Raw genomic sequence first — 72,089 nt, forward strand, 5'->3', positions numbered from 1 at the left:
CTCTTCTCAACCTTGAAAATCATCTTTTAACTGTCAGGGAATAAGACAAAACATCCCTGAGATTTTTATGTGTTTTCTTTGCCGGTAGATATAAGCAAGATTTCTTCTATTGCCAAAATGTTCCCAGGACCCAACCTATGGCTACAAAGAAGTTCATGTTAATATAAGCCATGTTTTAATTTTCTGTCACCCACACCCACATGATTGAGGATCTCGGCCCACCCCGCCAGCATCTCCCACTGCCCCACTCATTTCTGGGCATCCCTCAAGTGGTAACCCTGCTCATGGTCAGCTCCCTCATGCACTACACTCCAGCCGCCACCATTCACACTTCCCAGGATTTCATGACTCTCTGGTTTCACCACTTAACAAGACAGACCCCAGAAAGGACTCATCAGGCATAACCACTCTGCTAAATTGCACCAAAATAAACATAACTCTCCCAAATGACCCCTTTCTCGGGACTGTGCCTCAAAAAAAAGTTTCACAATTTAACTGTATAATCTATCTTAACTGAGTAAGACTATAGGTGGGGAACCCAGAAAATGAGTTAAATTTAGAGGAGATAGAACCTATGGTCAATTTTCTTCTTTTGCTTTTTGTTACAATTGATTATTTTCTTCCAAGATCTGTTAATGTGAGAATTATTTGATGATGAAATGATTAATTCAAGTGAGTGATCCTGTGCATGCCATCAGCATGATAACCAGCCCTCAAGTCCTTAAAACTTTCTTTCTTGGAAACAGGGTTCTCCATCCTTGTCCCAGGCCACTTTCAATCTCTTTAAACCATTTAACCTAGACTTACAACCTGCTCGTTGCTGCTTTTCAAAACTCTCATTCCAGCCACAGTTATTATGTTTAAAAGCTGTTTATAAAGTTGAAGTTACATGGCAATTATGCCTGCAGAGAAGACTTAGCTTTTGTGCAGTTGTGGGGGGTGGGGGGGAATACACCCCTCTCTCCTTGTTTCCACCTGTTGCCTGCTCGAAGTAGGATTTGCATCTCTGTGAGTGGGTTGTGGTTAGTGCAAACCTAATCATTTCTCCCCTAGCCTCAGAAATTTTTACCTTTTGTCGTGAACCTTTGCAAGGAGAAGGTTGTCACTGACAATTGTTTCTCTTCCCCACTAGAGGCAAGGGCATGGTTGTCATCCCACTTGCCAGTGCCTGAGTCACCCTGTTTTAGAGGCAAGAGGCTCCCAGGTGTATGGTGTCTGTTCTTCGTTCTCAGACTGATCAGGCTACTATCCCAAGAGAACTGATAGAGAATTGGGGTTGGTGTTACATGTGCTTCTGGGTTAGAGGCATTTGTCTTAGAAGATCTTGTGTAAGACTTGGGCTATGGTGTGACTGAAAGTCACTCAGTCACGTCTGACTCTTGCGACCTCATGGACTGTCCATGGACTGTCCATGGAATTCTCCAGGCTGGAATATTGGAGTGGGTAGCCATTCCCTTCTCCAGGGGATCTTCCCAACCCAGGGATCGAACCCAGGTCTCCCACATTGTAGGCGGATTCTTTACCAGCTGAGCCAACACAGAGAGAAAGCAGCCTGCCCCGCGCCCCCACCCCGCCCCACTAGACATGTGTTCAGTCTCTCAATTCTGCCGCATGTAGCGCCATACTCCCCAGAGAGCGCTGATAAATCAGAGCCCAGGGGATGGGGAAAGGGGTGGGTTGGATGCTGGAGGACATGGCAGCTATCTAGGGTGAGGAAAGTGAAAGGAACAGGAAATGTTTAACTTGGAATGAAGAGGATTAAAGGGGCATAGACCCCCAGTCTTTAAATACCTCCAGGGGAGCAGGAAGCATCCTCCATATCCCTTGTGATCCCAGAGGAGGAAGTGAGAAAGAAGCTGGGAGGGAGGGACAGATCCCCCTCAGCCTTAGAGCCGCAGCTGTGGGACTTTGGCCCCCACCCCATGCCGCCCCCACCTCCCCAACCCAGTGGCTGGGTGAAGCACCCAGGTTACCCTGCAGTGATAAGGATAAAGACAGATCTTCCAAGCTCTGGGGATGCTGCAGGGGGGGTTCTTGCTCTGTGTCAGAGGTTGGCTAGGTAACCTACAAAGTCCTTTCTAATGTTGCTGCTGCTGCTGCCAAGTCGCTTCAGTATGCTGAGATCCTTACAAATTCGAATTTATATGAGCCTATAGTTGTGAAACTAGCAGCATTTGTCTTTTAGTGTTGATATTCCAAAAGGTGTGTGTGCACTAAGTCGCTTCAGTTGTGTCCGACTCTTTGAGAACCTATATAGGACAGTAGCCTACTAGGCTCTTCTGTCCATGAGATTTCCCAGGCAAGAATACTGGAGTGGCTTGCCCTTTCCTCCTCCAGGGGATCTTCCCAACCCAGGGATCGAACCCATGTCTCTTATGTCCCCTGCATTGGCAGGTGAGTTGTTTACCAAAGGTAACAATAACGAATATTATTCCATCTTTGCCATATCTGCTAAGCGTTTCTATTCTTTTTTCCTTTCTCTGTTTCTGTGTCTCTCTGAGCATGTCTCTGTTGATGAAGGGTTTGCCCCTATATTTGAATGTCACCCTCTACATCTCTTGTGTCCTTGTCTTTCCTTTCTGGTTGTCTGTCTGTCTGTCTCTCTTATTTTCTCTTGGCTTCCCTCTTTTCACCTACAAACACTCAACTTCCCCTACCTCATCTTTTTTTCAAGTAGCATTGTCTTATACACACACACACACACATATATATTTAATTTGCTTCATCGAGGTAAAATTTACACATATAAAATTCACTCACTTTTTAAAATACTTTTTAATTTAACAAATTTATTCATTTTCAGCTGTGCTGGGTCTTCCTTGCTGTGTGTGGGCTTTCTCTAGTTGTGATGAGCAGGAGCTTTCTCTAGTTGTGGTGTGCAGGCTTGTCTTGTTGCAGAGCATGGCCTCTAGGGTGTGCAGGCTTCAGTAGTTGTAGCGCATGGGCTTAGTTGCCCCATGGCATGTGGACCACTTTGCTTTCTATCACTATTATCTTGCCTTTTCTAGAATGTTGTATAAATGATATGTAGTTTTTGTGCTTGTCTTCTTTCACTCAGCATAATGCCTTTGAGATTCACCTGTTCTTATACATATCTGTAGTCCTTTTTGTTACTGAGTAGTATTCCATTTTATGAATTTATCACAATTTGTAGTATTCACCACGTAGGTATTCATCTACTCACCAGTTGATGGATATTAGGGTTGTTTCCAGTTTGGGTCAATAAGAATAAAGCTGCTATGAACATTCATGTAGCAGCCCTTTATATGGACGTAAGTTTTTATTTCTCTTGGGTAAATACCTGTGTATAGAAACACACATGCTATGTACTATTTAACTTTATAAGAGGTTGTCAAACTGCTTTCCAAAGTGGTTGTACTATTTGCATTCCCCCCAGCAATGCCTGAGACATTCTGTTGCTCCACATCTTCACTAACACTTGATATGGTGAGTCTTTTTAATTTAAACCATTCTAGTGGGTATATGCTGCTATCTCTCTCATTGCAGTTTTATTTGTTTATTCCTGGAGGATGAGATGGCTAGATGGCATCACCGACTCAATGGACATGAGTTTGGGTAAACTCCAGTAGTTGGTGATGGACAGGGAGGCCTGGCGTGCTGCGGTTAATGGGGTCGCAGAGAGTTAGACATGACTGAGTGACTGAACTGAACTGAACTGAGTGACTAATGAGGTTGAACATGCTTATTAACTGTTCATACAACTTTTTTGATTAAGTGTCTGTTCATTCTTTTTGTCCATTTCTTTAATTGAGTTAAGATTAATAATAATAATAATAACTAAATTATCACTTATTTACTTATTACTAAATTGTAAGAGTTCCTTATGTATTTAACATATAAGACCTTCATCAGATGTATTTGCCAATATTTACTTCCCAGCCTGTGGCTTGTCTTTTATTTTCTTAACAATGTCTTTTGAAGAGTAAATTTTAAAAAATTTACGAAATCCAATTGATAATTTCTCCTTCATGGCACAGAGATTTTATGTCTTAAGAAAATTTACCTAACCCAAGTTCATAAAGAATTTGGCCTAGGTTTTCTGCTAGGAATTTAGCCAGAATGTGATTAGACTAAATCCCGACTCTCTCCAGAATGGCTATAAGTGCCCCATCCCACCAGGAGCTCAGGTTTCCTCTAATCCACCACCTCACAACACTTGTCATTATCAAGTTTTCTAACATCTGCCAATCTAACAGGTAAAAATTGATATGGCTTTGTTATTTTAATTTGTACCACTGTGATGACTGATTTAAGTCAGAGTGCCTTTTATCTGTGTGACTCCCAGCTGATATTTTTTTTCTCTGGTGTATCCTCAATTGAAAGTATTTCCCAGGCCCTTTTTCATGCTTCCCACAAGTATCATTTGGTCCTTCTGCCTTGTTTATTGTCATCACTAATGGCAATCAGATGTAATCAGAGGCAAACAAATTCTTTCCTCCAGTCATTGGCTTACGTGGTGAGTGGTATCATTGTTTTTTAGGAGGAAGCTGCCATCCACAGGGCTTTTGCTCCTACAGTGCTTGCTTTATTTTTAATTGCAATAATTAATTAAGCAGCTAGACTTTTTAGTCATCATATTTGGGGCTCTGTACTCAAGCAGGGAAACCATTCCTTTCTCAAGATGTTTGCTGCTTACTAATTGAAAAGTCATCATTATTCTGTCTTTCTCCTCTCTGGAAGGACTGATGCTGAAGCTGAAACGCCAATACTTTGGCCACTTGATGTGAAGAACTGACTCATTTGAAAAGACCCTGATGCTGGGAAAGACTGAAGGTGGGAGGAGAAGGGGACAACAGAGGATGAGATGGTTGAATGGCATCACTGACTCAATGGACGTGAGTTTGAGTAAACTCTGGGAGTTGGTGATGGACGGGGAGGCCTGGCGTGCTGCAGTCTGTGGTGTCACAAAGAGTTGGACACAACTGAGCAACTGAACTGAACCTCTCTGGAAAAGACAGATGTGGCTGCATGAATTATCTGTTTTAGTGTCTTGAACATGTGTGCAATTCTTTGAGCTGGGTCAGGCTATGCTATGAAAGAAATTGGCTCAAAAGTAGAATTTGAAAAATGAATAGTACTCTGTCCAAATACTCTCTCAGTAACAAACCAAATAAAGAATGATATAAACCTCCTCTAAGGACTTTAAAGAGAAAGGGAAAAACCCACAGAGGACTGATCTCCAACTAACTTAAAAAATATTTTCTTGGCTGCACTGCACAACATGTGTTATCTTAGTTCCCTCAGCAGGGATCAAACCTGTGCCCTTTGCATTAGAAGCGTAGAGTCTTAACCACTAGATTGCCAGTGAAGTCCCAGCTAACTAATTTTTTTCTTCAACAAATTCCAACTGTAATATGCTGGAGCCTGGAAGCTCAGTGATAACAAGCCCCGGCCCCCGCATTCCACAGTCTCTCCGAGAGACAAAGGCTGCCTGCTGTAACACGTGTGGAAAGTGGAAGCTCAGGATAAGTCATAAGCAAAGCTGGAGGGCATGTGTAGGAGGAGCGGCCTTTCTGCTGGGAGTGGGGTGGAGGCAGCAGGGGAGGCTTCGGGGGAAGAGGCCATTGAGCTGAATGGGAGAGAAGTGTTTTGTCAGGGAAACAATGAAGAGTGAGGATTCTTGGTAGGTGGCTTTGCAGGACAGCAGAGGGCTAGAACGTGGGGATGCAGGGTGGACCTGGGCATGGAGGGTGGAGGTGGGAGAGGAGGTCGAATAGGGCAGTTGTGACGCCATGATGCCCCAGGGCAGGATGAGACCTTGAACCTGTGCTTGAAGTCGTACACATGGATGATACATGGAGTTTCTTGTGTAATATTTCCTTTTAATTTTTTGCCCTTTCAGTGGGGCCTACCCTGAGGACCCTATGAAAGACTTCAACCCACTCCCTAGCATCCCCAGCCCCTCTATCCTTTCTATAGTTCTCATCACTGAATAACATACTATATACAATTATTTATGAATTTAATGTTTTCACTCCTTGACTAGAGTATAAGCTTGGTGAGAGCAGGGATTTTATTTTGTTTACTAATGTATCTAAAACTGTGCCTCAAAAAAATAAAATAAAATAAAATAAAACTGTGCCTCATAGATCATAAATGCTCAATAAATATTTGCTGAATGAATGGATGTGGAAGCTGGAGACATTCCCCCATCTGTCAGCCCCTTCCCAGAACTTGACATTTCTGACAGCTGGTGGGAGGTGTGATAGTTTTCTAATGTTGCATACCAAATTACTACAAACTCAGGGGTTTAAAACAACACAAAAGGGACTTCCCTGGTGGTCCAGGCACTCTGAGCTTCCTCTGCAGGGGGCGTGGGTTCCATCCCTAGTCAGGGAACTAAGATCCCACATGCCGCATGGTGCAGCCAGAAGAATAAGTAACTAAAACACATGTATTTTATCTTGGCTTCTATGGGTCAGGAATCCCAGTAAAGCTTATCTGAGTCTACTACTTAGGGGCTCATAAAACTGTAATCAAGCTGTTAACTGGTATAACTGAGTCACTTTGCTATACAGCAGAAATGAACACAACATTGTATATTAACTATACTTCAATTAAAAAAAAAAAGGTGTCAGCTGGGGCTGAATCTCACTGGAGGCTCTGCTGAGGGAGGGTCCACTTCCAAAATTCTCTCGAGTTGTCTGCAGAGCCTAGTTCCTGAGGCTACATGCTCCAGAGCTTCAGTTTCTTGCTGGCTGTTGGCTAGAGGCCGTTCTTAGCTCCTAGGGCCTTTCTGTAGTTCCTTGGCATGTGGGATTCCCCAATGTGACCACTTGCTTCTTGAAAGCTAGCAAGGGAGACAGAACTTCCAGCAAGATAGGCACTACAGTGTTATGTAACCTGATAATGTAATTATACACACATAGTCACCTACATCCTGTCACCTTTGTCTTATGGTAGAATCAAGTAAGCCCCAAGTTCTTACCCACACTCAACAGAAGGGGATCACACAAGGGCGTGAACAACAGAAGGTAGGATCAGAGGGACCATTATGACAGGAAGTCCACCTCAGGAGGTAACAGCTGGAGGTGATGCCCCACCTTGGAATGCAGGCACAGTCTTATGCACACCTCAGCCTCTGCAACAAGTTAGGGTCATTTGCATATGTTAAATATGTATTACATATTTACATATGCCTCTCCCACAAGATTGGGGGGCAGAAATCATTCTGTCTTCTCTTTAGAGTCAGTGTATAGCACAGAACCTGGTACATAGGAAGTCATCATTTGGGATGAATGGGTAGAAGGATGGATGGATGATGGATGATGGATGGATGGATGGATGGATAGATAGTGAATGGATTTATGAGATATGAATGGAAAAACGACGGAGAATAAAGGAACTTATGGTAACAAAACAAGGTGAAGACAAAGCACCTGGACAGGGTTGTGGCCCTCACCTGACAGTGAGCCACACACTGGGAAATAACAAGGAATAAGCAGCAGTTATGGATCTGTTCACAGTCCCAGCCTCATTCCTGGAACTGTCACCTGGGTGCTTGTCAGCAGGGCAGACAAGAGGCCAGAGGCAGGCAACCCCTCTTTCCCAGATCTTCTGTTTTCTCTTCAGTAAATAGGAGTGAAAAAAAATATGAGGGATGTCCAAGCGTTCCATGTGCAAAGACACGAGTGAAATCCCACAGGTCTTTGTGACTTTGGCAGGCCTGGAGGTAATTTCCTAAGAAATAAGCTGCAGGAAGAAAGCATTACTTGGTAATCCTCTCCAAGGCTCAAGGGAAAACTTTTGATAACAAAAGATTTTCAAAGTGCTTCACACAATAAACGTTGAGCTTTGGGCTGAGACTCCTTGAGCTCCTGCTGCAGTGGTGGAGGGGTGGTGAATCCAGGCCTTGGTGTCCGAGTCCAAGATGGAAGCCAGGTCACAGGAACACTTCGTGCAAGAGTTGGGTCTTGGGCTGCGGTTCCTCTGTCAGAATTGCCCAGCTACCCCAGGGCAGACTCTGATGTTGATACTTATGTGTTCTCCATGCAGTAATGCCTCATGGGAGGAAAGACGGTGACATTTTCTGGCTGAGAGCTGTAGGCTGGGTGACCTTGGGTTAGAACTTATTTGGGTTAGAACTTATGTGCCTATATTTTTTCCCCTTTTGCTTGAATATTTATGATTTCTTTTGTTCACTTGATCTATGACAGGTCATTTGCTCTATGTCAGGTAAAGGCCATTAACAGCCAAGGTGAGTGAATTGTGACAAGGCCACAGCAGAGGCCTATACTATTTATGTCTGTGCTAACCAGGGCCAGGCAGTAAGGCTGAGGAACACCGCTGTCTTTAGAGGTGACAACTGAGGCTTTGCATCAGTGCAAGTTTATAAAAGTCTTTATAGCAGATATCTGTGAAAGGTTTAGTGCTTATTTTCTTGGACATTGATGGACCACAGAAACTCCAGATATTCTGATTCATGAAGAAATGTCAGACTTCAGGATAAAAGGCACTAACTTTTTTCCTCTTTTAAAATTTAAAATGAAATTTAGTGCCATCTAGTAAGGAATGTATATTTTTAGGTATTTTGAGGACATATAGGCAAAGTGAGTTCAGAAATAATAGGATATATGGAAAGATGTAGAAGCTGAATCAAGTGGTGCCCTTAAGGGCACTAACTCTTAAAAAAGCATTTTAGCCTGGATTTCTCTTCCTGTTTTCTTTATAACCTATCAACCTACCACCACCAAGCTAAAGGAGCTTATAGCAAATTTGGAAAAGCCGATGAATCACAATGGGATCTTATTTATCAAAATTGCCCTGAGAGCAAAACAGTAAGCAGAACTTGAAATTTCCCAACACAGTGTTCATCCTTGTTTTGAATGCAATGTCCTCATTTAAGAAGAAAGGGGCTTTCATCTGTTTTTCATCACATTGGTTCATTTCTTAGCTTTCTGTCTGAGTTCTTCCTCTCTTCTGTAGAATTCCAAACATGAGGGGCATTGTTCCTCTGGATCCAAAACCAGTTCCTTGACCTGGAAATATCATGAGAAGCATTAGAAGACCACTAGCTCCCTGCTGGGGTCTCTGTGTCCTGAGTCCACACTTCAGGCCCCAACCTTTTAAACCTTTAAACCTTTTAAAGCTGACTTGGCACATATGGGTAACTTTTGTATAAAAGTATCACTTAAGTACTGATTCTCCTGCTGGGTGCTTAGCACGTTGCTTAGCACACTGAGGGGACACAAAAAGATTAAATTTAGGGCGCTTACACTCTGGGGACAGATGTGACTTATTCCAGGGTCACTGGGAACCCCTGATCAGGGAAATGACTCTCACTGGGGAGCATTTCCAACTCAGGTAATATGTGATGTTCATAGCCAGTCTGAATGGATTCATCCTGGATTCCTGGAAAGTGTCAAAGCAAATGCAGAGCCATCAGCTCACTCATTTCCCCAGAATGGGCTAGTCTATCAGGTTTTCTGTGAAGGAAGAAGTGCATCCTACCACACACACACACGCACGCACGCACGCACGCACGCCCCAGTTGTTGGTTCCAAGCATGTGCTGCATATTCTCTCAGGGTCACCTTGTGTCCCATCCTTTCTCCTGCTGTTGTTTAGTTGCTAAGTTGTGTCCCCTGATTCCTATCTTAATGGAGAGGTTTTTGAAGGCACAGCCTGGACTCACTCTCAATAACTCATTCTTAGTAAACCATCTCTGTTAAAGTGAAAGGCTTACTTTCCATGTATTTCCCCCTTTCAACATCAAATCAAAACGAAAGAAAAAAATAAGACTGTTCTCCCACTGTTCTTCCAGTTAATCTTGTATGACTGTCTCTTTCCTCCTGAACATGGGTCTCCCAAACCTCTAGCTTTCCATCTCTACTCATATTTCTCCTTAAGAGATTTAACTGCAGTGGGGTATTTTTCAAATGGATGAACACTTAATGGGTTTGTACCTTTTTGACTTTAGAATATTTAAATATGCACTTGGATACAAAGGCCTTCCTCATCTATCTTACTGGAATAGGTCCTACCCTCCTGTCCCCCTAAGCCAACTTTTCTCTATTTACACAGCCCCACTCATTTTTAAAATCTAGTTTTGTTTGTCTATGTGAATTTCTGGTCTGTCCTCCCCTGCTGGGCTGTAAGCTCCACGAGGGAAGGAACACATCTGTCTTCCCTGTGTATCCCTAGCACCTAGCAGAGTGTCTACCATATAAGACATTCTTAATAAACATTTGTTGAATGGATAAATAAAGTAGAACATTCATAATTGATGTATCACTTAGCTAATTAAATTTAAATAAATTTAACAAACATAAGGATTTCCCTGGTAGCTCAGTTGGTAAAGAATCTGCCTGCAGTGCAGGAGACCTGGGTTCAATCCCTGGGTCAGGATGATGCCCTGGAGAAGGAAATGGCAACCCACTCCAGTATTCTTGCCTGGAGAATTCTATGGACAGAGGAGCCAGGTGGGTTATAGTCCATGAGGTCACAAGAGTCAGACCAACTTACACCACCACCACCAAACATAAATAAATGTCCTTAGTTAATTAAAGGGGGAATACAGGGTAAAGCAGAGTGGATAATATGCAATGCCAGATATGTCAGAATTGGGATTTTTGGAGACTGGAGTAGAGTGCACCAGAGCTAACAGAGGTGATGAGTCAAACAAAGGTGCCTGTCATCATAAGGGTAAATGCCCACCACTGTCCAGGAGCCAGGGAGGCCAAGGGAGGACTTAAGGGAAGGGGGGTAGATATGGGCCTGGTCAGTGCTTCATGCCAATGAGGTGGGCCAGCAGATAAACAACTAGGCGTGTGAGCAACAAAATGACTGCTGCTTCACCTCCAGCCTCAAATCTCACATAAGAATCCCTCTTGTGATCCACTCAATCCAAAAACATGTAGGAAGGGCAAGTGTGATGTAGTTTAGCCAAGTGAGCACATTAAGAAGCCACTATAATAGGCACTCACTATTGTTGAATGAATTAATGAACGAGCTGGCATGCAGCAAGAGGCCTTTGGCATCTGGCCTCACCAGAATGATCGTTCCATGAGGGATGGGATTTTTGTTGATTTCGTTCATCACTGTATTCCCAACACCTTAGAATGATGCCTGGCCCATGTGGGTGCTTAAGAAAATTTTGTGGAATGAATATTGAATGGTTCTGGTCCAAAGTCAAAGGAGCTTGTGTGGAGTCATTAGAAGACACAGCTGGATGAAAATTTTTCTTTGGTACAGAGTGTGGGAAATGAATGAGGAGCCATTTTATACATTTAGCATAAATAAGCATGAAGTGAAAAGAACGGGAAACCATCTTCCTTCTCTTACAACATATCTCAAAGGAGCAAAATATAAAACCACTGTAGTGATAATGGAGCGTGTCATTGTAGTGACAGTGGGGCATATAATTATATACCAACTATACAGAAACATGTCTACTGAGAGCCAAGAATCCTGGTTAAGGGGGAAGTGAGGGGAGAGGAAGAGTGGGTGAGAAGCATTTTATTCATGGCCTTCCTCCAGGTCCATGTGGGAAGGTACAAAGCAGAGTAAATCCTAGAAGGGGCCTTGACCTGCTGTGAAAACTGACAGGCCACGGATACCACAGGGCCAGAGCCATTCAGTTACAACCAGACTGTACCCTGAGGCAGACTCCTGGAACTTAGTCCTGGAAGAATTCAAGGTTTAGCTCAAATATTCCACTTCTCTGTTGGAAGGTGTCTGTTGGAAGTTCTTGCGTGAACTCTGACACAACTGGAGTATCTCTTTCATCTTTCTGTCTCCCAACCTCTCAATTTTTGTTTTGATCTCAATTTTGTTTCAAAGGATATATGCCTCTCTATAACGCTTCTGTAATTCTATACAGTATATTAGAAATACCAAATTGTAACCATAGTTCTCTCTGGCTGGTGGAATTGCTGGCTTTCGTATACATTTTTCTTTGTGCTTTCTTGTGTTTTCCACTTTTTTTGAAACATGAATTACCTCTAAAATCACACACAAAAAAACAGTACAAAAGTACTTTTAAGTATAATAAGTAAGGGTGGCTAGAGTAATGAAAAGGAGATCTATTGTTTTTATGTTTTTTAAATAAATATTGCCAGCAGTATCTTGTATCTCAGCATGAACAACTTGTAGATGCTACTTCTAAGCTCCAATGTCATTGGTAACTGAGACACCTGTGATGTATGAACAATTTGGTTCTTGTACTTGGTGCATGGACGTATGCTAAGTAGCTTCAGTCATGTCCAATTATTTGTGACCCCATGGACTGTATCCTGCCAGGCTCCTCTGTCCATGGGATTCTCCAGGCAAAAATACTGGGGTGGGCTGTTCTCCAGGGGATCTTCTTGACTCAGGGATTGAACCCATGTTTCTTATGTCTCCTGTATTGGCAAGCGAGTTCTTTACCACCAACACCACCTGGGAAGATCACTTAGTACTGAATTTCTTCTAGATGTAGCACCCTAGGGAAGTTTATTATCAGTTAAGTGATGTTGGTTTTCAACTTTGATTAGACTTTCTTTGATCTTTATCAGTTCGGTTCAATCTCTCAGCCACATCTGACTCTTTTCTACCCCATGGACTGAGGCATGCCAGTCTTCCATGTCTATCACCAATTCACAGAGCTTGCTCAAACTCATGTCCATCCAGTCAGTAATGCCATTTAACCATCTCACCTTCTGTTATCCCCTTCTCCTCCTGCCTTCAGTCTTTCCCATAAGGGTATTTTTAAATGAAGAAGAATCAGGGTATTTTTAAATGACTCAGCCCTTCGCATCAGGTGACCAGAGTATTGGAGCTTCAGCTTCAGCATCAGTCCTTCCAATGAATATTCAGGATTGATTTCCTTTAGGACTGACTGGTTTGATCTCCTTGTACTCCACGGGACTCCCAAAAGTCTTCTCCATCACTACAGCTCAAAAGCATCAATTCTTTGGCGCTCAACTTTCTTTATGGTTCAACTCTCACTTGACTACTGGAAAAACCATAGCTTTGATTAGATGGACCTTCATCACAAAAGTAACGTCTCTGCTTTATAATATACTGTCTAGGTTGGTTATAGCTTTTCTTACAAGGAGCAAGTGTCTTTTAATTTCATGGCTGCAGTCACCATCTGCAGTGATTTTGGAACCCCCAAAAATAAAGTCTCTCACTGTTTCCATTGTTTCTCCATCTATTTGCCATGAAGTGATGGGACTGGATGCCATAATCTTCATTTTTTGAATATTGAGTTTTAAGCCAACTTTTTCACTCTACTCCTACACTTTCATTGAGAGGATAGGGGTAGTATCATCTGCATATCTGAGATTATTGGTATTTCTCCTGGCAATCATGATTCTAACTTGTGCTCCATCCAGCCCAGTATTTTGCATGCTGTACTCTGCATAGAAGTTAAATAAGCAGGGTGACAATATACAGCTCTCAGCCACACACAGTCACATAGATATATAATTTATATGTCATTGAGAAACCCTCATTCTCAAATAATCAGTTCTTCAATTTGGTGGAAGAACCCACAAGACCATTTGGGTCCTGCAAATAAACTAACCTGTGGAATTCTGGAATGTTCCCATTCTCAGTCAGTCACTTTGTGCTGGAGAGACAGACCTTTATATTCACCAAGTGTCCGCTAGAGTGAGTGTGAAACAAATTCATAGGGGTAAGAGCATGAAAACAGCACACAGAGGAAATTCTTCTGGTGTCAAAACAAACTCTGTGAGGACAAAATGTACTTGGAGTTTGACTCCATCTCTTCTGTCTCATGGTGGGTTATTGCAGTTCATCAGGAAAATAGTTTGGAGTTTGCAAAACCTCCAAAGCCTGCCTTGGGGAGTCTATGCTGCTTGGGCTTTCTCACAGCTCTTTGGTGACTGTAAGATAGGTTTAATTAACTACACTCTGGATTGCACAACTATTATTATCCCCATCAGGGAAATAGTTCAGAAAAATAGAACCTGTGTTTGCATTGTCTATTTCATGTAAACAATTGCATTTTAAGAAAACAGCATATGCTATTTACCTATGACTAAGTCCTCTCCTGATGCTGAGGATCTGCAGCACATGGTTTCAAGTTGGAGGCATCTTCCCCACCTGTATGCTCCACACCCCCTCCTTCCTCGCTTCATAGCCTGTCCCTTTGGCTCTCTACTCCCATGATGGGTGCATATATAGAAAAGAAAAGGGGACGCAGTGAGTCTTGGTGCTTCTACTCTACAGAAGGTAGAGTGCAGCCAATGTACTTAAAGATGTGACCAGGGAGGGGGGATCGAGATGGGGAACACATGTAAATCCATGGCTGATTCATGTCAATGTATGGCAAAAACCACTACAATATTGTAAAGTAATTAGCCTCCAACGAATAAAAAGAAAAAAAAATGTGACCAGAGGGATCTGAGGATTTTCATGGTTCCTAAGCTAATGTGGGAGAAGGAAATGGCAACCCCCTCCAGTACTCTTGCCTGGAAAATTCCATGGATGGAGGAGCCTGGTAGGCTACAGTCCATGGGGTCGCAAAGAGTCAGACACGACTGAGCGACTTCACTTTCTTTCTTTCTACAGTTCCTTCTGGAGTAGGAAATGGCAACCCACTCCAGTGTTCTTGCCTGGAGAATCCCATGGACAGAGGGGCCTGGTGGGCTGCAGTCTATGGGGTTGCAAAGAGTCGGACACAACTAAGCAACTAACACACACACACACACACACACACACACAAGCAAATGTGACCTTTCCCTCACTTTCCTTTCTCACTCCCCCAACCCATCTGGGGTCCTGTCTTCTTCCCACACTAGGTGCCCACATCACAGTCATATGCCCACATCACAGTCACAGAATGTTAAAGTGGCAAGAAAGGATGAACTTGACCTGGGCAGAGGAAGTTCCTTGCCAAGGTCAGCCACACACTGATGACAAAGCTTGGCCTAGAACCTTCCAGTCTCAATTCATAGACCCGTGCTCTTTCCAGAAGCCCTAATCGGAAAAGGATTCTTTAACTGAACTGTTAAGGAGATTCTCACAGATTCTTTTTTTTTTTTTTCCTTTACTTGACTGTGTCAGCTGTTAGTTGCAGCATGCAGAATCTTTCATTGCACGGGCCCCAGAGCATTTGAACTCAGTAGTTGTGGTGTGCAGGCTTAGTTGCCCCAGGCATGAGGGATTTAGTTCCCCTAGCAGGGATTGAACCCATGTCCCTTGCTTTGGAAGGTGGATTCTTAACCACTGGACCACCAGGGAAGTCCCTCTCACAGATTCTTGACTGTAAATAATAATGGCCTGTCCAGATACCAAAAGTGAAATAAGATAAAATGAGATAAACCTCAGTTGGCTATAATATCGTTGAGAGGAGACTTGAACTCCCTCATCCCTGAGACTCTTGGGAATCTGAGTAGGGTATAGTATCACCAAGGACAAGTTCAGTCACATGAATCCTTCTTCCTTCTGCTGTCCACCCAGTAACCATTCACAGCATGACTCATCTGTAACATGTTTAGCTATGGGTCTCTGTAAAATTCTAGATGCTCAGGAAAGGAAGAGGCCTTAAAGAGCATGCAGAATAACCACATTCTATATATTCTATTCTATAGAATAGAATTCTATTCTAAACCACATTCTATTCTATAAAGAGCATGCAGAATAACCAAATAATACACATTTGGGTGTATAGGCAATCACATACGTTAGAAGAAGCTGCAGGTCTTAAGGCAGCCTCCTATGCCTCTGTCCACAGATCCCTGTGGGACTTGAAGATCTGGCAGTTTTCTGGTTAGTTTATCTGAACAGGTAGCTGTTTAGCCGTGTATTTCGAGGCAGAATGTTCACCATGTCACTTGCAATATTCTATTTGGCAGTCTACACTGCAGGACTCCCATATAGTCGAGCTAGAAATCACCACCCCCCCAGCCCACTTATCCAGTTTTCTAATCTGAGTCCAGTGGGGATCCCTCTGCTCTGCAGGATAAATGTAGCCACTTATCCCCTGAGCCATTTCCTTGGCTCGTGCTGTCCCTGGACCAGAGATGTACTTTCTCCCAACCCCACACAGATGCTGTGGGAGGCCTGGTACAGCGACCTGGGCTGGGCTGACCCCGCCACTCCATCTGCTCACAGGAACAGAACTTCCTTTGTACCATTGTTTGGTTTCTTGTTTTTTGGTGGTTTTTTTTTTTTTTTTTTAACTTCTCCTTCCCCCCAGTTTCAAATCCAGTCCCTCAGGGCTTCAGTTGAAGCCATCCCTGCCCAAACATATCCCCACACCACAACTTGTAATTATTCCCTTAAGCAGGTCATGGATATCTTTTCAGATAACCCTCCTGAAGTGGGAAGGTCCTGAGAAGTCCAGTCAGATGCAGGTCATGGATATCTTTTCAGATAACCCTCCTGAAGTGGGAAGGTCCTGAGAAATCCAGTCAGATGGAGGCACCAGCTTCTGGAAAATTGCACAGCTCTGAGTCCTGGCTAGTGGGAGAGAAGCGGAAAGGGTAAATTAGGTTGATGCCTAAATCTTTAGGCTGTCTGTTGGGTGCTTTGGAGTGAGTTAGGGTGGATCTTAAGGAAGTGAAATTCTCAAGCTGGGATAGTTATTATGGTAACAAGAAGGTCATCTCAGGCCAAACTGTAGAGAAAAAAGGCAGTGTATGTGTGTGCATCCCTTAGGCTTGTGAGGTCAGACCCTCCTTCAGACCCAGCAGACTTTCTTCAGGTGAACCCTCTCTGACCCTTTTAAGAAAATCATTGGCCTTCTGGTCATCATCGAAACCTCCCTATTTGGAGCAGATGTGATAAGTCAGCTCTTTTGTTTACATATTTTTCTTTTAAAAGATGAGTTTGTTCTTCTAAATTTTTGTTGACCTAGCTATATCAAAGCAGACCAGTTCAAAGACACAGAAGTTACCAGGAAAGCAGACATTGGATCGTTAAGGACAAAATGTATTTAACGCGTGTTTACTTGAGAGTTCATGACACCAAAGATAAGAGGATTTCTGGCTGACAGGTCAGGAGGTTTTTCCCTAAAGACTAGGGCCCCCAGTAGTCCCAAGTACCCAGAGTGGTTCCTGCAAGGCTGAGCTAGGCACCTGAGATGCTAAGGGTCCTAGCTTTGTCCTTCTCTTGGGTGGAGGTGGCCGGGGGAGGGGGAAGGTATGAGACCACGGGCAACCCCCAGATGCAGAAGAGAGTTGCCCAGGGCCCTTCACAGCAGGATGCAGAGCTCCTGAGGCTTTAGGAGTTTGTGTCATTAATGGCCGTGTTCAGCTTCTTCTACAAGGGCAACTGATTCAGGTGAGAGAGGCTGAGAAACAAGTGACCAGAGCAACTACTCAGAGGGGAAAGGAGCCAGAACAATGAAGTCCCCAATGACAGGGATTTGACCTTCTTCATCTTGTCTTCCTGCTGCCTATGAGTAGTCTTTATGAAGTGCTCAGTAAGCATTTATTAAATTAATCAGTGATTGACTTATGAGAACAGATCAAAGATTTAGGCCTGGGGTTGGGAAGACAGAAGGAAGTCAGTCTGAGGGGATTAGTCAGAAACCTCAAGGGAATCATGGTGAGTCTCAGAATCTTTGACTCAATAGAGAAGGTCCCTTTAATACAAGACCCACATCCAAATGCAGCTCCCACTAAGGCTGTGACATATGTCATGAGCTTGATGACATGTGAACCTTCTCAGGGCAAATTAGATGGTGGCCTGAGGTAAGGCGTTGCCTCTGGGGAAGGAGAGAAAAGACGAAATAGAAATTTAGGAGGCTGGATGGAGGGAATTTGGAGACAAAGGATGTAGGGGTTGAAGAAAAGTGACTCAAAGGTGAAAATAATATAGAGGTAATACCTATATCACAGGGATGCTGTTTGCAGTAGATGCATATTATTTGAGTGCCATTAGTTAGGGCTTCCCAGGTGGTGCTAGTGGTAAAGACCTTTCCTGCCAATGGAGGAAATGTAAGAGACGTGAGTTCAATTCCTGGGTCGGGAAGATCCCCTGGAGGAGGGCATGGCAACCCACTCGAGTATTCTTGCCTAGACATTGCCATGGGTAGAGGAGCCTGGCGGGCTACAGTCCATGGGGTCACACAGAGTTGGACATGATTGAAGTGACTTAGCACAGATGAATGCATGCCCTTAGTTAGGTTCTTAATAGAAACAGCTTTCCTCCTCCTTCTCTACCTCCTCCTCCTCCTCATCCGTCTCCATAAAGGTAAGACTATCTCACCTGAAAACCTCAAGGTGCCCACCCCAGGGAGGCCCTACCAATGGTCTGAATCTCATGACTGAAGGTCATGGACACACCCCTGCCTCTACTGGTCCCCACTGAACAGATAGAAATAAAAGTGTCTTCTCTCCAGCACTGCACCAGAAAACCCTGAAAGCCATTCTCTCACAGTCAGAATGTCTTCTTTGTTCTTTTGAGACAGAACCAACATCTCTGTAAGGCACAAAGAGGGAGCTTGACTCATAAGCCAAGCAGACGCTTTGGGTTGAGAGATGGCTGGACAGGGGTAGCTGGGGCTGAGCCCCCGATATTTCAGTCCTTGTCGTTGTGCAAATTATGACAATGTATGGGACACCTTTTTAAGGCCCAAACACGTGTATTTCCAAATGTCAGGTCCACATTCAGCCTCAGACCTCTCCAAACATACTCATCCTAAAGCTCTCCCAAAGTGTCTTCAAGGCCCCTCGGGGAACTGAGAATGACTGGACATGTGTCGGCCACATTTCTGATTCTTTCCCCCCAAACATTTTCATGCCATCATTTACTCAACAAACATTTACCATGCTCCTACTTCATGCCAGGCACCATTCTGGAAGCTGGAGCTTCAGAGTAATGAAGCCACATCCCTTCCCACGTACAGCCTTGTAGGGAAGCCGGGCAAACCACAGACCAGAATGCTGGGGGTGGGGGGTGTTAGAGAGGTGTTTTTAAAGCAGCCCTGGGAGCACAGAGAAGGCCTTAGAGCACAACCAGACTTTCAGATAAGACCTTCTGGAGGACCAGCAAGAGGTGACCAGGTGAAGAGGACAGGGAGGGCTTCCAGGTAAGGGAGAAGCAAGCAGGATGGCCAAAGGCAAGGAAGAACAGTGGTTCTCACCTCCCTGCACATTGAAATCATCAGCAGAGCTTTTTTTTTTTTTTTAAGTATAATTGATTTACAGTGTTGTGTTAGTTTCTGGTGTACAGCTGGGTGATTCAGATATGTTCTTTTTCATATTCTTTCCCTTATGGTATATTAGAGGATATTGAATATAGTTCTCTGTGCTGTACATTAGGACCTTGTTGTTTGTCTATTTTATAGGTAGTATTACGTATCTGTTAATTCTAGATGGTTCAGCCCCTCTACTCAATGAAGATAGTATGTGAGAGCCTGGGGTTGGGCTCTTTCCCTCTGCCACCTGGGCCCCAGACCATGTGTGATGCTCCATCACATCCTGTTTATTGACCTCTTTCACCTGCATTGGGAAATTGCCCTTCACTCCTCCAAACTAAGTTGGACTTCATTAAAAGAAATATTCTCTCCCAGAAGGCTTCCCTGGTGGCTCAGATGGTAAAGAATCTGCCTGCAACGTTGGAGACCCAAGTTCAATCCCTGGGTCAGGAAGATCCCATAGAGTAGGAAATGGCAACCCACTCCAGTATTCTTGCCTGGAGAATCCCATGGACAGAGGATCTGTGGGCTACAGTCCTTGGGGTCACAAAGAGTCAGACACAACTGAGCAACTAACACTTTCATTTTTAGAAGGTATGTTAGTGAAAACTCTGTCGAATCAAACAGGGATCCCAGAGAACCTCTTGCAGGTTCCTACCTGCTTTGTGCCATGGACCCACTGACAGTTTGGCAAAAATGCCTGTAAATGCATAAAACAAAACAGGATCACAAAATAATTCAGTGTTATTGAAATAGGATTCTGTCAACCTCCCATGGAGATCCTTGGATTCCATGTTATAAGCACATGATAATCAAACCCTGGACTGAAAGCTTGGTAGACTGTCCAGAGTCACCCAGCTAAGAAATAAGAGAGCTGAGGCAAGAACCCTGTTTTTCTATTTCTGAGCCTGTGCTCTGCTCATTAATCTATTTATTATCTTAGAAAACTAAAAAATCAAAACAAAACTCTTACTGTTTCTGCATTTAAAAACTGCTGAATTTTAGTCCCACTGGAAGGCATGGAGGTGGCCCCGCTGGGCCTGTGTATATACTTAAAAACTGGCCTCACTTTTTATTGGATTATAAAACTGTACAAAGATTGTTTCCCAGGAAACATCTGGAAAACCTTAAGGCCACAATAACTTGACCGAGTACACTGGTAACTGGTAGCATATGTCCCAGCTCCTGGACATTTGTTGGATGACTGTGTTGAAGGATGGACTAGATGGATGGGTTCAATTCCTTTGCTTTCAGGTGGCCTTTATCAAGAAGTCCAGAATACTAGTTACTGAGCCTGGTGCAGAAAACAGCCTCCTGCTTGCCTCAACATGTCTCAGGAATTAGTAAGCAGTTGGTAGCCTCTTTCTCTGTTGAGAATGTTGGAAGGTATTAACCACCCCACCCCCCAACCAATCTCCCGGTGAAACTTTCACCCCTTTCTTTGCTGGGGCAATAGAATATAATGGGTAAAAGTATGGATTTGGAGTCCCATAGTAGGTTTAAATTCTCACTACATCACTTTATATTTTTTTGGAAACTTCTGTTGTTGTTGTTTTGTAGTATAGCCAATAAACAATGCTGTGATGATTTCAGGAAAACAGCTTAGGGACTCAGCCATATTTATATACATCACTTCATCACTTTAGAAAAGTTACATGGCCACCTTTTCCCACCTCAGTTTTTTCATCTCTCTAATGGGACTAATGTCTGCCTTGTGGAGTGTGTAGCAATTAGAGCTAATATAAGGACAGCACCATATAAGACCTAGTGTTGCAGTGTTCAGTTGTCAGGAGCTATAATTACAATTAGTTCTAGGTTGAACCCCACACCCTCCCCATTCTGTCCCTTAATGAATGAAGCAGGTATTAAGGCACGTGTCATTAGCAAAGTGACTGGGCTCAAAGAAGCCCATTTGTCATGATCAGAGCAGACCAATTTAGTTTCTCCAACAGATCTCAGCAAGATAAGTGACTTGATCACAGTCACAAGGGGAGAAAGCCCAAAATCTTTTTTCCACCAGATCCAAACACCTCCGTCATCTGGTTGCCTCCTCTCTGCCTCCCCTTCTGTTTCTATGAACCCAGATCCCTTGTTCCTCTCAAAAGTCAGCCTCTTTACTGTCTCCGGATCCCACACCCACTTTACTGCTCAGGATTGCTCCTGCAGTCTCCCCTTCTCTTACATAATCAGCATTCCTCTTCTATGGAAGCACCCTCATGGGCATGCCCTCAAACTCCATGTCTCCCTTCAGCTAACTCATTTCTCTACTTTGCTTCAACTTCAAAAATGAGTTGCAATTTCCATGTCCCTTCCTTAACACACTCAAAGTAGGTTTCTACTCCCATTAGCCAGAGACTGCTGTTGTCAAGGTCACCAGTGAACTCCATCTGATAAATCCAGGGGCCACTTCTTCATTCTTGTCTCTTTTGAACTTTCAGCACAGTTGATTATTTTTTTCCTTGAAACATTTTGTTCCCTCGGCTCAGTACAGGATAGCCCACCATCTTCTTTTACTTCTGTCTCCTCTATTAGCTCCTTCTCCTCTACTCAGCCTCTCCAGGTTAGAGTGTAGCAGGGATCTGTCCTGAGCATCCTTTTCTCCCATTTCTGTGTGCTCTCCCTTCAAAACCCCATCAAGTCCCGTGACTCTGAAGACCAATCTATATGCTTATGATTCCAAAATTTCTGCCTCCAGCCATGACTTTTCCCTAAACATGACTTGAATGTCCAACTGCCTCCTTCACATTTCCACATGGATATCTAACCGGCAACTCAGATGTAACTTACCCATGAAGAACTCGAGTTTTCCTCCCAAACTTGCTCCTTCCTCAGTTCCTAGTTTTAGTCATTAGCATGAGTGTTCACCCAGTTGTTCAACCTGTAAATCTAGGAGTCAGCCTTGATTCCTTTCTTTCTTCATCATCTTCATTCAGTGGATTGGCAAGTCTTGTCCACTTTATGTCCAAAACACATTCCAAATTCATCCGCTTCTCTCCATTTTCATTGAAGTCACTGAGGTCCAAGCCATAATTACCTCAATGACCACAGTAGCTTCCCAGCTGATCCACCTGGAACCATTCTACAATCCATTCTTGACAAGGTAATCTGAATAATCTTGTCACCCTCCTGCAGAAAACCTTCCCATGGTTTCCCATTGTACTTGAAATAAAATCCAAATTCCTTAAAGCAAAATGTTACATGGCTTCTGTCTACCTCTTCAAAGTCATTTCAAATCACTTTCCACTCATCTCTCCACTCAAGCAACACTGGTCTTTTTGTCCCATAAAAACCTGAAATCTATTTCCACCTTAGGACTTTTGCACTGGCTGTTCATCCTGGAATGCTCTTCCTCAGGATCCTTGAATGACTGTTTCCTTTTTATATTAGTAACTCACACTTCGGCTGAAATGTCAGTACTCAGAGAGGCCCTTCCTGACCTCAAAACTGAGGTAGCCCATCCAGTCACTCCCTATGACACCAACCTATTCTCTCATATATGTTTTCCTCTCTGTGTGTCCGACTCTTTTCTGGATGGTAAGCCCCAGAAGAGCTAGGATCTTGTCACCATTACATCTGCAGGACTTAGAACAGTGCCTGAACACAGAAGTGCTTGATATATGTTGTTGAAAGTGTGAATGAGTGCATAACTGAGTTAGTAACAGAGTGAAGACCAGTACCAGGCCTCCTGCCTTCCAGGTCTGTGGTCCTCCCCCTGTGCCATGTCAAGCTGCAGTTTTCACCAGTTTGATTGTTCTCTTGCTGTTCGGCAGATGCTTGGCATCCTTCAGTTCACAACTGGTTCCAGCTCCTAGTGATAAAGGAAATAGCCACAAAGGAACAGGAAGGAAAGAGGGCATCTGAATAAATCAGGAGGCATGTGGTCATCCCCACAAATAATGAGAATTAAACATTCAGTCATCCAATAACATTTAGTAAGCACTTATTATGTGCCAGGCATTATGCAATTTACCAGGGACAAAAAGACAAACCTACCCTGAAGGACGTGCTGGTCTCCAGAAGGAGATGGTGGGCCTTGTGGTGATGTCTGCATGGTGTGATGGGCTTGAGAACAAAGTAACACGTGCTGTGGAAACACAAAGCAGATAATTAGGGACATAACACTGAGTGGGCAAGAACCCAGCACAATCAGAGAGTGGAATTTTTGAACTGTCTTAACCGACTCGATGGACATGAGTTTGAGTAAACTCCAGGAGTTGGTGATGAACAGGGAGGCCTGGCGTGCTGCGATTCATGGGGTCACAGAGTCAGACACGACTGAGCGACTGAACTGAACTGAAGGAGTGAATACCTGTAATTGACAACTCATAGTTTATGCTTTCACATGAAAAGAACAGTTGTTTTTCCCTTCATTTTAACTGACAAAAGAAAAATCATGTTAGGAAAGCATAAGGGTGACTCTGGCAGTTGAAATAACCATTTATTAATAAATAGAGAAATTTCCATCAAGGAAATTTTTTTTTTTAAGACAGGATAGTTCTCTGTTTCTTGCTATGAAAAGTCCACTAAAACAATTTCGTCTTCCTTGAGGGTCTTATGGTGAAATCACTGAAGCAATTACCTATATGATGAAAGATTACCCAACTGAAGAACTACTTCCTTATTAAACCACAGACCATCTCCTTGAAAAAAAAAATGGGCCGTCAGGTAAAAACAAGGTTTTATAGCAAGTGAGAGAATGAAGTCGATATCAAGAGACATTATTCCATGAAAATAAGGAAGTTTCAGAACACTGGTTATTCTTGATATTATTGTTATTATGTTGGGATTTGTCTATGACTTCCTAGAAGAATAAATGCAAATATAACAATCTCTGAGGTGTGGGATTATAAGACACTTACACTTTCTGAGGCCTATATTTTGGTACTATTTTGATTGTTTACAATAATGTGTGCTATTTTGGAAAAAGTAAAGATCTTTTAGAACATCGGTCTGATTGGTTTTGTGATGCTTAAGAAATTGTGCTTGGCTCTGTGTTCCAGAAACATATAAAAAGAAGATTTCCCTAAGTTATATCACTTGCCAACATTTACAGGAGAAAATAAACTGAGACCCAGAAAGATGATGTGATTTTTCTCATACTGTGACTCCTAGGTTAGCTAGTACCTTCAGCCCCACAGTTCTTGATTTCATACTGAGCATTCAAATATATAAGTATATCAATCTTAACTTACATATTTGGAACTTTAGCAACATTGCTTTGTGGAAAACTGTGCAATTATTTAGTGTAATAGTTATAGACCAGTAGTACTTTGCCCAGAAAACAATTCAACTAGAAGTCTTTTGAATATTACTTCTAGTTTCTTCTGCATATCTTAGAATACACAGTAAGTTTTTTGAATATATAGGCCATTTCCATTCAGTTCTTAAGTAGTTATTGAGCACTTAAGATATCTGTGCTGGGCTGTGCTTAGTTGCCCAGTTCTTCGCAATTCCCTGGACTATAGCCTGTCTGGCTGCTCTGTCCATGGGATTTCCCCGGCAAGAATACTGGAGTGTGTTGCCATGCCCTCCTCTATGGGATCTTCCCAACCCAGGAATCGAACCCAGGTCTCCCGCACTGCAGACAGATTCTTCACCATCTGAGTTACCAGGGAAGCCCAAGCATACTGGAGTGAGTAGTTTATCCCTCCTCCAAGAGATTTTCCCAAACCAGGAATCAAACTGGGGTCTCCTGCGTTGCAGGCAGATTCTTTACCAGCTGAGCTACCAGGAAGCCCTTAAGATATCTAGCCACTAGCAAGGAGACAAATTCTCTGCACTCGGGGAGCTTAGATCCCACTGGGAAAAACACAATAAGCAGAAGGAAACAAAAATAAAGGATATAATTTCAGGTAAAGATATAGTAAGGATGTGATGAACCAAGTAAAATGATAGTGACAAGAGTGCTATTTTTGAAAGGTCAGGAAGGCCTTTAAAGGAAGTGACATTAGATCAGAGACCTGGAGGGAGGGAGGGGGCCACTCCGAGTTCTGAGTGGAAAGCATTAAGGAGTACAGTCAGAGTCACTGCACTGAACAGGAAGAATTCCTTCTTTTCCTTAAAAAGTAAATATCTTAAAGAAAGAGCTTTTAAAGTTTGGTAAGTCATGGTTTCACTCTTGTGATATGGTGATAATGTTTATAAGGCCTAGTGCTGTAAATTTCTCTCTATTGCTTACAAATTTGAGAATGAATTTTGTTTAGGAATGTAAGTCTATTATAAAAGTACTGTCTTATCTAAATGCCACCTTCTGCCAAATGTAATATATAGATAGATAGATAGATCCAATGGAATATTACTCAGCCATAAAAAAGAATGAAATAATGCCATTTGTAGCAACATGGATGGACCTAGAGATTATCATAGTAAGTAAGAAAGTCAGAAAGAAAAACAAATACCGTATGATATCACTTATATGTGGAATCTAAAGGCCAACACCAATGAATTTATCTACGAAACAGAAAAGGATTCACAGACGCGGAGAACAGATTTGTGGTTGCCAAGGAGGAGGAAAGGTGGAAGGAGAGAAGGATTGGGAGTTTGGGATTAGCAGATGCAAACTATTATATATAGGATGAATAAACAGCGAGGTCCTACTGTATAGTGTGGGAAGCTATATTCAACATCCTATAATAAGCAATCATGGAAAAGAATATGAAAAAGAATATATATGTGTAACTGAGCCACTTTGCTGTAAAGCAGAAATTAACACAACATTGTAAATCAACTATACTTCAATTAAATGAAAAAAAGAAAACCCTTTGCATATTCACAAAGGCACAGAATCCAATTCCTAAGAAAGAGTCATTCCAAAGCTGGTCATTCCACAGAGAGAGAAGAAGCCCAACCAAAAGTGCCCCTGGGCTTAAAACTTCACTTTCCCCCTCCCCCACCCGCACGCCCTCTCTCACCCCAAGCAGAACAGACTGACTAGAATTTGTAGCTAGGAGGGTCGTCCAAGGCACAGAGAAAGGAGCTGCAGAAGATGTCTTTGGCATTCTCAGCTTTTAGCCCTACACACCTAGCTCTGGTAGAGATAGAAATGAGAATCTGTCCTTCACAGTGGGGAGACTGAAGCTCTGAGAAGTGGGTGGCTTGCCCAGGATCACATAGAAAGCCAATTCTCATTCCTAACCTTCACTCTGCGGCTGGTGTCACATTCCAGGCCAGGGACCACATGGGTGGAATTCAGCCTCCATTTTCGGGAAACGGGGTTTGTTACTTTTCCATTTACACGAAAAATGAAAAATAAATAACAGATGTTTGAACACATGTCACAGCTCTTCTTACTGGAACTTAAAAGTGCATTCTGACTGAGAAAATTAAAATAAAAAATCCACACAGCAAAAAAAGATGTTTTGAATGAAATACACTTTGTCTTTCCCTCACTCTCTCACACACACACGAACAATATCTCCTTGTTTCTTCTTCAGAGAGCAGCTGTGAAGGAAATTGGGGGAGGGAGATGAACATAACATCCCATCTTTGTGTTTCATACAGAGCAAAGCTTTTAGACCAGCCTTCCTGAACTGTAGGGGCGGGGCATGCCTTAAAATTAAACATCAGTGACCTGAGGAAGCTTATAAAATAGCTTGGGAGAAGTCAGTCACCAAGACAGGGCATCTCAGAGTGGATGATTCTGCGTGTGGAAACTGCTTTCATCTAGATAAAAAAGGTATGTACTGTGGTTTTAATTCTCATTTCAGCTAAAAATAATAACTAACATGATTGAGGGCCTTTGGCCAGTTACTTTGCAGACTTGGTTTCATTTTTCCATAAATGACCTTAGAAGGGGGATATTTTTAGTGCCATTTTTCAAATGAGGAAACTGAAGTTCAGATATCCTAAGCAACAGGCCTAAAGTAAGACCACCAACAAATGCCAGAGCTGGGGTGTCAACCTGAGAAGACTCACCTCAAAGTCTTCTGCTTGCATCAGGCAACCCCCTTGATACTATTATTAGACAATGAGGAATTATTCCTACACCAATACTGTACTAGATGAATTCTCAGGGAGTTATCCACTGTGCATTTCACTAAAATTGACCAAAAAGTGAGTTGGAATGTGCTGTGTGAATTGAAAATTCATTTAATATTAATAGAATTAATTATTAAATAATTAAATTAAATAGTATTAATATTAATAGAAAATGTGAAGCTTTTTATCGCCTGAAAAATTTTCTTCAGGCGATATGTTTTCTTATTAGATTCAATAGCAAAATGGTTTTTAAGACCCATGTACTTGGGGAAATGTATTTTATTTTGTCATGTGAAATCTAAAAGTCTCATCCCTAATACTCTGAAGCTCCTTGAGACCAGATACCAGGTCCACACTGACATGCAGGTGTGTAGACTCTTAGGAAACCTGGTCTAAGTTCTGGCTTCACAGCTTATCAGGAAGTAACCTCACTGAGTTCACAGAGAATGTTAGTGCAGGATTCTTCCAGACTGGGTGTTGTAGAGATTCAGGTCCATGTAAAATACTGAAACCAGGGCTTCTCCCTGGAGAAGCTCAAGGAGTGTAAGTAGTAATACACAGAGTCCATCCTCGCCCAGGGTGCATGCACCATAACTTTAGTAGAATTCTTTTTTAATTATTTAATATTCAGTTAAGATAATATTTGAATTACATCTATTTTTTGAAGTATTTGAACGCTCTTCATTAAGACAATCTTTCCATTAGTGTTAGAAGAAGATGCAAAAGTAAGTCATACATATCCGAGTTCATAGATACAGGTTAATAATGTGATTTACCCTCAGAAGTTGCTCAATAAGCATTGGATGAATTAGAATGCAAGGGGCACTGGAAAAAAATGATGGATATTATCAACTCTTTCTCTCGCAAGTTTAATCATAGGACTAAAACTACTGCAATAAAGAGGCATCTTTGGAAGAGATGCAGGCAGGGATAATTAGTTATGCTCTGAAATCCTGCGGAGCACATTTCAGCTCACTACAGAACATTTTGCAAGAAGATATTTGTCAGGAGCTGACTTTCGGTCGGACTGTCCTGTGGTGAAATGAGATTCATCAGGTATTAGAGGTAGGTGTTTACTGAAGCCACTGAAGGTGGTCACAGAAGGCAGCAACGTTCAGGGCTGTGGCAGAATGGAGAGCTGGAGATGGGGACTGAGCCCCAGCCTTCTGCCCCTCTGGGCCTTAGCTTCCACATCGGTACATCTGAGGGGAGGGGTTGGATAAATGACCTCTAAGTTTCTGCCCAGTTTAGGGGCCGTGGAGAATGTGCATAATGTGTGGCCATCCTTGAGCTTAGAACTCCTAGGCAGGGCACCGAGCCTGGAGCCGACTAGGGGCCAAGAGTAGAACTTCAGTGGTTCTAAAAACGGCTTGGAAAGGAGTGCAAATTTTTGTGGGTTTAGGCTGGATTTTGGCAAATCCATCACCCCCACAAAAGGTTAAAAAACAGATGTTGTTTACCTGGTGGCAGGGGCTGATGGGAAACAGAGCCTAAGAGACTAAGGAAAGTAGGCCCCCCGGCAGACGTGCTCAAGGCGGGGACTCGGGGGCGGTCCCTCCTTCCCTCAACCTCACATAAACTTTTACTCGTTATGTAACTGTTCTTTTGAAAAACACGCAACAAAACCTCCAGAAGAAGAGCTATTGATTATTAAAGGTTATTTGGAGATTTAGAGATTCTTAAGAAAGTGGTTATAATTATCCCAGTTATGACACATTCTTTTAAAAACTCAAATCTGAGAACATCTTGCTTGCCTCGATTCAGGCCTCTTCATCACAGGGAGAAAGGCAAAGAGCTGGAAATAGCTCTCGTGCAGCTACAGGCGAGGAGTCACAAGGAAGAGACAGACTGAGAGCAAGTCAGTGAAAGAAGCTGGGAGCAACCCAGGCTTCGACCCTGCCAGCAGTGCTGTAGCCCCCACCCCTGCCCACTGTGCACCCCCCGCAAAGCAGCTTCCGTACCCTAGGGCTCTGGGCTCGCATCAGCTACTGGTCCTTCTCTGCTTAAATGCATAGCGTGTACGAAAAGTAGCCTCATATTAAGGAAGAAAGAAAGGGAAGGAGAAAGGAAGGAAGGAAGAGAAATTCAGGAAATAGAATAATTTGCTTCTGCGTTTCATAATAGCATTTACTGAGTGTTTGTGTCAGATACTGCTCTAAATGCTGTCTATATTTTCTCATTTAATTCCTTGGAAGTTCACAAGGTTGGTATGATTATTATTCCCGTTTAATAGCCAAGGAAACTAAAGCATCCATTGGACACAGTTATACTTCGTATGTGAAGAGCCAGAATTCAAACCCGCTCAAGATGATCCTGGAGTCCCCAAGGTTCCCAGGCCTACTCCTGGACTAGTAAACAGCCAGCAAGTGGAGGGCAGGGTGGAGAGGTGGAGTCAGGGGAGGCATTTCTTTGATGAACTTCATAGGGCACTAAATGCAGGTTTTGTTTTCGATTAGTTTTTTCTCTCATGGTTCACTTGAAGGCTTCACTCTCTCCCAATCCCCACCAGTCCCCTTTCTCCACACACATACACACATTGTTTCTGTTCATTCAACAAGTGCACACACACACACACACACACACACACACACACACACTGCTTCTGTTCATTCAACAAGCATCTACTGTGCCTGGCACTGGGAGGTTCTGTGGGGAAGTCCAGGGAGAATTAAACATGATGCCCTTCCTTGAAAAATATGTAATTAGCTGTGTGGGGTCAGCGGGGCACCTGGCCAAATAAGTCCAACCAACTGTAATGCCAGGCAGATTGTGTTCTAACGGAGGCACAGAAGGTTCTAGTGAGGCTCACAGAGGAGGAAGACCTCCCAGCCACACCAATGACTGCGGTGGCCCCGGAGGATGAGGGGCTCAGATGGGCTGAGTGGGAAGCTGCCCACGCAGAGACCGGCCAGCCCAGACGTGTTCCTCCAAGGACTCCGCGCCCTCAGAGGCTCTGAACGCCTCCAGCTGCTTTGTTCTCCCCTCTCCAGGTCCGTCTCCAGACACCCAGCCCAAAGATGGTGCCAGCGCTGCTGCTGCTCCCTGCCCTGGCTGGCCTCTTCGGAGCAGCTGAGGGGCAAGCGTTCCATCTCGGGAAATGCCCCAATCCTCCGGTGCAGGAGAATTTTGACGTGAATAAGGTGCAGTAAAAGAATAAATTCCTGCTTGTTTTGCTGTCTCCTGTTTGAATAAGCATCCTACCAGGTTTGGTTTTATTTTCCTGCTCTAATGGCCACAGCAAGCCTTGGGGTAGGTACTCATCCTCCAAAGACTTCCCAAAAGCAGACTTTGAGACAAGAACTGGGGAGCAGAGAGGTTTTGGGAGATGATCCCAAGACGCCTGAGTGGGCTTGTGTGGAAACAGAGAAGGCAGGCAAGCAGTAAAGGGTGAGCTCACGAGCAGATGACTCTGTGAACAACAGGGTTCACTCCTGCTGGGGATCCTCTGAGGAAATGCAAAGAATGTGCCTCAGATTGTCCCATGGATAGATGCAAGCAGGCAGTGGGAGCTCCCATGACACTGGACAAGCCTCTCGCAGAGAAGGAGACCCAGGGGCTTGAGGTGGAAGCTGGCAGTGTGTGTGGGAATTGCTTGCCATGATGGAGGTGAGCCCCGAGATGGGCTGAGAGGACAATGGGGCACAGCAGATGCTGCAGAACTGCTATCCTCACTTTACAGGGGAAGAAGCTGAAAGCCAAGGAGCTTGCCACCCACTCAGGTCACACAGCCAGTAAATGCAGGGTAGGATTCAAAACTAGGCTTCCCGGGAGTGCAGGATCCCATGGGTGACTTGAACAGGCCCAGGACAGGATAGCAGTTCCCCCAGGGGCCTTCTTGTCACCTGCGCTAAAAAGATATCAATAAAATCAACTCCACCATATATGGTAAGGATTGTCTCATCATCTTATTCATGTGTCTTTTGAACACAGAACTTTTCAATATTAATGAAGTCCAAATTATCTTTTCATTTTTTGCTTGTGCTTCTGGTGGCATATCTTAAAAAAAAAAAATGTTGCCTAGCCTATGTTTATAAAGATTTACTCCTATATTTTCTTCTAAGGGATTTATAGTTGTAGTTCTTACATACAAGTTTTTGATTCATTTTAAGTTTCATTTTATACATCGGTGATATAGAAAGGAAACTTCTTTCTTTGGCATGAGGATATACAGCTGTTCCAGACTGTTTATTGAGAAGACTACTCTTTCCCCACTGAATAGTCTTGATACAATTGTTGAAAATCAATTGACCATATGTGTAAGAATTTATTTTTGGACTCCCAATTCTATTGATTCATATGTCTGTCCTTATTCCAGCACTATATAGTCTTGATTACTGTAGCTTTGTAGTAAGTTTTGACGTCACAACATATAAGTTCTTTGACTTTGTTCTTGTGGCTATTCTGAGTCCTTTGTATTTCAACATAAATGTTAGGATCAGTTTGTCAATTTCTGCAAAGAAGCTAGTTGGAGTTTTGATAGAGACTATATTATTAAATCTATGGTCAATTTGAAGAGTATTGCCATCTTAACAAGTTTAAGTCTTCCTATCCATGAACATAGGATGTCTTTTCATTTATTTAGGTCTTCTTTATTTCTGCAGTCTTTTGTAGTTTTCAGAGTGTGTTTTATGCTTCTTTGGTTAAATTTTTTTCATAAGAATTTTATTCTTTTGATGCTATTATAAGTGGAAATTTCCTAAATTAATTTGCAGATTTATCATTGTAAGTATAGAAATACTTTTTATTTCTAGATATTAATTATTTTATCCTTTAACCTTACTGAGTCCACTTGTTAGTTCAATATTTGTGTGTGTGTGTGTGTGTGTGTATTCTTTAGAGTTTTCTATATACAAAACCTGTCATCTGAAAATGGAGATAGTTTTACTTCTTCCTTTTCATAATTATTTCTAAACATTGCATTCTCCTTATATAGATAGAGAAATGAAGACTCTTCACAAAAATAATATGAGATCATGAGGGAACATGACATGAAGAGCAATCTTCCACCTCTGAGTTTCTTCCTTTCTGGAAAGTTAAGCTTCCTTGTTTTAAATTGTGAACCATTAAAGTCACCTTAACAGTAATGGAACTATTTTAAATGCACTGTATAAAATGGAGATTTTTTTGGAGGATGCCTATGAAACTAATTGACCTTTAGCTTATTCTTTGATGCTTTAAATGCATGTTAAGTTCAGTGATTTTAATTGAAAGATGTCCTTTAACAAATGAGAGGAAAATTTATGTCATAAGTGTGGACATATATTTTAACAAAGAGCCAGGTGACCGAAGCAATACTGCCACCTATTTGCAGTATGCTCTGATTTCAAATTCTGATTGCATCTCTTTAATTTTGCTTTATTTTGCAGAGTAATACATTTTAAAATTTCTAAAATAATTTCAATTAATATTTTGACTAGGTAAATATATTCTCTGGGTTCAAAATTCTAAAGGTGCAAAAGAAGATACAATGAAAACTTTTGCTTCCACCCCTGTAACCCAGCCTCAGTTCTCCCCAGTGGCAACCAGTAAAAACAGTTTATGGTGTATCTTTTTAGAGATAATGTGTACATATATTAAAAAGCACATATATAATTGCAGTAGGAAGAATGTTGTCTGTGTCCTATTCCCCAGAATCTGCAAATTATGTTTCCCAATTAGAAAAAGGGATTTTGAAGTTGTGATTAAAGTTATGGAGCTTGAGATGGCAAGGGTATCCTAGATTATCAGTTGGGTGAAGGAGTCTTTTGGGCCTAGAGAAGAAAACAACAGTCTCAAAGGCCTCTTGCTGAATGATCTAACTTCGGAGAAAACAAAGCAGAACTTTAGTTCCACCCTGATGCTCCAGGCAGGTTGCATCTATCTGGGACTTATAAACCCCTGTCCAGAAACCTTCCACCCCCACACCTGCCCAGAAGACTTATCACCCCCTGCCCAACTACAAATGTCACCTCAACAAAAGAATACTCAAAATATCCCGCCTGATTAATGTTTCCCTTATCGCTTCCACAAACCTCCCTATAAATATGAAGCCTCCCCAATCCCTCTCGGCGCTCAGCCTGGTCGTTAAGCCGACTGTCGCCCCTCCTTGCTTGAATAAAGGTCACCTACTTCTGTTGAGGTCGTCTTTCCTTTTCTGCCTCGCCCGAACTATACCTTATAGTGGGTATAATCTAATCATTACAAGCAGAGACCATTTCCCAGCTGTGGTCAGGGAGGTGTGATGATGGAAGACTCAGAGAGATGCAGTGTGAGAAGGAGTTGATCTGTTTTTGCTGGCTCTGAAGATGGAGGAAGGGATTCACAAATCAAGAAATGCAAATGGCATCTAGGTCTTGGAAAGGGTAAGAAGACAGATTCTCCTCTAGAGCCTCTAGAAAGGAATGTAGCCCTGCCGGCACTTTGATTTTAACCCAGTGAGATCCTTGTCAGACTTCAGATGTACAAAACTATGAGACCATAAATTTTTGATGTTTTAAGCTTGTGGTAATTTGTTACATTAGCAATAGAAAACCGATATAACCTTTTCTCCCAGTTTTACATAAAAGGTAGCTTAAAATATATACACTATTTTGCACCTGGCTCTTTTTCCATTAAGTGTATCTTGGAGATATTTGCCTGTTGTTGTTTTAAAAGAGAGTGTATAACATTGCATTGTATGGATATGTCATCATTTAGTTAACCCTACTAATGCTCACTTAAGCCACTTCCTGTCTTTTAATATTACAAAGAGAACTGCAATGAATGACCTTAGACACACATCATTTCTTATTTTCAAGAGGATACCTTTCCAGAAGTGAAATTGCTGGGCCAGAGTAAATGTAGTTTTAGTTTTGCTTGATGTTACCAAGTTGCCCTCAGGAAGGTTGTGGACTGAAACAGTTTCCATGCCAGGGAATGTGTGGAAGCAGGGTGTGACCGTCTCCCTTCACCCTCACCCACATGGTTGCTCAGTTCCTTTAAAGCTGATTCTGCACTGAAGTTAGGGTCTGAGAGCAAGCCTCCAGGGGAAGAATGATATAGGTCTTCTAAATCCTAATCTCATGCCAAAAGCCCCTGTGACCAATTCCTCGTGTGGGGTCATATGAGGAGAACTCAATAGATTCTGGAGTCCCAGCTCCCCACAGTAAACATATCTGACTTTGCGCATAATTCAAAGATGCTTTGTAAAATCATAAAATATTTGAGATGACATCTTACATCATCTAAACCAATCCCTTCCTTTTACAGAGTTTAGAATTTCACAAAGGTTTTGACGGAAGGGGACACCAAGAGCATAGCTAAATACGAGCACTTTAGGAATGGATGGTGGCATTCAACCAATGCCTACACATCCGATTCACTTATTCCCATTGGAATCAATATCTTGCTCAGTGGCTTCTGGGAACAATGCGGCCCATTTTGCCTGGCTTCCCCAAGAAAGGGCTCTGCTCTGAAAGACAACAATGGGGAAGAGTTTTCAGGTCCCTAGAGAGCCACAGGGTTTGTTCTGCCTGTCGTTGTCTCTGCAGTATCTTGGAAGATGGTATGAAATTGAGAAGATCCCAGTGAGCTTTGAGAAGGGAAGTTGCATCCAAGCCAACTACTCACTAAAGGAAAATGGAAACGTCAAAGTGATAAACAAGGAGCTGAGGTGAGTGGTTGTGGTTTCCAAAGCATTGTACGTCCTGGAGGCAGCCCTGCAGACTTGTCCTGGGGTGACTGGTGCCCTTGCCTTCTAGTGTGAGAGGATGGGGACATCGCTGGGTCTTGGCTGCCTGCTCACAATAGGTCCTGAAAGGACAGCTTTTGGCAGGCAGGATGGTAGGGACTACAAGTCACTCATTCTTTTCCATGGCCACTTGCTGAGCATCTTATTGTGTCCCAGACCCTGTGAGAGACCCTGGGGACTTAATGGTAACCCAAACTGCAAGATTCCTGCTCTCACTACAAAATAGACCTTCTGGAAGCAAAAGAAAGCAGGGACTCTCTTGTCTGATCTCCAGTACCAAGAGAAAAGCCCTTTCTATATCACCTGCTGATTGAAGGCATCTAGCTCAGCTTGAATCTTTCCAGAAACTGGGAGCTCATCAATGTCCATTACAGTTTATTCCATCTTCAGACAGTTTTAACTGTTAGACAACTCCTTTTCTTATTAAGCAAGAGTGAAACGCATGCACAGTCACATTCTAGGTTTAGTGAACAGGAGAGCCTACAGAGATATACTTTTCTATCACTGAGGGCTTCTTCACTGATCCCAAAATTCATATTTTAAAAGCAAATATAAACTTAAAAAGAAACCCAGTAAGAACTGCTACCCACCCACCATCAACAAACATGAGAGTAACAATAAACAATGGTAACTAATATTAATTAAGCATTTCCTATGTGCAAGGCACCGTTCTGTATGCATATATATGTGTGTGTACAAGTGCATGTATTTATGTATATGTAAATGAGCATAGCTATTCATTTAATCCCCACAGCAATCTGAGGTAGGTACTATTATTAAATCCATTCTTATGGATGAGGAGACTGAGATACAGAGAGATAAAGTAATTTGCCCAAGAGTCACACAGTTTGTAAGTGACAAAGCTGAGATTTAAGAGATTCAAAACCCAGGAGAAAGGACTACCCTGGTGGCCCAGTGGTTAAGACTCCACACTTCCAATGCAGGGGGTGAGGGTTCGATCCCTGGTCAGGGAACTAAAATGCCACGTGGCATGGCCAAAAAATAAAAATTAAAAAATAAATTAAAAAATTTTAAAGTAAAGTAAAACCAGGGAGAAGTGAAATGGAGAAGAAACCAGAAAACAAATGAAAGAAGCTGGACATGAAGGATTGCCATTCCCGTTTCCTAAGTTGTCTAAGAACTGTGTTCAACTCCAAGAAAACAAGTACCAGTCAGACTGGAGGTTACACAGGCTCAAAAAGGCTTCCCATGGCCATCCTATTACCCATTAAGCTTCCTGTGAGCCACAACACAGTGGCTGATTCTCTGACCCTGCATAAACCAAAACAATAATGGAAGAGTCTTGAATAAAGGAAAATCGGACTCATTTCAGAGCTCCTGATATCACTGAGACACAAAGGGGGGGAAAACTTTGCAAATCTCCAGACTTCATGTTTTGCATGATTTTTAGTAATCTAGTCAGTCTTTATGTTTTCCATTGGACCCTTGTCATTTTTGAAGAAGTGAATATTCTTTTTATGTCAAGTTGTTTCATTTGCTTGTAAATTTTCCCTTTTTCCTCCATCACGCTTTGGAGTCCAAGAGCAAGAAACAGCCTTGCAGGCCACTACATATACTCTGAAAAACAGGTTTGAAGTGCCAGGGTCTCACATATCATCCAGTCCTTGGCCATTGCAATTGTGGATCCTTATCACCCCAAAACTGTCTTCCTCTGCTCAGTCAAGAGACAGCAATAAAGCAAAGGGGAGGGAATGGAACCAGCCTACCTTCAAGAATCTCCTACCAAAAAAAAAAAAAAAAAAAAGAATCTCCTACCCAGAAATTACACTGTTGGCCACCATGATTGTTGGTGTCACAAATCTTACCTTTCATTGATTTTTGGCTTTTAACTAGTTCAGGTTTTTTTTGTCTCTGTTTTTGACTCATTGCAGAGCTGATGGAACTGTGAATCAAATTGAAGGTGAAGCCACCCAGGAGAACATCACAGAGCCCGCCAAGCTGGGAGTTAAGTTCTTCTGGTGTAAGTATACACTTCTCTCGGGAGGCGTCAGGGACAAGAGCTCGACAAACTGAAGGCTAGAGCCCTGGGTCGGAGCAGTCCTGTCACCTCTGAGCGTCACCTATACTGATTCAATGCATAATTACCTGTGGACCACCTCCTACCTGCCGTATGCTGGGCTAGGTCCTGGAGATGCAAAGATGAGCAAGACAGAGCTGGCCAATGTCCCTGTGAAGCTTACATGTCAGTGTGGACACTGACAGGCACCCAGGTGATTTATTATAAACTACAGGAAGTGTGCCAGTGGAGGAAGCACAGATTGAAGCCCGTTCGGCACGAGCAGTAGGAGACTCAGCCAGTCTTCTTTCCCAGAGGGAACTAACAACTGAAAAATTAGTCGTTATTAGAAAAACAACTAACATGTGAGAAAGTTTAAAAGCAAGAGATGGTAAGAGTGAAGGTAAGTTGGAGTCCTGGCTCTGTTGGCCACTTTTTGGCCAAAATTGTTGGGATTTCATTTGGTTCCCCTTCCAGTTGGACAATGGGTTTTCCTTGGTGTTGGGAGGTGGAGTTATTGAATAATATATCCTCTGAACTTAAAAGGAACTTTGAGACTGGAAAAGAAAACAGGCAACTCCATAAAGAATAATTACATTTATTATGGGTAACTTACATCCAGGCAGAATCATGTAGACGACCATCAGAGGCATTCCCAGCTGCACTGTGTTCTGCCAAAAGGGGGACAGGGAGCTTAATGGGGCCACAGCTAAAAATAGAATCTGACTACTAAAGGAAGCATGTCCACACTGACAGAAACTGAGGGATTTGCTTCCCCCCACCCTCACCCCAAGGGGTCTCATGACCATTAACCACCTGTGTCAGCAAAAGACATTCTTTCAGTTTTCATATCAGATGAAGACCGTAGGGAACTTATTTGGCTTGGGTGCTTTCCTTGTGAGTAAGCTAAAGCTCAGTAGGGCAAAAAAGGGGATGGGTAAGACTGCAGGCCTAAGATGGAGCTGACAAAATGGAGCCAGTGCCATTGAGCCACACACTTGGCTTGGCTGTGGAGGTCAGGTTCACAAAGGAAATTTCTGGATTCAAATGGACAAAGTAAATCCTCCATCTCTCTTCTTAAAGACCCTTTTAATACTGAACTTTCAACACTACTCAGATGTCAATCAGTGAATCTCTATAGACCCTTTGTGAGGAGGAATTTGTAACCTGTTACCACCTTATTTGGGCTTCCCCAGGGGCTCAGTGGTGAAAAACTCGCCTGCTAATGCAGGAGATGAAGGAGATGCGGGTTCTACCCTTGGCTTTGGAAGATCCTCTGGAGCAGGAAATGGCAACTCACTCCAGTATTCTTGCCTGGGAAATCACATGGACAGAGGAGCCTGTTGGGCTACAGTCCATGGGGTCACAAAGAGTCAGACATGACCGAGTGACTAAACAACAGCCATCACCTGATTTACCATATTCTTAAGAATAGTGGGATTTTCAAAGTTCACACAAGAAGAAAAACAAGCAAACCAACATTAGCCCCTACCTCCTCCTGTCGGTGGATTGTAGAGGAAACTGGATGGCACAAACCTGGAAAGCCTGGGCCCCCTGACCTTACCCTTCTTAACTCCACTCACTAAGTAATGGCTCCATGGGCACTTGTGTTCAGCGCACCTGTCAGTCCAGGGGATCCAGCCAAACCTCCAGATATTACGGGCTTCCAGGTACTAACCTGCGATCAGGGAATGGGGATCCAGAATGATGGCTCTGAACTCTGGCTGCACATTGGAATTACTGGGAAGCTTTCAAAAGTCCCAACAAGCTCCAGTTCAGCCTTTGGGAGTTGGGGTGGGGAGAGATGGGCCTGGTGTTTTTCAGAGGTCCCATGTGATTCCCACATGAAGCCAGAATTAAGACCCACTGATGTAGAAGAACTAGAATGCCAGAGCCTGGCTTCCAGGACCCTGGAGATGAAGGTTTCTCTTGTCCTGGTCCCTCCTAATACTGCCTTCCTCTGGTTCTCAGTCATGCCATCAGCTCCATACTGGGTCCTGGCCACCGACTATGAGAACTACGCCCTCGTGTACTCCTGTACCACGATCATCTGGCTTTTTCACATGGATCATGTTTGGATCTTGGGAAGAAACCCTTATCTCCCTCCAGAAACAGTGACCTATCTCAAAGATATCCTGACCTCTAATAACATTGAAGTTGAGAAAATGACGATCACAGATCAGGTGAACTGTCCCGAGTACATGTAACCAGGCTCTAAAGGGAGCTGCATTCACTCCATGTTCCTTCTCTTGCTTTGCTTTTCCCCTATACCAACCCTCATAAAGACAAACCAAACCACCAGAGCAAACTATTACACCTACCAGAAGGGAAACGTGGCAGCAGAAGCTAATGGAGAAGAACCCAAGGCAAGCTGGCCCAAACATTTAGCCATGCACCATTCTGTTACCTTGCGAGTCTGATAATAAACTTGCTGCTGACCTGCTGTGCTCACAGTAGATTCTAAACTGGACTAATTATTGTGGGGTTTTAATTAGAAGCTTATGTTTGGAAATCCTTAAGCAGTGACGTTGGAAAAAAAAAATGAAGCCCTGAACAGTTTAAAGGTAACAATCCTGTTTCTAGAAAGAGAAAGCTGATGGCAAAGGCACATTCCAAGTGACCCGAATCCAGGCGCCCCCATCCTGCAATAGGCAGCCCTTAGTGGGGGGAATCCTATGGAATTTTTGAGTCTCTGACAGGCAGTTTCCTGGAAACATTTGCTCTCAGGAGGTCTTCAGAACCAGGTGAAGAATGGGACCATCTTGAGTCTGTGCAATGAAGAGAATCTGTGAGGTAGAAGCTATGGAAATTTTTTAAGAAAATAATTTTTTTGTCTTTTATTCAGCTGATATTTACTGGGACTCAAGAGCATTCCAGGCATTGAGAAATAGAATCCATTTCCTCTCACAGAAGCTCACAGACTAGCGAGGGAGACTGACAAGTAGGGTTGTGGATTTTAATCCAAGCTGAGGGGTGCAAAGGCAGAGGCGTGTGGAGGGAGCCGGGGAAGCTCTGAGAAGATCTCAACCCCTGCCAGACACAGGCACTTACGAGGTGGTACAGTCACACCTTGGGGCATTCCAGCTTCAAGGAGTCAGGAAGCACCTGGAGTTTGCTGCTGCTTTTTTTTTTTTTTTTACATTTTGACTCTTAAAATCAGAACAACTTCAAAATGATCACCTTGTGATTACTCTTATCTCACATAAAAGTTGTAATCCATTAATGTTTGGGAAATGAATAGAAATTGAAGCCATTTGATTAGATTTTTGCATTTTCAGCATAAATATAAAATATTCATTTCCTGGAGCATTTGAGACTCTTCACTGCTTTATATTAAAGGTTATAAAAATTCCAAGAAACTTAATATGTATCATTTTCATTTTACTAAATAAACATGACCTCAAAATGTAGCTTGCAATTCAAAATTCCTAAAGGCTGAAACTCACTAGACAAAGAGGTGAGAAGGAAGCGGTAGGTATTAAAGAAAAGCCTCTTCCCACATCTCAGCCTTCTGCTGCTTCCTGTGCCTAATGTCACTGCCCACCCCAGTGGAGGGCGCCTGGCTTGTCTTCTACAGTTCTTCCCAGAGTGTTAAGCTGATTGTCTAGCTCCTACCTCATGGTACAAGATAAGTTATGATTGTGTTAATAGCTCTTAATGGCTGTCTAATAGCATCTAAAACAACAAACGTGACTACATTTTGCACCTGTTACAGTGTCCTGCCCAATACATAGGCTCACAATTCTTGTGTGAATGAATTACTGAGTAAGTCGATAGATTGGTGGACTTGAGGTGTTTGGGAAAGGATAAGGAAACTAAGAAGCAAGTATCAGGGGTCATTGAATCTGAGAAAATGGGAGGAATTCAGAGGGTATCATGGGGGCATCATGGGGTAAAACAACAAAAATTTCAGAAGGGAAAGCAAGAGAAGTGGGAATTAAACAGCAAAATAGAGACAGTAGCAACCCCCCGTGTGCCCATAAATAAATGACCCCCATGTACCCATCATCAGTGCCAATAGTCATCAACATTTCACCAATCTTGCTTCAGCTATCACCCATCCACCTCTGGTGTTTTTCCAAATAGTGTTTTGAAGCAAATACTAAATAGCACATCCTGTTATTTTCCCTGTTAACTACTTAAGTATAAATCTCTAGCAAGTACAGGCACTTTTTAAACCAAAAAAAAAAAAAAAAAGTCAAGGTTATATTTTACATCCTGAAAGTACTCAGAGAATGTAATTTAATTTATGTAATATAAACATTATTTTATATTTTCCATATGAAAGGAAAGATATATGTACAGAGGTGTTCATCATACTTTTACTCATAGCAGCCCCCACACTAAAAGGAGCTAAAGTAAAATGAAAACTAACAGCAGAGGAATGAGGGGAAGATCCCCTGGAGGAGGACAAGTCAACCTACTCCAGTATTCTTGCCTGGAGAATCCCATGGACAGAGAAGCCTGGTGGGCTCAGTCCATAGGGTCGCAAAGAGTCAGGCACGACTGAAGCGACTTAGCATGCATGCGGAGGAGTGAGATCATAAATTATGGAAGAGCCACCTGATGTAATGTGGTACACTCCATAAATTTGTAGTTATGAAGATAAAGGTCACATAAGAGCTGGTGCCTGCCCGTCACACTCACTACTGATGGGGGTAGGGAGGATGAAGGGGGAGCAGGGAGGAGGAATAGGGGTCCCTGCATGTGGCCTTGCTGCCTGCAGAGAGAGTCTGGAACATGTGCTGTGCTGACCCAGCCACATCCAATAGGACCAAGGTGTGTCCACCTGAGCTAACGACTGCCAATCCACAAGCTAAACAGAAACTTCTGACGGCCTATCTGGATGGAAAAGATAAATTAGGCCAATCTAATCAGAATTTGACTTTAAGAGATCTAAAGAAAGGATAATTGAAAACTCTGTAAGTAATAATTCTCTAAGGTTGTGTAGTTTGGGGTGGCCATTTTTGCCGATGCACAACTGAAGTTATAGTGCAGAAGAGAAAGGCAAAGATAAGCTCATACCCCACCTAAGGCCTCTGACAGCAGCTTCAGTAGCTGACGGCTGTGTCCCAGCTCTAATTCCTGTGCCACTTAGCTGTCTTAGGTTCCTGTCCTTGGATTTCTTTAAGATTAGGCTCACACAAACACCTACCTACATACACACACACACACGCGCGCATGCACACACACACACACCTTTTTTTTTCTTTTGAGCTAATTTAACTTGACTGAGTAATGTTCTTTGCAACCTAAAATAGCCCTAAGACAAAAGTGTTCACTTTTTGAGTGAAAAAAGACAGCAGTATTGTACTTAAGTTGTAGTTACATAAAATGATGGCATGCAATCAAGGACTGAAAGTGAACAAAGAAATGAAGGCAATTAATGTCTTAGAATAGTGGAATTACAGAGTGATTTGTTTTCCTTTTTTATTTTTGCTGCTGGTATTTGTCATGTAGGCCTTAAAACTTTAGACTTCAAAACTTTCTTCTAGTTCAGCCTGACTCTCTGGCAAGTTGAGTTTCAAATGCCAAAGAAATAGAAATTTAGAAAATGTTTGTTTTCACAGTTGTCTAATTGTTGTATTATTTTATTGAAAAGTTGCCCCCAACACAATCATTTTTTTTTTATAAGTTTCTTTTTTTTAATTTATTTTTATTAGTTGGAGGCTAATTACTTTACAATACTGTAGTGGTTTTTGCCATACATTGACTTGAATCAGCCATGGATTTACATGTGTTCCCCATCTTGATCCCCCCTCCCACCTACACAATCACTTTTATCTTAATAATTATGAGAAACTATTAACATTTTGAATATTTGTTAAATATGGTTAACTTTTATGCTAAAATCAAATATAAGATGAAAATAGGTTCATCAAATGTAGGTCTTCCAGCAGAATAAGACAATCTGAACTACATTTTTGGGAGAGCTGAGAGGCAGTGTAAAGGAAAGCATGTTGGGAACTCGGGTGGGATCCAGGGCTCTAGTCCTGGCTTCAGATGACTTAGCCAGCATCCCTCTCCCCTCCAGGCCTGTCTCCTCACATGCGTGTCATTAAAAGAACTGAACTACATGATGCACCTCTAAAGACTCTTCCAGGTCAAACATCTATAGTTCTGTACATTATAGTTTTGTTCAGTTCAGTTCAGTTCAGTTGGTCAGTCGTGTCTGACTCTTTGCGACCCCATGAACCACAGCACGCCAGGCCTCCCTGTCCATCACCAACTCCCGGAGTCCACCCAAACCCATGTTCATTGAGTTGGTGATGTCATACAACCATCTCATCCTCTGTCGTTCCCTTCTCCTCCTGCCCTCAATCTTTCCCAGCATCATGGGCTTTTCCAGTGAGTCAACTCTTCGCATCAGGTGGCCAAAGTATTAGAGTTTCAGCTTCAACATCAGTCCTTCCAATGAACAGCCAGGACTGATCTCCTTTAGGACGGACTGGTTTGATCTCCTTGCAGTCCAAGGGACTCTCAAGAGTCTTCTCCAACACCACAGTTCAAAAGCATCAATTCTTCTGTGCTCAGCTTTCTTTATCGTCCAACTCTCACATCCATACATGACCACTGGAAAAACCATAGCCTTGACTAGATGGACCTTTGTTGACAAAGTAATGTCTCTGCTTTTTTAATATGCTGCCTAGTTTGGTCATAACTTTCCTTCCAAGGAGTAAACGTCTTTTAATTTCATGGCTGCAATCACCATCTGCAGTGATTTTGGAGCCCCCAAAAATAAGGTCAGCCACTGTTTCCCTATCTATTTGCCATGAAGTGATGGGACCAGATGCCATGATCTTAGTTTTCTGAATGTTGAGCTTTAAGCCAACTTTTTCACTCTCCTCTTTCACTTTCATCAAGAGGCTCTTTAGTTCTTCTTCACTTTCTGCCATAAGGGTGGTGGCATCTGCATATCTGAGGTTATTGATATTTCTCCCAGCCATCTTGATTCCAGCTTCCTCCAGCCCCTCGTTTCTCATGATGTACTCTGCATCTAAGTTAAATAAGCAGGGTGACAACATACAGCCTTGACATACTCCTTTTCCTATTCGTAACCAGTCTGTTGCTCCATGTCCAGTTCTAACTGTTAATAAAGTAAATTTTTCTAAGAAGGGAGGAATACCTGTAACTTTATACAGAAAAGACACCATAAATTTGAAAGACCAATTCTTTGAATCGTTTTGTCTCCTCATCCTTATCAATGTACACACACATGCAAACACACACTTTACTGTTTTTCAATCAGTACATGTATCTGTTTTCCTACTCTACAGTATTTGGATGAATATTTTACTTCCATAACATGTTACGTTCTGTAAATGCATTGAGAGTATTATATTTAATTCTCCTGAATTTTCCTAGGCTGCCAATTCCAATGTAAAAATGCCAACCTTAAGTCTTCAGCCTCTTCAGAGACCCAGGGGAGCAATAGTTTATTGAATTATAAAGTGACTCTTCCATAACAAAATTCAAAGAGGGCTTGGGACAAACACTGTCAGGAGCCGAAGTTTGATAAGCACAGTCAAGTATTCAGACCTTTATCCCAATCCCTTCACTCAAGTGTGCTGAAGCCCTAATGATGCCTCTGGATACCTGCAGAGGTGTAGGTACTCACTTCTGTTTATTTCAGTGCCCCTTGATTTTTTTTTTTTTTCAGAGGGAAGGTATTGTTGCTTTACAATGTTGTGTTAGTTTCTGCTGCACAACAAAGTGAATCATCTAAATGTATACATATATCCTCTCCCTCTTGGTCCTCCCCCCCACCCGCATCCCCCCCCCATTGAGTCGTCACAGAGCATGAACCTGAGCTCCCTGCACTATATAACAGGTTCCTTGATTAACACACCCTCCTGGCCTATCTCCATCCTCCTGGAGGTCCCTCAATTCAAGCTTTCCTGTCTCTCCTCCCTTTGTTGCTTCTCAAGCACCCAGTCTACTGGCTCTCAACTAATGCAGGCCAGTTTCCTGAGAGAATACATACTTTCCTTAGGAAGACATCCCAGAATAGGGAGAGTGTGGGCTCAAGAGGGAAAATTTTACAAAAATTTCCCCAAGCAATTCAAAATTGCTTCACGCCTCGGTAGAGAACTCTTCCTTTGTTAGAACTATTTACCTCTCCCTTTGTTTCCCATCCCAATCCTTTTCATGCATATCCTTCCCCTTACTGAAATCTGCTGCTGTCAAAATCCTTATTTAACCACCAGGTGTACATCAGTACTTTTGCAGAGCAGTTTGACAATATCTAGCAAAGTTGAGAATGACACAAACTTCGACCTAGTGATTCTATTCTCTGGTAAATATACTAGAAATATTCCTGTATATGAGCACAGACGCTCATTGTGTCACTGCCTGAAGGACTGAGAATCCAGGGACAACCTAAATGTTCATAAACAGAAGAAATGATCTTAAAATCGTGGTACACATATACATACACACACACATACACACACGCACACATAAAAGGAATACTATGTAACAGTTAAAGTGAACTATAGCTACATGTGTCAACATACATAATTTATAAAATATGTGTTTACATATATATATAATTTAAAATATGCGGAGGGAGGCAGAGGATAAAAGCAAATGGCAATAGGCAGAAGGATATGGTATGATACCATATATAAAGTGGCTTATTATTTCAGATTACAAACATATGCAATAAAAGCATAAGGAAATTCAAGAATATTAAACACCAAATTCAAGGTTACTTTCAGAGCGTGAAGAGAGGAGGGTTGCAATTGGGTTGCAACACAGGTAGCTTACATTGCATTGGAATTATATTATTTTCCTGTTGCTGCTGTAACAAATTACTGTAAACTTGATGGCTGAAAACAACAGAACTTTATTCTCTCACAGTTCTCAAAGCCAGAAGTTCAAAATGTGAAGGTGTGGGCAGTGCCATGCTCCCTTTGCAGGCTCTAGAGGCAAATCTGTTCCTTACCTCTTCCCTCATCTGGTGGCTGCCAGCATTTCCTTGGTTTGTGGCCACATCACTCCAATTTTCAAATCTCTTTCTGATCCATCTTCACAAGACCTCCTTGTGCAGACAAATGTGTGTTTGCGAATATCCCTATGCCTCTCTCTTATGAGACTCTTGTCATGGCATTTACGGCCCATCTGGATAATCCATGATAATCCTCCCCCCCATCTCAAGACCCTTAGCTTGAGCACACATGCAACGATCCATTTTTCCAAATTTAACATTTACAAGTTTCAGGGGTTAGGACCTGATATCTTTGGGAGGGGTGCATTTTCAGCTATCACAGCAATGTTTTATTTCTTAAGCTGAATGGCAGGAGATAGCACACATAGGCCCATGGCTGTCTACCATGAGATACTGTTATCTGTGCATGTATCTTACATCAGACACTGACCATGACCATGAACCTCTCGAGGGAGGAGAGATCTCCAGGAGATTGAAGAGCAGTTGTAGTGGGAGTAACTCAGTGGGAAGCTTAGAAAACTAGGAGTCATGTTCTAAGAGTAGGGTGTATGCATTTGTCATTTTACAGGTCAATTCTGGCTAAGGTAAGATTCAGGGCATGACACCTATAAACTGGCTCCTCTTGTTTTTAGAATTTTTGTGAGTCTCTTTTAAGGTGTCAAATTAAAATGCTTAGAGAGTGAAACATTTTACTTCTCTAAAAGACTTTCAAGTCTTCTCCTGAAGAAGACTTTTAAGTCTTCCCTGAAGAAAATTTAGTCTTCAGGGACTCAAAGAGTAAAAAATAAACAAATCTCCCTCCAAAAAACCTTTCAAAAACTGAATGGATTGGATGCTAACCTCTAGCAGTAGAATTTCAGGCATTGAGGACAGGTCAGGGGAGAAAAATTCCAGTCATAATACATAGGCAGTCATCAGCTGCAGATACTTTTAATCCTAGTCTTCTGTCTCCAACCCTTCCCAGGTCTAAAGAATTATCAGTGCTCTGTGACTCTGCTCTGTCCCCAGGAGGTGACAAATGGGCTCAGAAGCTCCCCTACCAGAACAGGCAGTACATGGAAAAGCAGGTGGTCACTCCTTTGTCAGCACAGTTTGGCTGTAACTAAGCACATGTTCATTCTTTGTCTGCAGCCTGGTCAGAGCAGGACTGGTGAGGTCAGGGCCTGCACAGAGTCAGAGGACTCCCTGCGTCCACCCTCTCCAAATGAGGGATTGGTTGGTGATAACCAAGACCAACCCTACTGGAGGATGCTATGGAAATCTGACATCTCTGCATTCTGCCTAAAGGCACTGTGTCAACAAAGTTTCTGTGCATGGGAAACAGACTACATGGGTCATTTTTGCACTTATGAGTTATTAAGGTAAATAACCTCTCTACTTTGCCAGGCTTAGAAGCTGAGGTTGTTGGCATGTCTTTTGACATTCATTTCTCAGCTCAGATGGCATCACAACAGCCATATACCTAAAGGTGATTGCCTTAGTTACCATCCATCCCATATGTTTTTTAAAATTTCTTTCTTACCACTTTTCACAATCTGCAATTATCTTGTTTACTTATTTACTTAAGTACTTATTTGTCCCACTAAAATGTGATTTTTCTGGATTTCCCTGGCAATCCAGAGATTAAGACTCCACACTTCCAATAGAGGGGGTGTGGGTTCAATCCCTGGCCAGGGATATAGGATATCACATGCAGTGTGGTTTAGCCCCTGGGTCGGGAAGATCCGCTGAAGGAAGGCATGGCAACCCACTCCAGTATCCTTACCTGAAGAATCCCATGGACAGAGGAGTCTGGCAGGCTGTTACAGTCCATAGGGTCACAAAGAGACATGACTGAAGCGACTTAGCATACATACGCACATGGTGTCCCCAAAAATAAACAGAAACAAAAAGAATGTAGGCTTTCTGAAGACAGGAACCTTGCTTTTTTGTACGTTCTTGTATCTTCAGAGCCTAGGATGACACCTGACACAGAATAGACGTTCAAAGTAAATTTTTATTGAATGAATGAGGGAATGAGCAAATGAATAAATGCCCTAGGGCTCAGAAAGAATCAGTCGTGGAAAATGAAAGTAGAATCCAAATAAATATAAATATCCTATATTCATGTGCTTTGACATATTCAGCTAAGATTGCCTCCAATTTGCTGTTTCTGCTACATTTCTACAATTTACCACTAGAATATCATCCCCCTCATATGCATATTCATTCTCCAAATAGAGAAACTGATGCCCAGCAAAGTGAAAGAACTTGAACAAAGCTACTGGCTAGTTACAGTGATGACTTGAATTTGAGCACTCATTTTTACCCCAGAAGAAATTTACAGGATAATTTTTTTTTAACTTTTTCTGTTCCTTTTGCCACAAACAACAAAACACCTGCTGCGAGAAAAATATTGGGGCAAAGTCAGTGTTACATTGAGGAGACAGTAACTTCTCCATATGGGGCTGTAGTCAAGGAGTAACTACTATGGAGGGACTTTTGGCTAAGATTGGTGATCCTCTATGTTATTAGAGACGAGAGTAGGATGTCCTGCTTCCCAGGGCTACCAGACACATGAGATGTCAACAGCAAGGAAGTTTTGGACTCAGACTCTGGTTATTTTTAGCATGAGGAATATGGTTTCATATGGCCAAGGGGCAACTCTACCAGGCAGCAGAGAACCTACTGACTTCATGAGGCTTCCCAGCATCTAGAGCCATCTGGACAAAGACAGGACAGGAAGCATGAAGAACAGAAGCTTTTAACACCCCCTCTTCCCATGAGCCTCTGAGGCCTCCTCCTGATTTGAGGGACAAATGCCGATTTCGTGTACTTAATGTGTTGACTGGGAAACCATGATTTCTTACTAAATGTGAATACTTTCTGTGTGTTCAGTTCTCCCTTTGCACTTTATAGAAGGGTTTCCCTGATGGCTCAACAGTAAAGAATCCGCCTGCAATGCAGGAAACGTGGGTTCAATCCCTGGGTCAGGAAGAGTCCCTAGGGAAGGAAATAGCAATGTTTCCACCCCAGTGTTCTTGCGTGGTAAATCCCACAGACAAAGGAGCTTGGCAGGCTACGTGGGGTTGCCAGAGTCAGACATGATTTCATGACTAAACAACTGCAATAACATTATAGAGAGTATACCTTGCTCATTCATTCACTCCTTCTTACTTTTTACTCTGAAAATGTCATTCATTCTTAAACTTGTTTTGAATTATAATAGGAAAGTATGATTGCCATTGAAAAGAGAAAGAATTTTTTTCATTCCAAACAAAAGCCCTGAGGTAACATATCTTCTCATAAGTAAGTTCACTGCCAACCTACAGCAAAAGAATTACCCACAGTAAAGGGAGACTATGAACGCTAGTGATTTACAGAAGAATACCTAACTTAAAGAATCTTTCTTAGCTCTCAAACAAACCTTACTATTTATTGATATTGGTTATTAATAACGTCTAGTATTGTAACAACCACTTCCATCACCATCTTAAAAAAGACAACTCCCTTTAAAGTCACAAAGAACAGCCAGCAGGTGGCTACCTGAGAGAAAATTTTCAATACAGAATGATGGTACCCTAAGTGTTAAACACAAACTGAAAAAAAAATTACAAGGCAATTTAAAATTAAGAAAAATTGTTATTTCAGCATAATAAAAGTTAACTATTCAGGGAGTATAGAAACCTTGTGAAAAACAGAATCCAAAGAACATTCCAGAAAACATGATTTTAGGCCACCAAATTCCATATGGTGAACAAACAATGTGATAGTTTTCTGCCTGAGGGACAAAGACTGGTAACTCCTGCAATGTTTTCAGTTCTCTGCTCAGGGGACTGGTTTGACTCATTATTAGAATTATGCTTAAGAACGCCAACAGCTCACGTATTAGCTTTGACAGGAAAGCAGCTCTTCTTGTTCTTAGAATTACTGACTCCAAAGACAAATCTGATGTGTCAACGCTAAATAATCTCCTTCACCCCTAGTCATTGGTTGGCCTTTCCCACTAGGTGATGAGGGCCTTAATGCAGGGATGCAGTCATTCTGTTTTGTTTCCCTCACTTCTAGTACAGAGGAGTGGAGTTAACACAAGGACAGGTGTGAAGCCTGCCTCAAAAGTCAAATTCCCTTTAAATGATACAAGTGAACTTACAAAACAGAAAGAGACTCACAGACTTATGGTTGCTTTGGGGAAGGGAGAGTTAGGCAGTTTGGGGCTATCGTGTACGTGCTGCTATATTTAAAATGGATAACCAACAAGGACCTACTGTAGAGCACATAGAGCTCTGCTCAATGTTATATGGCGGCCTGGATAGGAGAGGGGTTTGGGGGAGAATGGATACATGGACCTGCATGGCTGAGTCCCTTCACTGTTCACCTGAAGGTATCATAACATTGTTCCTCAGCTGTACCCCAATGCAAAATAAAAAGCTCAAAGTGTGGGGGGGAAATCAATTCCCTTTAAAGTATTTTAAAATTTTATTTGTTCTATTCTTTATACTTATCTTTTTGGCATTTGAAGGACTTTTTAAACTATTTTCACCAAAAGCACCTCAGACTTTAGCTTATAATAGATTTGCAGCGTTTATGAAGGATGATATTGTTAGTTCCCTTGGGGCTGTGATTTTTCTTTTATTTATTATGAATCAAGATCTTCAAATTGCTAAATAATATTCTAGATTCTGAAATGCTACTTACAAGTACTACAAATTATAAAAACTAACTTGTACCAAGTATTATGGATGACTGAGAGCAAGTTATTTCAAGTATTTACAATTAGAATCCACCCGCAGACAATGGTTTTCAGAGAGTCCATGTAATCTCCACATCTCATCCGCAGCTGTGTCCAGCTGCCTGCAGGGGTTCCATCCCCACCTCACTGGGGCTTTGCTGCTCAGTCTCCAACAAGGGAAACTGCCAACATTACCTATTTGAAGCGGGTTGTCTTAGAGTACACCTCTAACATCTGTGGAAATCCAGCAATTCCATCAAGAAAAAGCAAAACAAAAATGTCAAACATTAGGACAAAAAAGCAAAGGATACCTCCACAGGTGCCAAGAGGGCAGTACTTTGGGTACACTGCTTTTAGGAGAATTGACATGGAGCCTGATTAAGTTGCTCACAGTCTAGAGAGGAAGATAAACAAGAAAATCAACCATTACAGTGTAGGATTAAGTAGCCTCATAGGATTAGGAGCTGTAATCGAGGTGAGAATCGGGCATTAGAGAGCACCAAGCAGGGGCTCCCAACCCCAGTCTGAGGGGTCGGGGGAGGCTTCTCTCAGGAGCGGATCCCGATGTGCCTTTGGAAACACAAGTTGAAGGCAGCCAGAAATAGAAGGATGAAGAGGCGGCATCCCAGGCAGAAGAAAGACTGTCACTAGAGAGAACTCAAAGAACTCAGTAACATCTGGGGCCCAGGGTCTATGGAGGAGCAGTGGAATATGAAGCTAGGTAAGTGACCAAGGTCAGATCACCCACAGCCTTGTAAACCATGACAAGGAGTTCCAGTGTCAATTTCAAGATGGCGGGGAATGATTGAAGGATTCAAATCTAGGAAGTAATAGAACTTGCATTAGAAAAATAAAACCAGAATACCAACTTACTAAGCCACAATGAAAACAGTCCCTAAAGAGTAGGTCAGAAGCTGGAGTCCTCTGGGAAGCTAGTGCTCTGCCTTCAGCTGGCTGCAGGGGATGCCAGGGTGTGATGAAGAAGTTGGTGAAATTCAGACAGCAGGCTAAGACCACTCCACTCATGATGCAGTCATATTGGATTAGGGTCCACCTTCACACATTCACCTCCCACCTCCCAGACACCTTCCTCCAGGGAAGGACACTGTTCTGAGCTGAGTGATGGCCCTGGCAGCAAAGGAAGATGGAGAGAGATAGGTGAGCACGAAAGTGGGAGCTTCTGTGGGGTGGCTGTTGCACTAATGTGTGTGATGTTGAGGGTCTGAACTAAGGCAGTGGGTATGAAAAAGACAAGGCAGACTTAGGATATATTTAGCAGGCAGAATCAGATGGACTTAGGGACCAACTGGATGTGGGAAGTGATGGGGAAGTAGGTGTCTAAGATAAATGGTCACCAGGAGGTGTAGAGTGAGAATCAAGGTGTGAAGGCATGTTTGTATGGGAAGATAACTAGACTCATGACCTGATTCCTGCTATCTTTTAGGGTTACCTCTGGCCACCGCTGAGCATAGACCCTTTTCACCTGCTTTTTCCCTTTTTCATCCTTTTCACTGAATCATTTGCAGTTTCCCAAAGGTGCCTACCCTTCAGATCTCAGTCCCTCTGTACACATATCTCCAGAAGACATGATACGCTCCCTTTTTCCTGCTCTTCCTGGATGACTACAACTTACCAGCTCACCAGTTCTGTCCAGCCAGCCTTCTCCGGCACTTCCCTTGCTTTCCTTCCTACCCAACTGTTATGAGTTGAATTGTATCCCCCCAGGAGATACACTGACAATTCTAACCCTCAGGACCTGAGCATGTGACTTTATTTGAAAACAGGGTCTTTGCCTATTTAATCAAATTAAGATGAGGTTATTAGGGTATACCCTAATCCAATACAACTACTGTCCTTATAAGAAGAAGAAAATGCCACATGAAGACAGAAATACATGGGGGAGAACACCATGAGACAATGGAGGCAGAGATTAGAATGATGAAGTGGCCTAAGGAAAGCTAAGCTTGTCGCCCACCAACAGAAACTAGGAAGAGCCAAGGATGGATTCTGCCCAGAGTCTCAGAGGGCACACAGCCCTGCTGACACCTGGCCTTCAGATCTCTAGCCTCTAGAACTGTGAAGAATAAATTTTTGCTGTTTTAAGCTGCTTGGTGGTACTTTGTTACAGCAGCTGCAGAAAACTAATATACCAACTATTACTTTGTGCCCATATTTCCATACTTGTAAATGCTATATGTCTGTGCAGGCATTTACCATCTAGTCTGGTTCTTTAAACTATGAGCTTATCTTTAAAGATAAGAATTCTTACACATCTTCATACATACTGCACACTGGAACAATGAAGTCTTAATAATGAATATTTCTTTCTTTTCATTTATTTATTTTTGGCCATGACATGTGGCCTATACAATCCTAGTTCCCCAACTGGTGATAGAATCTGGGCCCCTTCAGTGAAAGCATCAAATCCAAACCACTGGACCACCAGGAAATTCTCAAATATTTCTTATATGAGGAAAAAAAATGAGTCAAATTCTGGATGCAATGTAGAGACTGGCAGGAGCTTAGGAGATGCCTGCAACTGAAAGGGGCAGACAGAGTATTTATCTGATATTTTAGCTGATATGAGCCGGAAGGAGTTTTTTACCTTGGGGTATGGATCAGGTAGTGGGAGTGATGATAAAGGAAGCAGCCTTGAGAATCAAGGAGAAAGGCCCACCCCTCCTTCCAATCCCAGGGTTCCATGACACATGGGTGAACTGCCAGCCATGACTTATAAGAGCTGCGTGGGAGAGAAAAACCAGAATTCTGCTAACGTGATGAATGCAGGCAATATTCTGGTAAAGTCATTTGGAGTCTTGGGACAACACTCAGCATATGTGCCATCACAACAGACCTACTTGGTATACAGCCACTCTTCTGAGTCTCCAGACTGGTCCCCATCACTTGGCCATCCTTAGGTCCCCCGGTGAGCCCAGAAAGTAAAGGAGGACCACTTGCCTACCTGTATGATGGTCATTTTTCTTTCTGCCTGTTTGGAGCTAGCCCTCACCATTTTGGTTATCAAATATTCTGAGCAGTTTGTTTGTGAGGCATGGAAGCTAGAGAGCCAGCAGAAAAGGCAATGGAGGAGAATGAGACTGAGATGCCTGAAGGTGACAGTGGAGAATGCCTGAAGGTGACATGTCCAGGGAGGCTGAGGGTAACAGGGTTGCAGGCCTGGTGAGTGGAACTGGCCTTGGGTGTCTAAGAGCTGGTCCATGGTGTCATGTGAACTCTCTAAAAGCTGCCTGAGCTAGGAGAGAAGCATGCTAGCCTACTTGGCTCCTGGAAGCAGCTGGCTCAGAAAGAGGGTTTGGCCAGGTCCCAGAGCCTGGAAAGATTGAAAATGGAGTTTGATGCCTGTGTGGGGGAGGTGGGAGCAAAAGATATTTATGCTAAATTCCACTGAGAGTTATTTTAGTACTGACTTTATTACATTCTAATTCTTCAAGAAATATAATCTCATATTTAATAAGTGTGCTAACTTGATTAACCAGAAGACTTTATTCCTGCCCACTCTGTATAAATTTTCTTTATTTCTATGTTCTGCTATGGAAGGAGAAGAAACATGAAACAAAAGCAGTTAATGTGTTTATGTGTTCTCTTTGACCCTGAAAGAGTTGGAAGGAATTTATCCTGCAGGCTTAATTCATTGTTTCCTATTTAGAGGGATTTAGCAAGATCAAAGTGAGTTTCACTATAGTTACCCATGAGGTCTACAATCCTGCATTGTAGCCATTTTAGCACAGAGTCAAATATGCCTCTGACTTTCCTCTGAGATGTGGCAAATATAATTCATTGCCTTTGATAAGCTCAGCTGAGCATTGTAATTAGGAATGTTAGAGTGTTAGGGTTACAGTGGATCTTCATAAAATTAAGATAAAGTTAATATTTACTATGGGTTTATCTTGGGCTTCCCAGGTGGTGCTAGTGGTAAAGAACATACCTGCCAATGCAGGAGACTTAAGAGATGCAGGTTCGATCCATGGGCTGGGAAGATCCCCTGGAGGAGGACGCAGCAACAAACTCGAGTATTCTCGCCTGGAGAATCTCATGGACAAAGGAGCCTAGCAGGCTACAGTCCATTGGGTTGCAAAGAGTCAGACACGACTGAAGCAATTTGGCATGCATGCAAGGGTCTATCTTGGACACAGTTGGGTTTCCAAGTAGGTCAAACATTAATGACAGGCAAGTAAAAAGAACATTCTAGTTAGTTACCTACAACAGTATACGTGCCACAGTTTAAAAACAAAATTCTAGGGACAAAGCTAGTATTCACTTTGGCTTCATTTTTAGTTCAATTCAGTTCATGACGCTGGCTAGAAAACCCCATGTATGAGAAAATGTGAAAAGAAAATTCCTTTGTGCCCTAGAATGTTCTTGATAGGAAATATTTTTTTTTAAAGAGGATTATTGGCGATCTTTAGCATTTCCTGCTTTATGTTTCACAGATGAGAACGTTTGCACTAAAACCACCCACCAATCGAGCCCCACTGCTGGTTTCCCAAGTGTGAGCTTTTCTTGCAGTCTCCCCATCCAGCTTTCCTGACTGCCAGTCCAGGGGGAGGAAACAGCTAGATACCAGTCGCTCTTGTGAGGGCTTTGTGGTTCCTAGTGAGGGTCCCCTCTCCAACTGCTTCAGCCACAGGAGAATGAGGAGGGTCTGAAATACCATCCAGAACACAGGCCCACTTCATAAGAACACCTGATGATTCAGGGGAAGATCCTTTATGAACACAGCAATATTGCTCTCTAAGAGCACAGATCAAATTAAAACTGAATGCATGTATGTGAGAACAAAAAATTTTTTTAGAAAGTGTTCTGAACCTAAATTAAAGAATGGCTGCTGTTGTTCAGTGTATGAAACCAACCAATGGTGGCACCTAGAAAAGGGCCTGGCACAGAATAAGCCCCCGATAAAGATTTTTGACAGACTGCTGTTGACGGACAACCCCTCCACACACTTTAATGCTTTCTCTGCTTTACTCAGCAGACTCGCTTATCTCAACTGTTTCTAGCATTATAGCTGGTTAATAACTCACTCTGCCATGTGGAACAAGATATATAATCAGATAGAGTTCCAAGGAACTGATGTTTTTAAGGCAAACATTGATTGAGGAAGAACTTCAGAAGCATTTATTCTACTTATTCACAGATTTGACCAACATTCATAGGGTGCTGCTCATGGGCAGACACAGTATCCGTTACGTTATACTGTTGCGCTGAGAGAAGAAATGCTCCTCAAGAGGCCACTGTGGGAGAGACAGACAGACACTTGGAGAATTACGATACCACAAGACAGAGGCCGGCAAATAGTTCCTCGGGATCCAGGTGGAGGCAAAGACTAACTGCCTGAGTGGAGTGGGAAGGAGGTGACCCTTGAACTGGGGTAATTCCAGGGCAAGAATGGGGGACGGCTTTTCACACAGACTAGTAGAGCATGGAAAAGTGAAGGAACATGGGGTGCTTTTGTTGCTGAGCCGCGTTTGTTCTGCCGGTCCTGCAGCAAGCCAGAACACTGAGACGATGAGGTCTGCAGCAGGGATTGATTTGTAAGGCAGCCAGGAGAGAAGCCAAATCTCAGATATGCCTATCAAATGCTTGGGGCTTCGGACATTTATGGAGTAAAACTGCATGCTGTCTTGAGGTGTGGGAAGTATGGGAAAAGGTGATTGGAAAAAGGGGTGGTAACTGTCTTTCTGTGCAGGTGTAAATAAGCTATGGGCCTCTGCACATTCAAAAATGAGGGCATCGAGCACCATTTGAGGGTAGAGTGTTTGACCCTGTGATGTCAGAAGGTCACTGAGTGGACACTCACTCAAGTCCAGCTCAGCTTGGACTAGATATAGCTGACGTCAAGTTTCTAGAAAACAGCTCTAGCAAACACCTTATTGTTTAGGCTATGTCCTGCATGGAGGACACACAAGTCTTAAATGACCTTGAATTAGGGAAGGTTGGTGAAATAGATTTGACTCATGGCCACAGTTTCTTTCTAACACCTTGAGAATGGTAGTGATACTGGTCTGAAGAACATAAAGAGAAAGAAAGTGGATGTGAAAAGACAGGGAGCCTAGGAAAACAGATAGGGCCAGATTGTGAAGGCCCAAGGAGTTTGGACTTTTCCTATGTAATAAGCAGTCACTGAAGACTGAGCTTTTTGAGTAAAAGACAAAAGGGGGGAAGGGTCTAATTGTTTGCTCCATTCCTAACACTGCATCTGCCAAAGCAGAGTTGATTTTATACATTATATTTCATTAGATAACATGATTAATTTTTTTTAGCATGAGAGCAGTATTAAGATGAATGGACAGTAAGGAAAAATGGAGATCAGGCCCGAGACCAGTCTAGAACTGTTAACAACAGTCAAATAAAAATAATTAAGATTACCGGGTGGGACGGGGAGGGAGGTTCCAAAGTAAGGGCTCTGTGTATACTTGTGGCTGATTTATGTTGACCTTTGACAGAAAACAAGAAAATTCTGTGAAGCAATTATCCTTCAATTAAAAAATAATTAATTAAAAAAAAGATTACATAGTTGAGAAATTTCAAAGTAGAACAGATGCAAGTGAGCATAAATACAGCTTTTAAAATAAGAAGTCTTCCCACTGTAAACAAAGACTATAGGCATCAAAATATATTTAGGGTTTTCCATGAAGTATTTATACCAACATCACATGTATTCTGAATCAAAGTCTATACTTTTTGTTCCATTATGAGTTCACAGAATAGTAAAATGCAATAGAATCTGGCAGTATTAGCACAACAAAATTACAATATATGTCATTGCTTGCTTACTACTTGCAGTAATTTACAAACCAGACCCATTGACACTTACGGAAAATTTACAATCACAAAAAAGCTGAAAGATTTCTGGCAGGCACAAGAGACATTTGTAGCTTAGCCAAGAAAATAATTCACATTTCCTACTTACAGTTTCAAGGTTCTTCATACTACTTATCCTGCCTTCTTTTTCCTTTCTACTTTTTTGTCTGATAGGTTTTGAAAAATGTAAGTACTTTTCTAGACTTCATCAATTTAACTAGTTTTTAAAGTGTCAGGAAAACCTCTAGGAACTAATGAAACCTTGTATAGTTGACAGATGTACCTATGCTATGTGGATCTTCTCAGAAAAGTATCTTGGCAGTGTTTCATGGTGTGTGAAAGAAATCCTTTTCATAGGCATCTTTGAAGAGATGACAGACAGGAGAGTTGCAACTCAAAGCCATTTTTAAAGTAAAAAATGATTAATCTCTGTCCTTGGCTTTCTTTCTCTCTCTTGAATACTTTGGTATTTTTGTTTAAATAATCTTACCCTGCTACCACAAATTTCTACCAGGTACTATAAAATCTGTGATTTCAGATGGTAAAGAATCTGCCTGTAATGCAAGTGACTGGGGTTCAATCCCTGGGTTGACAACATCCCCTGGAGAAGGAAATGGCAACCCACCCCAGTATTCTTGCCCAGAAAATCCTTTGGACAGAGGAGCCTGGCAGATTACAGTCCGTGGGTTGCAAAGCATCAGACACAACCAAACAACTGATACTTTTGCTTTCACTATAAAATCTGTGATTTTTCTTGTCCCATGGAGGGATTACAGGAAATGAAAAAAAGTGCTATTCTTGACAAGGAAAGAGCTGCTGCTGACTCAGTGGTCATTAAGTCCCAACTCTGGGTATTTTTCCAGAGGTTAGGGGCAGGCACTACTGCTCCTTTGCTTAGTGAGCCCTGGGGATGACTTAGGCAGGTTGGTCACAGAAGCCATTTCCAGCTTTGGAATACTGTTCATGGGGGGAAACCAGGTGGTGTTGGCCTCAGTGGCCTACTCCAATGAGAAGAGAGCCAGCTGGCTCAGCTATGTAAGAAGGTACATTCAACATGTCTCCTCTTCTCCTCCTTATGTGTAGCACTGAATCAGCAACCATGATGAGGTCTTCAAAAGAACAGCAGAAGTAATTGGCAGGTAATTCTTAAACATGTAGGTATTGTTAAATATATATTTCGCCTTGACCTCAATAGCTATCTCTAGAAACTGAAACCGGAATAGAAGCTTCCATCCACAATCCATCTCTTGGCAGCCAAACCCACACAAGAAATTTAACACAAATACAGCCAAATTCAGTGCTTGGGCTGTCATTTGGAAATCTTCTTTGGGCCACACTAAAGAGTGTTGTTGTTGTTGTTCAGTTGCTAAGTCATGTCCAACTCTTTGTGACCCCATAGACTGCAGCACACCAGGCTTCCCTGTCTTTCACTATCTCCCGAAGTTTGCCAGATTTATGTCCATTGAGTCAGGGATGCTATCTAACCATGTTATCTTCTGTTGTCCTCTTCTCCTTTTGCCTTCAATCTTTCCCAGCATCAGAGTCTTTTCCAGTGACTAGGCTCTTTGCATCAGGTGGCCAAAGTATTGGAGCTTCAGCTTTAGCATCAGTCCTTCCAATGAATCGTCAAGGTTTGTTTCCTTTAGGATTGACTGGTTTGATCTTGCAGTCTGTGGGACTCTCAAGAGTCTTCTCCAGCACCACAGTTCGAAGGCATCAGCTTTGGTGCTCAGCTTTCTTTATGGAAGAATCTGCCTGCAATGCAGGAGACCTGGGTTCAATCCCTGGAAGAAGGGAATGATTACCCGTTCCAGTATTCTTACCTGGAGAATTCAATGAGCATGGCAGGCTACAGTTCATGGGGTTGAAAAGAGTCAAACATGACTGAACAAGTAACACTATACCAAGGACACTATAGTAAGGAGTAAAGTGGCTCAATTATTCTAAAATATAAAGAAAAACTGTACTGACTTTCATAATCTTGCAGTCAAGCTAATATTTCATTAATATTTTTACACAAGAAAGTCATCTTCATCTGCATTCACTTTTAGTGGGGTTGGGAGTAGAAGAAATAATACAAGAGGCAACAGTTTGACTTTTGATGATGGAAATATTTTTGTCAAGATTCTTCAGAGAACTCTTATATCATTCCCTGTTCCAGTGTTTTTTATTTTATTAACTGTAATAAAACACATTAGGTCACACTATACTAGCCCTTTTCATGAGTGTCTCAAAGCAAGGCAGTGCTTAATTTAGAGCCCAGTCATGTTAGGTCCAGGGAGGTGACTGCTGGGTCCAAGCAGGAACCAAGCAATCTGCCCAATAATTTACAACATGAACAGAAGTTTTGTGTATTCCTTTGAAAACAGGATTACCACTGCTGAGCGGGGCTCCTGCTGACAGAGGAGAAGAGGCAATGCAGGTGTTGGAAACTTGGATGGAAAGAACTCAGGAAGGGAGGAGACCATCCAGCTTCCCCCAGGATGAGAAGCTGCTCTCTGCCCCAGGGCTGGGCGGGGCCATCAGAGTGTAAAGAGCACAAATCCACTGGGCAGTGGAAGACCGGTGCCTAGGAACAGAGGCGGCACCAGGAGCGGAGGTGCCAAGGAGGGCTGCAGAGGCCTCTGCCGGGGTGATCCCTGGGGATCACAGACAGCTCTGACTAGCAAACTTGTTGCCCTCCTGCCCTTCCTACTCACTCCCCTCTCCACTGTCTCCATGTAGTAATTACTCCTTTACTGAGGCCCTGTTCCAGGCCAGAAACACAGCTACAGGCTGGGGCCGAGGCAATAAAAACAGAGTAGCTTCCCTGGTGGCTCAGTGGTAAAGAATCTGCCCGCTGATGCAGGAGATGCAGATCTGATCCCTAGGTTAGGAAGATCCCCTGGAGAAGGAAATGGCAGCTTTCTTGCCTGGGAAATTTCATGGACAGAGGAGCCTGGTGGGTTACAGTCCACCAGGTTGCAAAAGAGTTGGACATGACTTAGCAACTAAATAGCAAGTTTTCAGGAATCCTGCAGCCCTTTCTGAGGAGCTGAGTTCTAAAGCAATGAACTGAGTGTTGCTCTTCAGGGCACAGAGCCTGTGTTAAGGAAGACGAGGTTTGGGGCTCAGGAGTAGGACACCTGAGTGAGACTGTTGCCATCTGGGTATAATAAAGTATCTTCACCTTCTCTCCTCTCATCCCCTGTGCCAGTGGTCAGATGTTGCCGGGAACCAGGGTGTCAGATTAATCTGAGGAAGAACTTTCTGACTCGGAGCTGTCCAAAGAGAAAATGAACTGTGTTGAGGGGTGGAGAGCTCCCAGCCACTGGATTTGTTGAAGAGTCTGGATAGCTAACTGGTGGATTGACAAGGTCCTTCTAGACCTAGTAGTCTGTGAATCCACAGGGGGATGGTCCACTGGAGGAAGTGGCAACTCTAGATGAACTAGTCTGCTGCTCTGACCTGTCATGAGGATAATGAGAAGGCCTGATCAAGGAAAGGGTGATGGGCTGCTTTATTTAAGATGGATAACCAACAAAGACCTATTGTATAGCACATGGAACTGTGCTCAGTGATGTGCCAGCCTGGATGGAAGGGGTTTTGGGGGAGAATGGATACATGTATATGTATGGTTGAGTCCCCTCGCTATTCACCTGAAACTACCACAATATTGTTAATTGACTATACCGCAATACAAAATGAAAGTTTAAAGTTTTTTTTTAAAACGGCAAAGGGTGATGGGAAAAAGCCTGGTGATGAGGGAGCTGGGGATGAAATATAGGAGCAGAACGGGAGGAGTATATACAGCTGCCATAACAAAGTACCACATACTGGGTTGGTTTTAAACAACAGAAATTTAATATATCACAGTCTGGAGACTAAAAGCCCTAAATCAAGGTGTCAGCAGGGCTGGTTCCTTCTGTGAACTCTAAAGGAGACTTTTCTCCATGCTTCTGCTAGCTTTGGGAAGCCCCAGGTGGCCCTAGGCTTGTTGATGCATCACTCCAGTCCTTTGTCTTCACAAGGCTTTCTGCCTATAAGGACACCAGACATACTGGATTAGGGGCCCACCCTACTTCAGTACAACCGCATATTAACTAGTTACATCTGCAGTGACTGTATTTCCAAATAAGTTTAGATTCTGAAGTACTGGAGGTTAGGATTTCAATATAACTTATTTTTGAAGTGAAGTGTTAGTCACTCAGTCGTGTCCAACACTTTATGATCCCATGGACTGGTGGTGGTTTAGTTGCTAAGTTGTGTCTGACTCTTGCAATCCCATGGACTGTAGCCTGTCAGGCTCCTCTGTCCATGGGATTCTCCAGGCAAGAATACTGGACTGGGTTGCCATTTCCTTCTCCAGGGGATCTTCCCAACCCAGGAATCAAAACCTGGGTCTCCTACATTGCAGGCAGATGACTTACCAACTGAGCTATGGGGGAAGCCCATGGAGTAGAGCCTGGCAGACTTCTTTGTGCATGGAATTCTCAAGCAAGAACACTGGAGTGGATAGCCTTTTCCTTCTCGAGGAAATTGTCCCCACCCTGGGATCAAACCTGGGTCTCCTGCATTGCAGGCAGATTCTTTACTGTCTGAGCCACCAGGGAAGCCCTAACATTTTTAGGGTGACAGAATTTAACCCATAACAGGCAGCAACTTGCTTAACCTGAGCCCTCTGCCTTTCCCACCTGTACAACTCTAGTGCTGGTGCTGCAAGGAGGAGCCTGTGTAGCTGGAGTGGATACCACACCCTCCGCCGGCCTGAGCTTGACTTTAGATACACCCGAGTCCTAAGAGTGTCCCCAGGGCTTTAAACTCCTGCCTTTCCCTAGAACCCACTTCTCACAGCAGCCACAGCCAGGATCTACATGTATCCTGGCCCATTACAGGGTTGAGTTCTCTTTTCATCTCTCATCCAAGTCATCCCTGGTTATCTTTCACTCACACCCAGACAGAGATAAGGTGGGGAGACTGCGTGGGAGGGTTTTTGGTTTTTTTTTAATTTCTTTTTTGAGACTCATCTTACAAAGACCTAGGCAGTCCCAGAATTTTTTGGCCTATTTCACCCAAATGTTGGATGGCTCCTTACACTGAGTTCCCAAGATCTGGGGGGGAGACAGATTCTAAACCTCCATTCTAGGAACTTCTGCCAGCGATTCCTTCCATGGGATTACCAACACAGAGGCAGAATGTGGTAAAATGGAGAAATATCAGACTAGGAGCATAAGTCTGAATGAAGTTTTAAGACCACACACTACAGATGGGTCTTGTGATAGTGGTGGTTGGGTCATTTCTCCTCTCTAGCCTTCAGCTTTTCCAAGGGTAAAAAATGTTAGACTATTTCAATGTTGATGTTCTATGACTTCATAAAAGTCAATATTCTATGATCCCACAATAGGTCTCTAAGGATCATTCCAATACTGACATTTCATGATTTTATAATGGAGAGTTAAGCTTTTTATGGTTGTTAAATGGAAGGAAAGAAGAGACACACTGCATTTCTCTGAAAGTCAGTTAATGTCTTTGGGGAATGATGTCACCTTTGAGCCTCAATTTTCAGATCTATAAAATACAGAACTAATAAGAACCTCATGAAGTGGTGGGAGCGACGGTGCTTGGAGAGATTTACAATTCGGAACAGAGTCAAACTGGAAACCTCTCCTGAGGTAGTGTCAAACAGCTCTCAGAGCCCCAGCCGCGGTTGGCGCTAACTCACTGAGAGGGCTCGGGGAGGGGGCGGGGCGAGGAGGTTGGCATTGTTCCTGCCCCGCCCCCGCCCCGCCCTAGATATCGCGAGAGGGCGGGCCGGCTTGGCATTAGCGTCGGCGTCGTTCCGGCGCTAGGCCGGCTTCTCTCCGCGGGCCACGGTTAGAGTGCCGGTGGCCAAGGGCTCGCGGAGGGCCGCCAGCCACGCGGCGTCGGCTAGACCTCAGAGCATCCGAGTCGTTGTGTCGTGACAGCAACTCTGGTGGCTGTCTCCGCGACAGCAGGTGCGGCCGCTTCAGTCCCAGGCGGGCTCGGCGGCTGCCTGGCGAGTTTCTGCTCGCGCCCAGCCCTTTCCTTCCTGAACTCGGCGCCAAGCAGCGACGCTGAGCCGACCGCCGGAGCAGCAGGCAATGGCGGCCTCGACGGCCTCGCACCGGCCCATCAAGGGGATCCTGAAGAACAAGAGCTCTACGACTTCCTCTGTGGTGTCCTCGGCCGAACAGCCCGGCAAGAGTGTCGACGAAGAGCTGAGGTGAGAGCCGAGAGGGGCGGCCGCTCGCCCACCGGGTCAGCCTGGGAAGCCCCACCTTTCCCCCGTGCCGTTGCAGACCCCCAGCCGGACCAACCCCAGATCCCGAACCCGAGCGCGGCCGGCGGGCGGGGCGGTTGCGTAGTTGCGGCCCCTGCGCGGCTCAGGTCTCCCTCCGCCGGCCAGGCTTAGGGGTGGAGTGATTATAAAGAAGGCAGGAGCTATGACGTTTATTGTGTGTTTGTGTGTGTGTACTTAAGATATATACATATATAATAATTTTAAAACATACATCAGGATCTTTAAGCTTTTGGAGATTGGGAATATTAAGGAATCAAATTGAAGTTGTAAAGCTTCACCTGTTAAGCAGTTATTACTTCACTTCGTATCCGAGTGTCTAAAATTCAATAATTAAAGGCTATTTTCCTGGATTGGAAATCCTTTAAGATGCAGTTGTAGAGTAATAAGAGACTCCTCCGAAAAAGAGATTTCTCCATTTTTCTAATTGCCCTTCTTCCACGGTCATTCCTTTTTAGGTGAACATTATCGAAAGAAAAGCATCGTGCCACATTCACTCCCTTGGGTCCTGGTTTGTCATTATCTCTGCATTAAAAGAAACAGACGTTTCCCCAGTCTGATCTATGTTTAATGGAAAGCTACTTATTGCTAATTATTTTTGAATCTGCAACAAGAATTTGAGCGCTTTCTACTCTTTGTTCCTCTTGAAAGATATATTTAAGCTCAGAACAGTTCAGAAAGTACCAAGTTAAAATGATGCCATGATAATTTAGTTGCTTTTGCATACTCGCAAATACATATGTGAAAAGATGTTGACCTGTAGTATTGTATGTGATAGTAAATAATTGGTAACAACCCAAGGTCCATTAAGGACTAGTGAAATATTAATTATAGTACATTAGTATAATGGGAAAACAGACCAGCCTTTTAGAAGAATGAAATGGATGTTACTGACTCAGAGAAAGATACCCAAGGTGCAGTCCTCAATAGGAAAAAAAAAAAGGTGGAAAACTGATAATATATAGTGTAAAATAAAACACTAGGTTAGAAGTCATAGAGGGGCTAGCATACGAGAACTCTTACATACTGGAAATAAGGCTTAAGAGAAGTTGTTGAAATCTGTGAAGTCATAAAGCTAAAATTAGTATGTTCTCGAAAACTTTGAATATTGGAACTAGGGCACACCTGTTTAAAAAGATCATTTTAGAGCTATAAAAGGAACTACAGTTTGGTGATGGTGAATTTATGGGGATTTGTGTTGTCTTGAGGGAAACATGAAGTAAGATCATAGAATCATGGCTTTTGGGGGTTGGAAAGGACCTTAATTTGTCTAGCAACTCTCCTACTCCTGGATGTTTGACCCTTACATTCTCCAGCATGCAATTTTCCAACCTCTATTTGGTGTAAGCTGCTTCAGATTGTGGATTGTAATGGGATTAAAAAAACAGAATCTTACCAGACATAGCTGTAACAGGAAGACTAAGATAGTCTAAAATCCAAACTGTGGAAGGCTCTTACATGACTTCAGGGTATTAGGCGGCAGCACTGTGGTTCTCAGTGGCATTTAAGTTATTTAGTTATTCTCCAGCGTGAGCTTCTTTCTGTTTGGCTACCAAGTAGCTACTTATATTTTCTTCTGTCTTTCCCTACTTCTGTTTATTCTCAACCTTAGTCTGCTGTAATTTCTGGTGGCCCCACTCTGTGTCTTGGCGTCTTGATTAGGGTTTACCTTCCAAGTCCTGCCTGGAAAGCCACTATACTAGACTGATTTACTTACACAGGGCTGCTCCTTCTCTAGGAGCTGCTAACAGGGCAGATTCATTTAAGAGTGGCCTTTTGCAGGGCGGTTGACTTTGACTTGTCTAAATTAGAAGGTTATAGTCCTATCTTCAAAGGGAGCTGCCAAGCCCTAATTGATTGAGGTTTATGATGTTTGGTTCTAAGTAGTAAAAGGGATGGGTTTTTTCATGGTAAGTGTTGTATGACTATAAAAGAAATAAAGTAATTCTTTTGGTAGTACAGTGTACATTGTTATTTATGTCCCAGTTCATACAACCAATATTATGCAATGCAAACAATGAAAGTATAGTTGAACATATTTGAAACAAACTTTTTGTAATGTTTAACTTTAATGACAACCAGTATTTTTCCTTTTGTTTATAAAGGACTGAAATAAATAGCTCTTTCAATTACAATGCAATTAAACTTCAGAAACTAAAAAAATATAGTGTTATGGTCTAGCTTTAAATGTTGGAACCAGAGTTTAAGGCAAAATAATCTCATATTAATTAATGTGGAAATGACCAGGGATTTAAGTCAATTCTCAGTGTTCTGAGTAGTTACGTTCTGTAAAGTCACCACAAATGCTGGATTAGTTCATGCTGAACTGTTACTCCTAGAAGAAATATAAAAATAGGTTACTGTAAGCTGGTGCTCACAGCATTTTCATCACCTTTTAAAAATTTGTTTGTTTAAACACTCCTAATTTAATATATATTGATTCATTAACATTGAACACATGGCCAACAGCACTCTTAACTCATACCTGAATGAAGAAGTTTGTCTAACACATACTTTCTCCATAAAGCACTTAACAGCTTTCTTAGGCTTAGGAGCACTAGATAGCAGTTAAGCACTATCCTTGGGAGCCATTTTGAACAGCCAGTTCACCAAAAAAGCAAAAAGCATGGCACTAAATAGACTGTAAAAAGACACATTTACAGTAAGAGAGCTGAAACAAGGTTTAATCTTAGCTAGGAACATGTGCATGTTCAGGCTACTCAGATTTTTCCCACTCTGTGCATGTGTGAGAGAGAGAAAGCTGCTCAAGTATCGGTTTTGAAGTTACAGGTAAATTTTAGCAAGTAGGCAGATTTCCAAAAACAAAATCCATGAACAACCATACCTTTTATTGGTGCCTTTATCATGTGAAATACAGCGGTGGTTTCCCTTTTCTGCACAAACCACTCCCCCACCCCATCAATTGTAAGAGGGTATAACTTAACAAAACGTTTTATGTAACACAAAGAGATGTTACTAAGGGGTTTTTAAGTCATAATTGAGATGTGCTATTCCAATGGTCTCTAAACTTTTTGATTGTGCATCATTTATTAGGAAAAAATGAAATATGTTTCAAATATGTTTGTTTACAATTAGATAATATCTCAAGTTTCAGAGTATACTTAAAGTGAGGTTTATATACTGCCATATATTTCAAATAGTCTTCAGGACTCAATACAGTCCTTGTCAAACCATCTTTTTTTTAATATCACAGTGCTGTTATTTTCTTATTCTTTATACTTTGCATTGGTACTGTTATCGTCAATGAGTAGTTATTTCAGGTACCCCTTTCTGAGGGTTAGTTCAATTAAAACTGGATAGAATCTGTAAATCCACATAAAATTAGGCATAGATAATCTCAGTACACTGTAGCACAGTGCTAGAACACCACTGTCATCGCCATTATTGTGGAATTCCCACTCTTTCTGGATACTTTGAATATAGTAAACAACCTGTGAATGTCAGACATAACAGTCATAGTGAGTAAGTACATGTACTTCATGAAAACAAGACATCATTGATTTTAAGATGTACTATGATTTTATGTCACAGCAAGAAAAAAAAATGCTGCCAATTATAAGATGTCATCCATTTTAAGATATATTTTGTTTTCAGAAATATTTAAAGTGAGAAAAATGTGCATTTGGGATTGTTGAAAATATAATGTTAAGTGTTACTGAATTCTGTCTTATTAGAAGTGTTTAAGGTTACTGATTATTAATGGGGCCAGATTGCCTGGGTTCAGATCCTGTTTACTACATACTAGGTCTGTAACTTAAACAGTGAGTTATTCATTATAGTCCTGCCTAGTTTAATTATTAAATAAGTTACTAAATGTAAAATGTTTAACACATTACTTCAAATGTTGGTCTTATTCTATAGAAACCTAATTTTCCATATTTACAGGATTGTGTACACAGCATGCTTTGGATTCACTGTGTTCAATTCAGATTCTGTAGTAGTCTTAGGTAATGTAGGCAAATTCTGCTTGGAAAGATTGTGCTTAATTTCCTTCAACATAATTTTATGTAATCATACTTCAACTTTTTCATTTTTTGCCTATAAAGGGATATCGAATATGGTCAAAGGCTCACTGACTGAAGTTTTCCAAAAATGACCTTTTATTTACTAATTGCTTTTATTGTTAAGTCTTTAATTGTTCAGCCTTAAAGTATTGTACTTTGTCAACCTACAGAAGTTGAATCTTCATCTAAGAAAGAACCATTTTTTGAAATGTGGGCTTAAAGTTTTAACACATTGAAGCAAAATCCTGCTTCCAAACTCGGATAAAAATTAGAAACTCACAAGCAACAAGAAGTATGTGGGTCTTTGAGATAGCATCATGTGAGTTATCAAAGTGAAAGTGACAAGTGGTGACTTTTTCTGGTGCAGACTTAGGCTGCAGGGAAACCAATCACTCAAGAGGGAGCAACTGAAAGCAGCAGGTTTTCAGTGTAAGTGATTGTGCCCCTATTTTTTCTAAGTGGCATTAATGGCCCAGTGCAGGTCATAGGAATAGTTGTGGTAGTATTGGGATTAAACTCAAATTCACTCCCTGGGTTTTGTTGCTCAACTGATGTTAATTCTACCAAAATCTAAGAGATGCTAATTCCGGTATTCTGGTATTCTTTGTCACAGTTTCTCCGACTTCATTACTTTCCTCCTAAGAATTTCTAATGTTCTTTGGAGTCTGTTGTTTTATGCCCTTATTTAAATTCATGGTTTTGCAAGATACTGTTTCTCTGGATCTTGACAGTGTAAGGATTTCCTTTTCTCTTAGTATTGTGTTGAAGAAGTAGACTAAAGCTTTGGATATATAAAACTTTAATTCTGTTTATAGTAGAAAGTAAATGGCAAGCAAGGTACAAAAAATTTGGGTTAAATGACCTAACAAGGTGGTTCTTTATAATATGGTTTACACATTATATATACCTTTGAGTTATATATAATGTGTTTAAACTGTCTCATAAATTTGAGTGTGTTCTTTACATTTATGTAGCTATAAATAACTCAAAATTAATGAGAATGTTTCCAGCAAATAGGCAAAGGATGCAAACAGTTCACACAAGGAAAGTAAAATAAGCGTTTTTTTCCATTATGTATTAGATAATGAGCAGAGAAACAGACATAAAGCAGTGTTTAAATATCAATTTATACCTGTTCAGGTGGGCAAAATACCCAGATACCCAATCCTGGCAAAGTTTTGGTAATTATTTGGGGACATTACAAACAGTGCTCTTTTAGAAAAGAAAAAAAGGCTATGTGGCAACATAAGAGTGATCTACAGAGCTCTTCAATTTAACCCAGATATGCTTTTCCTAGCAAATTATCCTAAAAATATCACTGAATAGAATATGCACAAACATTTCCACTTTAAGTAGGAAGACATTGGATTCACTTTAAACATTTAACATTAGGAGAATAGTTTATTATATAATACTATGCATGTAATACTAAAAAGGTAAAGACTAGAAAATACAAGCAGCTTATTATGATAAAATACATATACTGATATAGGAGCTATTTTTATGTATACTGTATGTACTGTTCTGTCTATTTTTGTATACTGTGATAGCTTGGGTATTTTTTCTTATGTTACATGGAGTGGAAAGAATATACAGAAATCAAAATTGTTAGTGGGTTAAGGTGCTAAGGTTGTGCATATTAAATTTTATCCTTAATTTTAGGAAAATATTTCTTATATCCTACAATTCTTTTGTTCTATCATTTATCCTACAGAACAGATTTACAGCATTTGAGGGATACCTTTTTAACTGCAAAGGGCCATATTCATTCTTCTAATGATGATAAAATTATTAATTAAGTATTGCTAGCATTATTTTTACTTTGCAATTAGGACACACTTAAAGTCATTTTGTATATGTTTATTTTTAAAATATTTTATTGTAATGTAATATAGATACATCTGACTCTGTTTCATTGGCTACGCTAAAGCCTTTGACTGTGTGGATCATGACAAAGTGGAAAACTCTTAGAGAGATGGGAATACCAGACCATCTCACCTGTCTCCTGAGAAACCTGCAGGTCAAGAAGCAACAGTTAGAACCCTGTATGGAACAACTGATTGGTTCAAGATTGAGAAAGGAGTACAACAGGGATGTCTGCTGTAACCTGTGCACTTGAGCACTTGATGAGAAATGCTGGGCTGGATGAGTTACAAGGTGGAATCAAGATAGGTGAGAGACATCAACAAGCTCAGATACGTGGATGATACCACACTAATTGCAGAAAGTGAAGAGGAACTAAACAGCCTCTTGATGAGGGTGAAGGAGGAGAGTGAAAGAGCCAGCTTAAGACTAAATATTAAAAAAACTAAGATCATGCACCCAGCCCCATTACTGCATGGCAAATAGAAGGGGAAAAGGTGGAAGTAGTGACAGGTTTCCTCTTCTTGGGCTCCAAAATCACTGCAGATGGTGACTGCAGCCGTGGAATCAGAAGACGATTGCTTCTTGGCAGGAAAGTGATGACAAACCTAGACAGTGTTGAAAAGCAGATGGTTGTACAATAATATGAATGTACTTAATGCCACAGAACTATACACTTAAAAATGGTTAAAATGGTGAATTTTGTGTTAGGTATATTTTACCACAATAAAAATATGAAGGAAAAAAGTGCTTAGTCTTAAATGGGGACACTGTGGGCACTTTAGTGTAGAAAGCAAAAGAAGGTAAAGTCAGGCTCACCTGCCATGAGTGGGCCCATGTAATTTTTAAGATGACTTAGAATATGAAGGAAAGAATATGATACTAAAATTTTAAGTGTGTCATTCTTCAAGGGCATTTCAAGATCAGGTATTGGAAGATTTAGGAAAATTGAAAATATCTACAGTAAAACGTCACCACTGTGGAACAAATATGGAAAGAATGATTTGAATCTGTGTAAAATCCACATTCTTTTTAAAGTAGTTTTATTTTCAAGTGTATAATCAAGTCATAAATTGTATGTGTAACAATGTTGTTGACTCACAGAGAGGTTATTTTGTCCTTTTTAATGAATAGATAAGGATTTATTTCTAAGTAATTAAGGCATTTAATTATTGATCACCTTAGTAGTTGTGCGAGTATTTTGTTGGATGGATACTAATGGATATTCATAAAACACTTAGCATTTCTAGTTTTCGTAAGTAGATTTATCTCAGGTGATCTGACTATACCATTTCTTAGCAAATAAAAAAAAATAAAAAGATAAAAAATAAAATTTAAGAAAACTGAACTATATGTACAATCTAAATCTTCATTAATAGTATCTGCATTTAGAGAGACTTTCTCTGTAGTCTTATGTTCTGATTCTTTTAATTGTTATGGTGTTGGTGGTGGTTTAGTTGCTAAATCATATCTGACTCTTGCAACCCCACAGACTGTAGCCTGCCAGGTTCCTCTGTCCATGGGATTTTCCAGGCAAGAATATTGGAGTGGGTTGCCGTTTCCTTCTCCATTGATGTTATGGATACTGCTAAAAAAAAATTAAGCCAAGAAAAATATTCCTGTTGTGTTTTTTTCACCAAACTGTTAAAAATATATGATGGATCCAAAATCCTTAACTGTTGATATCAAGCAATGTATAAATTCCAGTTTTTGCTGTTCTATAGGCTAGATGAAGATTAAACATGTCATAATAGTTTTTTGAATGCCCAGTGAAGAATCTGAGTATTCCTGTGTATCCACAGTTTCTGCATCCTGAGATTCAACCAACCATGGATCAAAAATATTTTAGAAAAAAAAAAATTCCAGAAAATTTCAAAAACCAAAACTTGAATTTACCGTGTGCCAGCAGCTATTTATTTGCATAGTTTTCATATTGTATTTATGACTTTATTTATTAGGTACTATAAGTAATCTAGTAATGATATAATGTATATGGGAGGGTGTACGAAATTATCTGCAAATACTCCACCATGTTATAGAAGAGTTATAGTTCATCCTTGGGTTGTAGTTCATCCTTGGGTTTTGGTATCCGTGTGGGTCCTGGAACCAATACCCCAAGGAACAACTGTGATGTGTTTTTAATATGTGGCACTAAGTATTCTATAAAATATTTACTTACATTTTATTGTAGTTGCTTACACCTTTTACCCAAGTTAGTTTCTATTCCAAGAAAGTAGATATAAAAATAGAAGTTAGTGGTCGAGTAGAAATTGAAATGTGAGATTTGGGTGTTTTTTTGTGTTTTACAACATTAAGGAAAATTTAAAAAATTTTATTTTAGTAAAAAGTCCCAGAAGTGGGATGAAATGAATATCCTGGCGACCTATCATCCAGCAGACAAAGACTACGGTTTAATGAAGATAGATGAGCCTAGCACTCCTTACCACAGGTAGTGTTTGTGCACAGCATTCCTTTTCTCAATTGTTGTTTTTTTTTTTATTTGTTACTGGAACACTAATTAATAACCCACCTGCCTATTTTTGTGTAATAGTATAAATAACATGGAACTTTATGAAATCCATTTTTTATGTTACAGTTATAGTAT

The 72,089-nt window shown here is 42.0% G+C and overlaps 2 protein-coding genes across 3 annotated transcripts in view; both read left to right on the forward strand.

The window, feature by feature from the left end:
• The first annotated feature begins 26,512 nt into the window (after positions 1–26,512).
• On the forward strand, positions 26,513–39,280 carry APOD (apolipoprotein D). The gene is made up of 5 exons (XM_043473307.1): positions 26,513–26,788; positions 30,081–30,230; positions 34,599–34,720; positions 36,691–36,779; positions 38,787–39,280. Exons 2-5 carry the CDS (start codon positions 30,108–30,110, stop codon positions 39,020–39,022), a joined length of 570 nt encoding a protein of 189 aa, XP_043329242.1. The 5' UTR covers positions 26,513–26,788; positions 30,081–30,107; the 3' UTR covers positions 39,023–39,280.
• Positions 39,281–63,072: 23,792 nt separating this feature from the next.
• PPP1R2 (protein phosphatase 1 regulatory inhibitor subunit 2) overlaps positions 63,073–72,089 on the forward strand; it is a 20,004-nt gene continuing 10,987 nt past the window's right edge. For both annotated transcript variants that reach the window (XM_043473309.1, XM_043473310.1), the window contains exons 1-2: positions 63,073–63,521; positions 71,826–71,933. In XM_043473309.1, coding sequence (XP_043329244.1) covers positions 63,400–63,521; positions 71,826–71,933 — 230 coding nt within the window. In that variant the 5' untranslated portion in view covers positions 63,073–63,399. The remainder of the gene's footprint in view (positions 63,522–71,825; positions 71,934–72,089) is intronic.

Source organism: Cervus canadensis, chromosome 7 (assembly GCF_019320065.1).
Source record: "Cervus canadensis isolate Bull #8, Minnesota chromosome 7, ASM1932006v1, whole genome shotgun sequence".
Lineage (NCBI taxonomy): Eukaryota > Metazoa > Chordata > Mammalia > Artiodactyla > Cervidae > Cervus > Cervus canadensis.

Coding starts and splice junctions, on each gene's coding strand:
- APOD (XM_043473307.1), top strand. CDS start 30,108: ATGGTGCCAGCGCTGCTGCTGCTCCCTGCCCTGGCTGGCCTCTTCGGA. Junction 30,231..34,598: donor AGAATTTTGACGTGAATAAG/GTGCAGTAAAAG, acceptor TTGTCTCTGCAG/TATCTTGGAAGATGGTATGA. Junction 36,780..38,786: donor GGGAGTTAAGTTCTTCTGGT/GTAAGTATACAC, acceptor TCTGGTTCTCAG/TCATGCCATCAGCTCCATAC.